This window comes from Thamnophis sirtalis, unplaced genomic scaffold, assembly GCF_051295495.1.
Source record: "Thamnophis sirtalis isolate CommonGarterSnake01/CBP01778 unplaced genomic scaffold, rThaSir2_p1.2 scaffold_3, whole genome shotgun sequence".
In the NCBI taxonomy this organism is placed as follows: domain Eukaryota; kingdom Metazoa; phylum Chordata; class Lepidosauria; order Squamata; family Natricidae; genus Thamnophis; species Thamnophis sirtalis.
Genome location: NW_028261383.1, coordinates 89613746 through 89678847, shown reverse-complemented (window position 1 = coordinate 89678847; position 65102 = coordinate 89613746). Strand labels below are relative to the sequence as shown.

At 40.7% G+C, this 65102-nt stretch overlaps 1 protein-coding gene across 3 annotated transcripts; it reads right to left on the bottom strand.

Annotated features, from left to right (window-relative positions):
• Positions 1-24001: 24001 nt before the first annotated feature.
• LOC106538656 (zinc-binding protein A33) lies at positions 24002-45152 on the bottom strand. Of its 3 annotated transcripts, none has more exons than XM_087709467.1 (7): positions 44821-45152; positions 43707-43981; positions 40160-40255; positions 33666-33899; positions 27035-27132; positions 24695-24807; positions 24002-24594 (listed from the first exon to the last, which is right to left on the bottom strand). In XM_087709467.1, exons 2-7 carry the CDS (start codon positions 43977-43979, stop codon positions 24047-24049), a joined length of 1362 nt encoding a protein of 453 aa, XP_087565593.1. In that variant the 5' UTR covers positions 43980-43981; positions 44821-45152; the 3' UTR covers positions 24002-24046. The 3 variants fall into 3 exon arrangements, with proteins under 3 accessions (XP_087565593.1, XP_087565595.1, XP_087565594.1); XM_087709469.1 differs by having other exon boundaries at positions 27113-27132; positions 44821-45151; XM_087709468.1 differs by lacking the exon at positions 44821-45152 and adding an exon at positions 44321-44574.
• Positions 45153-65102: the final 19950 nt, after the last annotated feature.

Below are 65102 nucleotides of genomic sequence, written 5' to 3'. Positions count from 1 at the left end.
CAATATTTACTCCTCTTCAATTTCAAGGAACATTCTTCCATATACCATGGACTTCACCAAATGGAACCATAGAACCTGAACTCCTCTATCAATCATGGCTTTAATCATTCTAGGTCAGGGATGTCCAACCTTGGTAACTTTTAAAGACTTGTTGACCCATGCTAGCTGGGGAATTCTGGGAGTTGAAATCTACAGGTTTAAACCCTTAGTTCTGGTTTTGCACTACTGTAATTCACTTGACATCTAATAAAGTATACATTTATCAACAAATGGAGTTAAGGATCATTTTTACTTAGAAGACCAAGTTGGGACAGGTCTGACAACTGTCTTCATTCCCAGATCATTCCCCTTTGTAGCCCATTTTCGCTGTCAGCTCTCAAGTTATTGTATATATTAACATGACTTTGGAGAAAAAAATAGTTCATCAAAGATGTAGATTTGATGTTGAATTGCATTACAAAACATGGAATCTGAGATTTGGTGAAGAACCCTGTTTTACTGATCATAGGGATCAGCTGGAAGAATTATCCTAATAAAATGGGAAGACATACAATAATTGAATTGAATTGAATTGAATTTATTGCATTTATATGCCGCCCTTTTCCCCGAAGGGGACTCAGGGCGGCTCACAATCCAAGTCAGGGAAGTAGGTACAGATAAGGGATAAAAAAGACGAACAGAACAATACAATAAGGGAGATCAGGCTCTGCCCATGTATGACAACACTGCACAATGCCCCAAAGGATCAGATCTTGTGTTGCAACATTATAATGCCAATTTTATTACCGTGATGAAAGTGACTTGTTTCTGTGGATACTGCTGGTTCTAAGCAATTGAAAGAAGGGACTAGATCCTAAAGAGATGTGTTTTTGGTCAATTTGTTTTGAACTATCTTTATATGGTAGAAATGAGAAGATGGAGCAGTCTGTTTCTATATGGTATAATTTAAAAACATGACAATGGACTGAACTATTTTACAGGTATCTTCTTTTCCCCTTTTCAATACATTTCATTCACACTTTAATATACCGTACTTTTGGGAGTATAAGATGCACGACCCCCACTAAAAGAGGGTGGAAATGTTGGTGCGTCTTATACATTTTTGGCCTCCAGAAACCCCGCCTCCTGTGTCCCATTTTTGCCAAAACCAGGCTTGTTTTTTGCAAAAACGGGGCGTGCAGAGGGTTTGGGAGGCCTGCAGAGTGCTTATGGGGATCAGGGAGGGCAAAAACATTTTTTCTTGTTTACCTCTTCAAAATCTTGGTGCATCTTATACTCTGGTGTGTCTTATAGTCCGAAAAATATGGTATGTTTCTGTATGTTTTAACACATTTTCTAACTGTATTGTTTTGGTTTGTTAAATTCACTAATAAAAAGATCTTTTCTGACAAAAAAAATACTGAGTGGTAATTATCCCAGATCAGGATAACTTGATGTGGGTTGTACATTGTGAATAACTTGATGTGGACAATGTATTGTGCATTGTCACCTTAACAGCATTATGAACAATATCTGGGTTCTCTACCTCAAATCATCATAAGTATCACACCAAGACTTGTTCATTGGCCTAAATGCTGCACACAGAAATCTTGTCCTATAGGGCAGTGATGGCGAACCTTTTTTGGCTTGCGTGCCATAAGCGGGGGGAGCGCAGGGGAGTTGTACGTGGGTGCGCCACACCCATAATGCAATGCGCAACACCCCCCCCAGCGTGGATGTGTGCATGACAGGCGCAACCCCCAATTTTTTGCATGTTTTAGTTGCCCTCCCAAGGCTCCAGTGGCTTTATAGGAGCCCAGGGAGGGTGAAAACAGCCCCTCTGCCCACCGGACACCCTCCGGAAGCTTCAGGAGCTTTCCTGAAGCCTCCGGAGAGCAAAAAATGACCCTAAGAGCAAACCGGATGTCACTTTCGGGTTGCTTATAGGGCCGATTTTAGCCCTCCGGAGCATTCAGGGAAGCCTCCGGAAGGGTCCTGAAGGCTCTGGTGGGCTTAAACCAGCCCTATGAGCAAATTGGAAGTCTGTTCCCGAACTTCCGGTTTGCCCATAGGGCCATTTTTTTTGGCACTCTGGAGGCTTCAGGGAAGCTCCTAAAGCCTCCAGAGGACATCCGGGGGGGAGCTGTGGGAGGCTGTTTTCACCCTCCCTAGCCTCCTTTAAAGCCTCTGGAGCCTGGGGAGGGCAAAAAATGGATTTAAAAAAGGCTGAACTCTGCTTGCCAGCGCGTACATGCGTGCTGGCCAGCTGATAGGGCAACGTCTTGCGGGCCCTAACAAATGGCTCCGTGTGCCACCTGTGGCATGCCTGCCATAGGTTCACCATCCCGGCTATAGGGAAACAAAACTCTTGGGTGAGTCAGAAATAAAGGAAAATGAGGTGCCTTATAGTGTGCCATCAAACATAAACTCAATAAGGAAAGAAATCTTTTATGAGCTGCTTATGAAATAGAGCTACAAAACACATTATCTTTTGGCCACTTAGCTGACAGTATTTTTTTTTTATTAACTAGAACCTCAACATTTGGATTTACGACTGGGCTGATACATAATATTTATCCCAGGATTATATCTCGGATGATATAGTCTAGGCAACCGTCCCACTGGGAACGGCTCAAACTGTGCTTTTCTTTTTCTTCTCTCTTGTTATGGGAAGAGAAAATTTTATCTTCTTCTTCTCCCTTTTCCTCCTTCTTTCCTGTCTCCTTGCTTAACAGAGAGCTCTTGCCTTCTCCTCTTCTTCCCATTCCTTGCCTGGCAGGGACACTTTGAAGAAGGGCAGCCAGGCCTGCCAAGGCGCCTGCCAGCAAGGAGGCACAAGGGGTCTCAGGGTAAGGTTTGTATGATCTGGCTGGAACACCCCTTAACTGGATCTTCATTCCTCAGCCTGAAAGTCTACAGTGGTGTTCAGTTTTCTGACCCTGCTGGCAGCATCTTTGGCTCTGACAAAATCTTGTACAGATTCTTGTAGGATCTCATGTTTGAGAGCCCCAAACTGTGTTCTTATTCATGGAAGATACAGTACAGGTAGTCCTCCACTTACAACCACAGGAACTTCCTGTAGAACTTCTGTTGCTAAGTGATGCGATCCAGGGGTGCTATGGGTTCGCCAAGGTTCAGGAGAACCCATAGCTAATGTTATGGCTGGTTCAGAGAACCTCCAAATCCCACCCCTGGCTGGTCCCGCCTAAACCGCCCATCTCACCCCTCCCAGGAGTCTCCACACAGCCCATTTTGGATGAGAGCTGGCCCATGCGGAGGCTCAGGGAGGGGGGAAAATGGGCCTCCTGGAAGTTCTGGAAGGCCGGAAACAGGCCCTTTCAATTAGCAGGGCCTCTGGAGCCTGGGGGAGGCAGTTTTCGCCCTCCCAGAGGCTTGAGGAAAGCCTCTGGAGTCTGGGAAAGAGGAAAATGCCCCCCATGCTGTGGTGCCGGAAGCAGACCAGGCCACATCTACCATGTCCACACCCACTTAGTAACCAGGGAGAGAACCCATTGTTGAAATTTTTTTTATTAAAAGTTTTAAAAAGGTTTTACAAATATTTACCTCCCCTCCCCCACCTGAACCCACCTCCCCCACCCGAACCCACCTCCCCCCCAACCTCCCCCCCCCAACCTCCCAGAGCAAATACAGGGTATAATTCTTTAACAATCATATTCTAAAAAAAATTAACAGATTTTAGCATCATCCCTCACTTGTACTTTAACTCCCCTTTCGTTAAGCTAACTCTAAAGATATTTTGCATAATCCACCATATTTTTATCCAAAATGCTTTGACCTTTTTACAAGTCCACCATATATGATAATACGTAGCATCAGCACAATCACATCTCCAACATTTAGGTTGTAGGTTTGGATACATACAAGCCAATTTTTTGGGAGCTAAATGCCATCTATAAAACATCTTGTAGAAATTCTCCCTCAAATTTTGGGCTTGCATAAATTTTACATTTCTTACCCATATCTTTTCCCATGTATCCATCATTATTGGTTCTTCAAAATTTTGTGCACACTTTATCATACAGTCTTTAACTAGTTCTGTTTCAGAATCTATTTCTATCAATATATTATATAACCTTTTTATATGCATTTGACTTTGATCCCTAATTTGTTTTACTAGATTGTCCTCATTTTGCGTAATACCAATTTTCTGATCTTTTTTCCATCTGGCCTATAACTGTCCATACTGAAACCATGTTTGAATTACCTTTCCCTCTTTTAATACATTCAGAGGTTTTAGCTGTAATACACCTCTTTCTATAGTAAGAAGCTGTCTGTATGTGATTACATCCTGTTTTTGTGCTATGCTTATATTCTCTATTGCATGTCTGGGAATTGCCCACATAAGTATCTTATCATTTAATTTATGTTGATATTTTTTACAGACACGCAATAGAGCATTCCTTAAAATATGACTTTTGAAAGTCTTATCCACCTTTTTGTCGTATATCAAATAAGCATGCCAACCGTATACCAAATCATGCCCTTCGATATTCAGTATTCTATCCTCTGTGTTGAATTAATCCAATCACTAATTATTGATAAAACTACTGCTTCGTAATATAGTTTTAAATTTGGCATTTTCAAGCCTCCTCTCTCACGTACATCTTGCATTATTTTAAGGTTTATTCTCGGTTTCTTCCCTGCCCTTGGGCAATTTTTGAAGCTCACCTCTGATGCGGTCTTATGTGAGCCGTGCCAAATTTTACAACTTTTTTTTTTTTGCCACAGTGCTTAAGTCAGCCACCATGGTCATTAAGTGAATCCAGCTTCCCCCATTGACTTTGCTTGTTAGAAGAACCCTAGAATGTTGCAAAATGGAGTCATGTGACCCTGGGATGCTGCAACCGTTGTTAATACATGTCAATTGCCAAGTGCCTGGACTCTGAACACATGACCGCTGCAATGGTCTTATAAGCGTGAGGACCAGTTGTAAGTCCCTTTTTTTGAGTGCCATCTTAACTTTCAACGATCATTAAACAAATGGTTTTAAGTTGAGGACTATCCGCATTTTCAAGGTTTGTTAAGACCTATTGCAGTAGATGCATTGTCCAGAGTGGAAAAGTTCATTTCATTTGTGGACTCATTTAACAATTAAACCCTTCTTCATGACAAATAATGTCTCCTTCCTGTCAACTAGTGGTTGCCTGGATTTTTGCAGCCCATATCTGGTATCTCTAATTAAATCACCTAACTTCATTCAGATACTTCATTCAATCGGTATTATAATGTGTGTATGTCAGTAGGTGTTTCGTTTGCTTTTGTTCACAGTCAGTTTGACTCTTAGAAGCTTGCTATACATTTCATTTTTTATGGAAATTGACTGATGATATTCTATGAATTAGGAATGCGGTGGCTCAGTGGCTAAGATGCTGAGATTGTCGATCAGAAAGGTCGGCAGTTCAGCGGTTCGAATTCCTAGCGCCACATAATGGAATGACCTCCTGTTATTGTCCCAGCTTCTGCCAACCTAGCAGTTCGAAAGCAGGTACAAATGCAAGTAGAAAAATAGGAACCACCTTTGGTGGGAAGGTAACAGCATTCCGTGCGCCTTTGGCATTTAGTCATGGTGGTCACATGACCACGGAGACGTCTTCGGACAGCGCTGGCTCTTCAGCTTTGAAACGGAGATGAGCATTGCCCCCTAGAGTCGGGAATGACTAGCACATATGTACGAGAGGAACCTTTACCTTTACCTTATTCTATAAATTAATCCAACACAGCAGAGACCAAAGGTGTGAAAATAATGGAGCCTTTTTTTACAAATACATTCATTATTTAAGTAACAGGAATAGAGAAATGGAATTGAAAGATACTAAACACAGAAGGAAACAGTGACGTTCCATGTGAAAGAATGGTGATGGGACTGGAAAGGAAACGTGGGAATCATGAGACCTTGGCTTCAGCTCCACATATTTATTTCATCCCTTGGGTGTGAGGAACACTTGATCCTCGGCAGTAATGGTGTGTGGTCGGAAGAGATTTGTATGATACCTGAAGCAGAGAGACAGTATAAGTCACGACCGAGTTTGTCATCTGGCCCTGAAGTTCTGTGCAGAACAGTCTTTGTGCCCAGCAGTTACCACGCTGCCACCTAATGGTAGGAAGTGAAACATGACATTATTTATACATAAGCTGACAGCAGGAGGAACTTCCATCACAAATAAATGACTAAAGTAAAATAACAGGAACTGCTCATTGTTTTATAATATCATGTGCTCTCTCTCTCTCTATATATATATTCCCTTCTCACCTCTGTGGGTGGTATGTATCTTCCTCAATCTTGGATCCTCTACCAGACATCTGGGAGTTTGGGGGTTCTGTGCAATATCCTAGCTGTTCCTAGCACTCTTTTGTTGTGTGCTATACAGTGGCAGATTAAGGCTCACTGGTGCCCTAAGCACTGACAAATCTTGGTGTGTCCCCCCCCTCCTTTGTACATACTGTACAAATGAAGCCAAGCTTCATTGGGTTTTTTTTTTTCTTTCTCAACTTTGTGGTGCCCCATTTGGGCCTGGTTCCCTAAGCACATGCTTAGTCTGCTTAATGGTTAATACACGACTGGTGCTATACATGTTGGCTTTGGGATCTGCTGGAGCCATTCTCCCAGTTTAGGAGTCACAGCCCTGAGTGCTTTACTATCACTTTCACTTTTTCCACATCATTCAGGCCCTAAAACTTCTCTAACTTCTCATACTCCTTCCTGATATTGCTGTCTCCACATCTATCATCACTGATGTCTTCTGGTCCCTGTCTGCCACCAAAATCTCTGGTTGATTGGTCAGTACCTGCCTGACTGTCTGGATTTGAAAGTTGCACATCTAGATTGATAGAAGGCTATGACTTGAGACAGACAGTGATTTGATTAAATAGGCCATGGGAGACTGGACTTGTTCAGTTTATGTGAAAGGTAATTAAAGAAAAATAAGGAAAATCAATCTGAGTGTGTGTCAGTATACACATTGCATTTATTGTCTAACAGGAGAGATGAAGAAAACCATTTCCAATACAGAATTTAGATAAAATATACTAATTTACATAGTAGTGCTAGCCATTCTGTCTAGGCTTTTATTACATATTTTGTGGCATAATTTGCCAAGATTGACTAGTAATGTCTTTATTGTTAACAGGGAATGCAATGTGGATCTATCTATCTATCTATCTATCTATCTATCTATCTATCTATCTATCTATCTATCTATCTATCTATCTATCTATCTACCTACCTACCTACCTACCTACCTACCTACCTACCTATCTGCCTCTATTGTGAAGTATTAATACTACTTTATAATGCCTTGGTAAGGCCACACTTGGAATACTGCGTTCAGTTTTGGTCGTCATGATATAAAAAAGATGTTGAGTCTCTAGAAAGAGTGCAGAGAAGAGCAACAAAGGTGATTAGGGGACTGGAGGCTAAAAATGTAGAACAGTTGCAGGAACTGGATATATCCAGTTTGATGAAAAGAAGGAGTAGGGGAGAGATGATAGCAGTGTTCCAATATCTCAGGGGTTGCCACAAAGAAGAGGGAGTCAAGTTATTCTCCAAAGGACCTGCGGGTAGCACAAGAAGCAGTGGGTGGAAACTAATGAAAGAAACAACTTAGAACTAAGGAGAAATTTCCTGATAGTTAGAACAATTAATCAGTGGAAAAACCTGCCTCCAGAAGTTGTGAATGCTCCAACACTGGAAGTTTTTAAGAAGATGTTGGATAACCATTTGTCTGAAGTGGTGTAGGGTTTCCTGCCTAAGCAGGGGATTGGACTAGAAGACCTCCAAGGTCCCTTTCAACTCTGTTATTCTATTCTAATAAGAGTGCACTTGTTATTAAAATATGGATGTAGTTTTCTTGTTGAGTTACTGTGCAATTTTTCATAAGTGTTTGAAGACTGTATTTGTGCTTGACTCTTAGAAGAATGCCATTAGTGTTCCTGCATAGAAAGGGAAAAGAGAAGAAAAAATGGTATAGAAAAAATGGTTAGTTAAATGTGCTTGAAACGTGTTTGGCAGAATTCTGTTTGAAAGTATACAGGAGGTGACAGAATTAAAGAAGCGCAATGTAATGTAGATTTATGCGGATAATGTGTTGTTGGCTGACAATTCAAATAATTTACAGAAGTGTTCGATTATATAAGGCAATAAGCAGCACAGATCTAAAAAAATGTATGATATATTAATGCAGAAAATTAGTTGACTGATCACAAGGTATACATGAATGGTGAATAACCAGAACAACTAGATACCTTTGTGTACTGTGGTAGAGAGCACTCTAAAATAGGAAAATAGACAAATGTTAGGAGGTGCAAATACTGGTAGAATTATAATGAAAATATGTAGTTTATTGTCATGAATGAATATTTATCAAATGAAGTGTAAATGTCTATGTGTTAAGAGTATACTCCTGTCCATTTTGCTATATTGAAATGTTACGTGGAAGTGACAGTTGAGTATGTCAGGAAAAACATATAAGTAAATTGAATGTAGCAAGAATGATGTACATAAGAAGATTTTGCAGAAAAACAGGTGATGGGATCATCATGGAATGGGTAGTGAAGTAATAAAGTGGGCGACTGATATGAAATTCTTATGGTTTGGTCACAGAATAGTAAATAGGTTGAGAGGAAAAAGAGAGAAAGTAATGCTTGGATGTAGAGGTTCAGATCATGAAATAGAGGGATATAAGAAGCTTAAAAGAGGTAGTTTGGTGTAGTAGTTAAAGGCAGCAGACCAAAAACTGGAAGATTGTGAATTTTGGGTTCTTGTTTTCTTTGAGCTAGGCACTCTGTCTTAAAATTGTCAATAATACTTTAGTTTCCTTTTAAACTGTGTTTGATAAATAAGATATAAAAATGGTTTGTTCAGCTTGTTTCCTAGACCTGTCCATAATTTCAAAATTCTAGTTTGACTGGCTGCATTGTACACAATATGTCCAGTGTATATTGTTTGTTGCATTCTTCCACATTTCTAACTTTGAAACAGAAGAACTGACTGGCACAACACTCTTGATCACCTGGGGACAACAAATTAAGGCACGGACATTTTGACATGTGAGGGTTTTCTTTTAAATGCTTGTCAGCAATCCATTTCCTGGCTGTGTCCCTAGCAGGGGCTTCAATGTGCTTCCTCCCCTCCTGACCCGGGAGGCAACTGGGTCAAGGTACATCCAGTGAATCAAAGGAGGCCATCCTGGCCTTTTCAAGCCTATCACACAGAGAGATTGTGATATGGTTTAAAACATCCTTTAATCTCCGACTTCAAATAATGGTTAATCCCAGCATTGTGCATGTTCAGCGAGAATCAACGAAGTAAAATCTTTTAAACTGTCTCAATCTTGCTTCAGGGATTTAACCGTCATTCGGGGAAAGGGGTTGGGGAGGGAGAGATTGGTCAATTTTGTCATAACCAGGGTTTCTAATCACTGTGGTTTGCTCCATAGAAATGTATGCTAAATCTATTCTTGGAGCAACCAGAGAGGACAAGGGTAACAAAAAACAAACAAACAACAAAGAGGCAAGGAGAAATAGAAATGCATAGAGGTCATCAAGACAGGGAAGAGACAAAGGAGAGCAGAAGTGACAAATTGCAAGTTATGTGAGAATGGGATGGGGGAGAAACAGGGGAATGAGTTACCTGAAGGTTGTATATTTGCACATTCTCAGCATTCAAGAAATGTCCAGAATCAGGTAGATATGACACAGCAACAGAATATATCCCAGGCATATTGTATTTATGTCCAAAGACAGTTAGTTAGCTGTGATAGTTAAGACATCAAGCTAGAAACGAGGAGAAGCTGAATTCCTCAGGTACAAACCCAGCTAGGTGACCTTGGACCAACCTCTGTCTTTCTCAACCCTAGGCTATATATTAAACATCTTTAGCAAAATTAAGCCAAATGCTAACTTTCCCTATTATGGGGTTCAAGCATGCTTTTATTGTTATAGACTGGGAATTCCATCAAAAGACTATAATAGTGTATTTCAGCTGAAAGGGAGGGAATTGAACCAGATGAATGGCAGGCAGGAAGAGATCAAACATATCTTAGCTGCTGAATACTAGTCAAGGCTTTTCTCATCAAAAAACATCCATTGGGGTTCAATGTGAACCATCTGGATGGTCATGAGTGCATGTAATGATAAACTATCTTTCCAGTCTGAATGACTTTACTCTGGGCCAAATGAATGATCACATGTAGACTTGCATTTGTGTACAAATGGCCACATGTGAACTACAGATCCTTGTTTGTATGGATAGACCTAGCAATAGGCAGGATATTGGAATAAAGATATTGCAACAGTGCTACAGTGTAAAGAGACAGAAAAAAACTAGTAGGCAAGATTTGATTTGAATCTCCAAATGGACTAATTTTCCAAGTACAATCAGCAAAGCCAGTTTGAGGGTTGAATTAAATTAAATTCTTGAGAATGAACTTGACAGGTTGATTGTACAAACTAATTCGGGGAATGGAGTCATTTTGATTTGAATGATGGTGTCAACAGTATAACCTAGTAACTGTTTGGCTAGGGACATAACAGATCTTATATCTGCAAAATGAAGCTTACAACCCTGACGAAGCTGCTTTGCACGCAAGAGTTAGAAGAAAACCATCCAAGCATAACTGCTAACCTACATCCCTAAAGCAAAGGTGCAGCCAAAAAACCTGCAAAGAAGGATTTTTTTCTTCCTGATCTAGAGAGATTAGCTGTCTCTTACGGGTCAGCCAGCTTCTTCGTTCAGTCGAAAGACCTCACCCTTTCTTATGGCCTGGCCATGGACAAAACATCCCCAGGAACTTCATTTTTCCCCTCCCCACAGGAGATCTCAAATAAACAACCCTTTTTCTATTCTGTTTTCATTTCATCCATGGCCAGCAGGCTGTAAGAGAGCTGTTCCAGGATATCCGTGGAGAGGGGGGGGGGAACTTAAATGGGTTGAACAAATTCCCTGGGTCCAGCACAAGCAAAGTTGGGTGTTGGTTAAGAATATTTAAGAGCTAAAAATGGCTTCGAGCACTGGAATGCAGGGATAGGCCAAGATCCAGAGCCTCTGTTAACATTTCTAAAGCTGATTCTTGGAAGAGGAGTAACTAATATATGACCTGTGAAGATGATAAAATCAAATAAACACTCAGCAAAAACGATTATCCCATACCAAGTGGAGCCTCTTGTTTCTAATGTAGTTGCCGCTATAATTTTTGCTAATTCCGTACATTGATCGGAACGATTACCTATTGTAGGGGGCTACAGCTTGAAAATATCCTATGCAGTAGAAGAACTGTTGCATTTCGTTAGAGCTAAAGGTTATGCTTCATAAGAGCTGAAAGTTATGCCATTTTAATGTAGATTATTTTAGCTGTATCAAATGTTTTCCAGATTCAAAAGGAAGAGAAGCTTAATCTTTCTTTTAACCAAGTTGCTTCAGAAGTTGTGCGTTCCAGTGACTGAGGTTTTATTTTGGAGCTAGGTGGCTTGTTGAGTGTGCTGCTTTTTCAACAAACTGCAGCATGGAAATTGAGAAATTTCTTATCTATACAGAGATTAAGAGTATATTCTTTCTCTGCGTTGTTACCCAATTTCTAGTCTTGACTACACGATCATGAGTCTAGCTGTGTAGTTTGCAATGTGTTTGCCTATGAGCTTCCATCTGGAACACTTCAGTGTCTTTCTGAGCCTTTCCTTTCAGTGCCTCTGAGCACCACAATCCAATTGCACATTGTGACCTGCACAAGAATGCCATTTGGGAAGTGCAACACTACTTGCAACCAAAAATAAATAAATAAAGGGCCATATGGCACGATCATATTTATAGTGAAAGAGAGCATCCAAGGAGCAGAAGGAGGCACAATATTTTGAATGTATATTTTCACAAGATATCTATCAGTTTATGGTCATTCAATGAATCTAGAGGCCATCACATAAAGGGAAGTTGGATTGCAAGAATTACATCTACAAACTTTGCTGATGTTGGCTACAATATTCAAAAGCTCCAAACACTTTCTAGTCTTAAATAAAATGCTAAATGGATCCAATAACCAACTGGATATGGATAGCATCCATTCCTTATGATTATGAATTACAGTATATATCAATTACATATTTAAAGCTATGTCATATTATTTAAAACTTTTATACGTTTGTGAGAACGGCATATTATATCGATTTTCTTACTAATCAACTGCTTCAAACAAACCTTGATCTATTACAATTATGCAATCCTTCGCGTGTTGTGTTAAAAATGGAAAAGTGACTTGTTCCTGAATAGCCTACATCTCTTGGTTCTCTCCCAAAAATCTTAGGCAGTCGCAGAGCTGGAATTTGCTCCTTGATTTACAACCATTTGTTTAGTGACTGTTTGAAGTTTCAACCACACTGAAGAAAGTGACTTTTAACTGGTTTTCACAATCATTGAAGCGTCCCCAGGGTCACATGATCAACATCCAGATGCTTGGCAACTGGCATGTATTCATGACAGTTGCACTGTCCCAAGGTCATGAAATCACCATTTGTAACCTTCCCAGCTAGCTTCTGACAAGCAGAGTCAATGGAGGAAGCCATATTCACTTAAAAAAGTGTGTCACTTAACAACTTTAGTGAGTCACTTAACAACTGTGGCAAAAAAGGTCATAAAATGGGGCAACGTTCACTGAAAAACTGCCCCGCTTAGCAATGGATATTTGGGACTGAATTGTGATCGTAAGTTGAGGAATAGCTGTATCTGGAATCCCAATTTATCTGAGAAATGTAATGTTTGGAGAAGGCTGATATAGAATGTCAGCAGCCAATCTCATTGCTATGCATTTCAGTTTCTACCCTTCTGGAAGTAACCAGTAGAAATGGATGAATCTAAGTTAAGCGCCACAATTTTTAAAAAATGCAGTTATTACAAACACTGCCTAGTGAAAAACACCCATCGCAGATTAGTTAGACGAAAAAGCCACAATAAGGAGGACGTGAGATCCTGAGTGTATCATTGTGTTTTAACAATGCATTATTGTCCAGCTAAAATACATTTTTTGCCCAATAAAAATAAATATTTAACTGGATGAATCTAATGTAACAGATTCCAATAAGAGTAACTCTTTAAAAAAAATTCATTTGAGAGTTGAATGTGATTAGGACATGATCTTTTGAGAGTGGGCAACAGAATTTCATTTTTTAATGTGTGCCAGTATGTTCACAGTATAACAAATGACACTAAAGGTTATCTATCTATCGCTATACCTGTAGCTTTTATTCTACTGCTAGAACCCGAAATATCTTTTTAAGAACTGGGAGTAAGATATATAGTTCTGTAGTGATCTGGCATATGAGATGAAGCTGGGCGGGAAGGTATCTATAGGCATCTATGAAATATCCTTCGATGGGAATAAGTCATTTATTATCATCCCACAAAAATAAACATTGGAATCAGTTTCACCTCCTTGAGAGTGTAAGGCATTGATTTACTGCGGTAGTTCATAATAGTGTCTAGAATCTCTTTTCAACATAAGTTTGAAGAAGCATTTTTGCTCCCTGAGGCATAAGGTAGAATCTCTGCCAGGAGGCATAAACTAACCTCAACTCCTTGAAACAGTCCAAAATCCTGTGGCCAACTGTGGTTTGCAATCTGGAAATCCAGATGTATCAACAGGGTCATACTCTCACTGTCTCTTTCTAGTACAGATCATCTGTCGGAATCATCAAGTCTGCCTAAATGCAAAAATACCCCTTTTGATATAAGAGCTCTGGGGGCTACAGGACTATCAACTTTTCCACGAAACTGGCCTGTGTATGAAAAGCATTTGAGAGATTATTAGCAAAATGGGGTTCTTATAGGACTTAAGGCAGATTGAAGAGGTTTGATGAGGGGTGAAATCCAGCAGGTTCTGGAGAACCGGTAGCAGAAATTGTGAGTAGTTTAGAGAACTGGCAAATGCCACCTGTGGCTGATCCCAGAGTGGGGTGGGAATGGAAATTTTGCAGTATCCTTCCCCTGCTATTCCACCAAGCCACGCCCACCAAGCCACACCACCCACCAAGCCACTCCCACAGAACCGGTAGTAAAAAAAATCGAATTTCACCACTGGGTTTGACATACTGTATACCTAATGGTGCAAACATATTCAGGAATCATATTCACTTCAGGCAAGTTTTAGTAAATAGTGTAGTAAATAGTAAGTGTGTGACACTGTAGTCACAGACTTACAGAGAGTTATACAGTCCATTTAGGCCATCAAAACTAAACTCCGCTCAATGCAGGAATCTGAATTCCAAACACCCCAGACAATTCAATGAAGAGAAGCCCACTATCTTTCTGGATAAATGGTTGTATGTCATTATTTTAAGTTGTATTTACAATATTCTTTCCTGGCCAACCAATTGGAGGAAAACCCAGCTCTTTAAAACCCAGATTTCTGGAAGGCAAAAATGATAGGGACCTAGTGATCACTGAAGGAGCTGAAATAGGTTTTAATTACTATGTTCCACCTGATGGCTGTATTTAACACATCACTGAAGACGGGAAGGAGGCACTAACCCAAAGCAAATCCATCTTGCTAGGGTTCACTTAGACTTGGAGTTTGAGATAAATGCTCTTACTTGTAAAAGTTGTTTTCCCCGCCAAATTTCAATTGGATGTTGCCTTCCAGTAACTCAATATTCTGCATCTTTAATTTATATTTAAATTGTATTTCTGTTGATAGTCTGTAACTGCATTTGTTCCCTTTGCAGTCACCTCAGATTTAGCAATCAACAGCTTTTCCAAGAGAAGTTGGTTTTTGTCATACCATTATAAAGCCAGATATCTCCCATCCTAAATGAGTTCAGCAATGGCCAGGGACTATCAAGCTCACCATGGCTCCGAGTGACAGCTTTTAAACTGCACATAGTGGAACTTAGATGGTATCGGGATATTGGCAACATCCAGGAAGTTCATTTGTCTGGATCTTCACAGCTGCAACCCAGGAGCAAATCCATCATGTTGTCTCCTCCCTGATTGTGAGGGTGATGCCTCCTTCACGCCCAGCAGGCATTTGCTCTGGATCTATGCCAGAATAACTCCAGCTGTCTGCCATTAAATGTCATTGCACATCATTGCTGCTTATAACTGCAGAGCTGTAAATGGACCCTGGGTCACTTCTGACTTCACCTCCCTATCTAAGGAAGAAAGTAAAGATCTTCATTTGATTTTAATGATAATGCTTAGCACTGGAACAGCACATTTAAGTATCCGTGGGGGCATTTGAAAGGGCAAAACAGCTACTGTATTTCACAGCACAGAGTGAAGGATTATAGTAAAGATGTCCTTTGAGAAACTCTTGAACTCTAGTAGCTCTTCATAGTTTAGTGGTGGAGTTTGTGCTACATATAATATCTATTTATCCACCCCCTTTAAAAAAAAAATATATTGAACTGCTTCACCTTGGCCTGTTTTACTGCTATACTCTACAGAACAGGCAGAAAGTTTAAACCTGTGTGTGTGTTAGTGACACAAGCTAATCTTACTTCCTTTCCTAATGCCTTAAATGTTTCTAAATTATATATACACAGACATACACACACGAGTGTGTATGCACACATAGGATTGCATGTGTTTATATATGTGTGTGTTTGTATTCATTCTAAACCATCCATTGGCTGTTTTAACACAACATAACGTATTATGAGTGGTGTATTGTTTGAACAGAAAACCCAGTCAGCTTTGTGGTTAAACAAAATGTCTTCCCTCAGCAGTTCTGGGATACTTCTGCATTAGATCAGTCAGATGGGTAATGCAAATAAACAAGGAAATACCGTATTAACAGAGGAACATTGCTCTCTTCTGGCTGGCATCACAGAGAAGAGTGCCTAGATCAGCTCTGCAAAAACATGGCATCTCTGGGAGCATCCTCTTTTCTGTCCCCTGCCCCCTCCTCCCCCAGCGATCCTGGCTGGTGATCATTGTGAAAAAAGAGCAGAAGGGAGTGTGGGTGGTCACGATATCCCCTACTCTATGTAAAGGGGTTCTGCCTCTCTCAGGCCTCAGTGGTCAGTTTTATACTTGTCCCTTTGCAGAGGCTGGACTTTTTCCAGAGATTGCTTTTTGGGGGGTGGGAGTGGTTGCACATCCTTGGCCATCTGCCACAAGCACACTGAATGTTTATCCAAGGATAGCAGCAGGTGAGGTTAATTATTTCGGGCAACACAAGCCTGGAGTCTCACAGTTTACAATTGTTACATCAGCACACTTGCCTGATCTTTTAATTCAAACATAGGAGTACGTTTTTTTTTATTTTTAAACATAAAAAAACATAAAAAATCCTCATCCATTACATACAGCATGTCGTTTGGTTACAAGTGTTTTTTGCATCCATATTCTCAATTACATATACAACCACAGATTTTCCATCTAATATAACTAAGTACCTCACTTTCATTGTACAACATATATTCAATTACGATTAATATTTCTCTCTTTTCAATAAACTACTACAATACTGCAGAAAATGAGAGAAAGAAAATTAGAATATAAAGGCAAGGAGATCGTAGTTCTGAAACAAATTCCGAGAAGAGTGTGAGAGAAGGGAATATCAATTTTTGACCAAAGTTCTGATTAAAAAAGGTGTTAATTACAGATGGCTCATACCGGAAGGTCTACTATTTACATGGCAAGGACAAAGATATAGAATAGATACAATTGATAAGGCCGAAGCTTTCTATGCAGAGCATTTCAGAGAAATGGCTGAGAAAACTGGAAAAGATTTCACAACTACTGGAGACACCCGTAACTGAGATTGAAAAAGTAGGAGGAGCCGTAGGGGGAATTGATAAAGAAGAAGGTGTGGTGGGGGGTGTAAATCACAGAGAACAACGAGAACCCAGATCTACTAGAGCAGTGGTTCCCAAACTTGGCAACTTTAAGACTTGTGGACTTCAACTCCCAGAATTAGCTATAAATCCTGTATATAAAGTATAAATATGGAGGAGGAGTATGTTTCAAGTGGTAAATCCTGTGCATATTTTTGCAAGAGACTCACATCCAGCAGTTCTTCTGAGCTGAGCAAATGCACGAAGAGCCCGAAAGGCTGCTCTTTCACGAAAGTCTTTCTCTCCCCAAAGTTAGAGAGCTGACCTTCTCAGGAAGGAAAAAAAAAACAACCCTCAAACTTATTATTATATGATATGGGAAGTGTTTTACCAATGGTTAGAGAATAAAAAAGGAAATTGGAAATAAAAGAAGGCAAAAAGAATAGAAAATATATCAAGATAGAGCTAAGAATAAAATGACAATTGTTAGTATTACTATACTAATGAGAATAACTTTAATGTTATTAGTGTATTTATATTAGAAGATATGTTAAAAAGGAAATGAAGAGCTTTACAAAGTTTAACTGTTCAATGTATTAGAATTTGTGGAAGGATGTGGCACACAAATATTTGTACCCAGACGACACACTGCTTAAGAAAAGATGGAATGTTTATATTTTTAAGATTGAAAAATGAATAAAAAACTTTATAAAAAAGGAAAGAAAAAAATCTATCATTCATTGCCAAGGGGCAACCCAACATCGGCCACCTTTGGCTTCTGTAAGATTAGATAATGGTGATGCCCTGTTGATTTGAGGGGGGATGGTATTGATTGATAGGAAACATTGAGCATTCAAAGATGAAGTACACAAAACTTCTGAAGGTTCAGGAGATGAAGCCAAGGGTTTTGGGGAAGTGCCTTGGTTACGCAAACCCAGCTTGTGTCTATTATAGAGAAATGTCTGGTACCCATTTTTGTCTGCAGTTTTTTTGGCTGAATTTTTCCCCCCTCCATACAACAAAACTGCTCTTGGTTTGCTGACAGCTATACAGCAGAGGCCAATCCCTGAAATTAACCTGAGAGGAAGTCTGCTTAATCCACTTTTGAACCTCAGCTCAAAAGGTTTTGGAAAATCTGCGAGTAGCTTGCATTATCCATTCAACTTTGGAGACAGGAGTTGCAATTTGAACTATTAAGAAATTTGAGATTGAAATTCAACAAACTAAGACTTGCAATAAATGTCAAAAATAATAAAAAGTTTGTTTCAACATATAGAACCGTGGTGGTAGTTAGGATGCAGTATTGCCGACTAACTGTGCCCACTGTCAGGAGTTCAATCTTGACCCTTCCGTCCTTCTGAGGTCAGTAAAAAGAGGACCCAGATTGTTTGGGGCAATATGAGCCGAGGTGGCGCAGTGGGTAGAGTGCAGTACTGCAGGCCACTTCAGCTGACTGCTAGCTGCAGTTTGGCGGTTCAAATCTCACCGGCTCAAGGTTGGCTCAGCCTTCCATCCTTCCGAGGTGGGTAAAATGAGGACCCAGATTGTGGGGGCAATATGCTGACTCTGTAAACCATTTAGAGGGCTATAAAGCACTAAGAAGCAATATATAAGTCTAAGTGCTATTGTATGCTGTATAAAAATAAGAAAAAGGACAAAGAAACAATTGGCCCACTAAAGGGAGAAGATGGCAAAGAAGTGACGGGCAGCAAGAAGAAAGTAGACCTGTTTAATTCTTTCTTTGCATCAGAAAAATAAAAAATAGCCCAACCTACCGAAAACAGAACTGCAAAAATTCAAATTAAAATAGTAAAGAAATGGTAAGAGAACCCGTCCACTCTAGATGAGTTCAAATCACCGCAACTTGATGGATTCCAACCCAGACTTTTGATAGATCACAACCTACTTTTTGGTAAGCTAGAAAAATGTGGGATCATCACCATTAGATAGATTCATAACTGAATGACAAATCACACTCAACGTGTAGTCCTTAATGGAAGTGCATCTGCATGGTGGGAAGTAAGCAGTGGGGGTACCCCAAGGTTTTGTTCGAGACCAGTACTATTCAATATCTTCATAATGAATCATCATTCATAAATGATTTAGATGAAGGAATAGAAGGGGAACTCATTCCAAGCTACTAAGCTGGCAGGAGTCGTCAACGCCCCATAAGATACGCTCAAGATCCAGATGGATCTTGACAAATTTGAACACTGGGCCCTATCTAACAAAATGAAATTCAATGTAGAGGAAAGATTTTATACTTGGGCCTGAAAAACCAAATGTACAGGTATAGTTTAATGAAACTTGGCTCAATAGCAGAATTGGAAGAGGGATCTAATTGACAATCACTTAAATATGACCCAGTAGTATGCTGCAGCAACCAAAAAGCCAATGTATTCCTAGGTTGCATTAACAGAGGGATAGAATCAAGATCACATGAAGTGTTAGTACCATTTTATAAGGCCTTGGTATATTCACCTAAAATGCCATCAAAGACATCAGCGAACTCAGAGATGACGTCTTTGAAGGTAGGTGATATGGCAGAGGTTTGATGGATTTCCATGAGGGACAGGCCCAGCGAAGGGAACCAGTCAAGCCCCAATAGGGCTGGCAGGGGCTTCCCAACTACCAGGATGGGGAGCTTCCCGTGGAAATCTCCGTAGTCCACCCAAACAGCATAGCTGCCCAGGGTAGGAATTTGAGTCTCTTGAAGTTGTATCTGCAGGCGTCAGCTAGCTGCGTGAGATGGCAGGGCACATCTGCAGGCCCTTCTAGCTGCGTGAGATGGCAGGGCACATCTTGGAGAGGGTGCTCCAGGACAAGAGGGAGCAGGAAGAACCCAAGTCCACCTCCATGATGCAAGGAGCCCCTTTGATGAGCAGGGAAATTGTGATTTTTTTTTGTGTCAGCTGAAGCTTGGCTGACCGATGCAATAGAGACATCTGGAGGGTTCTTGGTTCTTGTGTAGCAGTCGTCCCTCTGGATCTGCTGGCGGATTGGAGCTGGGTGGTAGTTGGCTTGAGGCGCTGGTGGTAGGATAGCGCGGCATACATGAGCGAGGTGGCCTTTCTTTGAACAGCGGCGGCAGGTAGCTGCTTTAAATGGGCAGGTAGAACGAGCATGATTGCCGCCGCAACCCAAACAGGCAGTTGCTGTGGAACGGTTTGCAGTCAGCGGAGGAAGCCTTATAGGTTGAGCCTGGAGGCGGTTAACCTGATCTTCCTCTAGATCATCTAAGGGAACTAGTTCATCTATGAGGCAGGTTCTTTCAGGAGGTATGATTAGCTGTTGGCGCCGTTGTATTTCTGCCGTAGATTTTTCTGACAGCTTGGCAGCTCTGGTTTCTTCCACCGCCTGTTGAAGGGTGATGTCTGCTTGGGCTAGCAATCTCTGCTTGAGGCAGACATCGCAGAGCCCACAGACAAATTGCTCAACCAGCGAGTCATCGAGGTTGATGAATTTGCACTGTATAGCTGCCGTTCGGAGAGACTGTAAGAATTGACTTACAGTCTCAGTGTCTTTCTGTACGCACTGACAGAAAGCATACCGGCGGACTATACGGGATGGAGTCAGTGCATAGTGGTTTTTTAGTTTGCCAATGAGTGTTTCCCAGTTCAACTCGTAAACTGCCAAGGTGAATTGAGAACCCTGACAGTATTGAACATTTTGGGTCCACACAAGCTGAGGAAGAAACTGCATTTTCAGTCTGAAGGTAGCTGGTGGTAATTGTTAGCGATGAGGAAACACTCAAAGCGTTCAAGGAAACCGGCCCAAGATTTGTTGGCAGAGCCGAAGGGCACGAATGGAGGCAGCAAAGCCATAGCGAGAAGAATCGCGCTGAGGTAAAAAAACATTTTTTTTGGTACAGAGGAAATTAATCAATTTTCCTTCTTCTGTAGCCATTCATGCTATTCCGCTGGAACATTCAGCAGCCCACCCTCATTGCCAATCCTGGACTGATTGAGGAGACGGGAGACGGCTGAGGTAAGTAGAACAGCGGTTATTTTAACAGAACCAGACAACAGATAACTATATACAATATTCAGCACCTCGCCCTGCTTGACAGCTATTTATACCGAAGCTGTCACGCAGGCGACCAATGGGAACAAAGCAGACAGCCCACGCTTAGCCAGCTGCGGCTTAGCCAATCAGGCGCGGCTGAGCTGTTGCCGGCTGTCAATCGTAAGTCGAGGACCTGTGGCTGGTCGCAAGTCAAGGACTTAGCAGCTCCCATAAAGAGGGAGTCAAGCTATTCTCCAAAGCACCTGAGGGTAAGATAAGAAGCAACAGTTGGAAACTAACCAAGGAGAGAAGCAACCTAAAACTAAGAAGAAATTTCGTGACAGTGAGAACAATAACCCAGTGGAATGCCTTGCCTTCAGATGTTGTGGGTGCTCCATCACTAGAAGCTTTTAAAAAAAGATTGGACCACCATTTGTCCAAAATGATGTAGGGTCTCCTGCTTGAGGAGATGGCCTAGAAGAACTGCAAGGTCCCTTCCAACTCTGTTCTGTTAAGCCTTATTCAAGTTTTAGAAAAACATGTTTTAATGCTCAAATTCAACATTTCTATAAAGTTTTCATCCAGATTTGCAAATGGATTTAGTCGTTCTTAACTTTGCTGATTTACTGTAGGTTGTAAGGATTAACTGTCCAAAGGAGGCAGCTTGGGGTAAAGGAAATCACCGATTTATAGGATTTTTGGTCTTCCAAAAGCAAGGCCCCAAATATATGAAGCAGAGTTAATGTAGCTCCCTCCCGAGAAGGCCAACTGAAAGTCATTTGATGGGGAGTAACTGCTATTAGCTATTTGAGTTTGAAGGTTTGACTAAGTGAAACTATTAATCAATTTGCTCTGTTATTGTAATCAATGTCACTGAAAACGGCCCTGGGCAGGTGTTGTTCTTTCTATGCGGCACAAGAGAGGCAGAAAGTCTCCCCTCAACAAATCCTACTAGACCACAAGAATATTAGTAGGTAAGCGAATTCATCCTCTCAAAATTCTGGCCACGTTCATTTTGGCTACACAGGAGAGAAAAGCAGCAGGTTTCCCCTTTCAAGACGGTTAGACCTTTTTTGAAATATTATCTCACCTAGAGCAAGGATTAGGGGCATGTCTGGAAAATATATTCTCCGAGGGCTGGAAAAACATTGGACCCTCTAAATAGAAAAGAATTTACTTTTTTCCTCTTTTGGTTTTAGCCAATTTTGGATCTCTGAGCCACCAAAGGGGTCCTGGAAGGGAGACATTATTTTCTTTAAAAATTGTTCCTGTTTGCAATTGTTTGAACCTACAACTTTTTTTAAAAAGTAAGCCCATTTTACATGCTACTATGGATACTATGCTAAGGCTGACAGGCATGAGTCAAAGAGGAGGAGGAAGATTATGTATGTTTGCTGCCTTGAGTTATTTATAAAAAATAGTAATGGTGGAATATAAATAAATCAATAATAGTTCAGCTCCTGTTAAAATGTTATATTAGCAGACACCACCCTCTGCTGGCAACTCCAGGAATTACACAGAAACAGGGAGGAAAAAAATATAAAAAAGGAATCCTATTCTTTGGTGAATATTCTTTAATGTCAATCTAGGCAAAAAGCTACTGCACCAAGTGATAGAAATATACAGTATAAAGTGAAAAATTCCAGAACAATTGGCAGAAATACACATTTATGTTTGTTTTAATATTGCATAGCGAAATGTTAATTTGACTAATGTAATTGCACATACTACTCTGCACAAATTGTATAGATGTCAGGAGTAGCATCTTATACATCCCTGGCAAACACTAAGCTATTTGTGAACTTTTATCACATAGCCTCAAAATTCCTCCTTTCAACAATGCAGAGCTGCATCTCCCATTTCCTAAGACAGCAACCCTATCCTGCAATTTACCATGGTTATTACCAAAATCACTTTGTGCTGCTATTCTGAAACATATGTTGAACAAGTACAAGCTGACATATTGCTCCTGGTTCACAGTACCCCATAAATTGATCTTGTTTTCATGTCCATAAAACACACATATACAAAATGCTCCTATAAAGTGATTTTTAAAGAGGCTTTTCTACCATTGTATTTTGAAATAAAATAAACATGCTTCATTTCTTGATTCGAAAAATCTGCAGCAAAATTGGGAAAAATCTTCCTCTGTGCTATAAGCTGTCCTTCAGTCTGGGGCTTGTGAATCTATCTGGTTCCTTTAAAGATACATCACGATCTAATTCTTCACCATCTTAGTCTTGCATCACAGAAAAGGCTTCTTTCAATCTCTTTGACTGACTGAAAATCTCTTCAGAATCCAAGACAAGAGGTGATACACTCATGCCTGCTGGTGTTATGTCTATTGCGGAAGTTGTAGGGTTATTTTAAAAAGTTTAGAAACCATTTTTCTTCGTGCTCTCTCGCTAAACTTAAGCTTCTTTTTGAGTCCTATTTTTGTTGTTCTTAACTCAGAATACAAATAAAAGCTAACAGCACTTTTGGATGACTGTGTCTCACTGATAAAGAATTTTTTCCTTCAGGCAATTAAAGTACAAACCTATGTATGTATGTATGTATGTATGTATGTATGTATGTATGTATGTATGTATGTATGTATGTAATATTTGTGCTGATAAATAAATAAAGGGAAACTAGTATAGATCTATTTCAAGCTATTTAGCTCTCATCAGCTAGCCATACCCTTACTGGGATTCGAACCTGTGCTGTATTGCATCTTAGGCAGACGTCTTAGCCATTAAGCCACAGGTCCTCCTCCTTATCAGCAGAAGCCAGGGAGGAAGGTATATATTTAGTGGTATGCCCCTGTTACGGGAGGAAGCTAACTGCTTCCATTATATATGTGTGTGTGTGTGTGTGTGTGTGTGTATACAAACCTATATGTGTGTGTTTGTGTGTGTACAAAACATGTTTACACTTGTAAAGTGGTAATAGGAAGTAGAAAGTTATAGCTACCATTTTATTATGATATATTAGAATTATAGTCAATATTTTTTGATTATTTGCCGAGTTGAATCTTAAATGAATAGTAATGATCTTGTTAGATTAAAAATAAAGAAAGTCCACCTTAGAAAAGACAGTAAGGGACCACTCTAAATAAAAATGGTCAACAACCCTTCATTTTTCATTACGGTTGGCTGGATCTATACCACAAATATAAATGGTTTGAAATCTCAACGGACATTTACCAGTGGCAGTTATGAGGACAAGAGAAACAGTATTGTAATAGCGCTAAGGCAGAAAGAAACGAAAGAACCACTGTGTCCTGTGAAATGAGAAGACTTCAGAGCCTGAGAGGGTGGCAGATCCTCATGGGCTCTGCATTCTTCTCACCATGACTGAAGCCGGTACTGAAAAAAGGATAGAATTTGCTAGCCCACAACTGGTGGAAGATAAAGAGGACTGACATCTCCTCGGCGTTATAAAAGGTCAGCTTTTTGGCCTTGCAGTCCAACAACACCCCCACTTTCCTCAGCCAGCACTGGGGCCTCAAACGTACCCAGGGAGTTGCTGCAGCCCAATACTCGGACTCGTTCCACAATCTTATCGTCCAATAGCCATTATCTGGGCACAGACGGACTCTTGCTGCCCGGTCCACATTGTCCGAAGCCACTCCTAATTCCCACTTGGTCTTGTTCCCCACCCAGACTTCCCAGTAATGCCGCCCGCTTTCAAAGGACGCCGTGGCCAACACGTTCACACTCTGCAGGAAACGCCTGGGGCTTCTGGGTACTGCCTGTGGTGACTCCCTCTCTGTCACTGAAGTCAGATCTTTGGAGAGGAGGAGGCTGGGGTGGGCCGAGTCTGGATCCAGGGTCAGAGCATTAGGAGCTATGGGGAAAACAACGCATAGAGTTAAGTGAGGCCTTAGCAACCAGAGAGCTCTGCTGTATCTCTTTATCCCAAGCCGCCTTCAAACAGGGAAATGCACCTGGGCTGATGCATTTCAGCATCTTTCGCCAAATTATGTACTGCAAGGGCCCGTCACACAGCTCCTTGTACTGTTTTAGAGCCAAAGTCAACGTTTCAGATTGCACTGCTGGTCTGGAACAGAAAGAAACTTAGTTAAACAAGACAAGAATACAGCCATCACAACATTCCTCCATTATCAAGTAAATTGTCTCCAGCCTCAAAGCTTTCCAGTCAATTCACCTGGATGCTACGCAGTACTTTTATGGAGAACAAAGTGCTCAGCACTTTTATGGAGCAAATTACTGTGTTCCCAATTTTATAAAGAGATGGCAGTAAAACTGTTATAAAGTGGCTCAGCCATATCTGTTTGCTGAGTCCACATAACAGATGGGAGTAAGCTCAAATTACTGGGGCTGGGGGTGGGGGGAGAGAAAGCAGGATGTAGAGGTGTTTTTAATTAAATCCACCATCCTTACCACTTCTTCTCCAAGATCAGGAAATAATGCAACCCTTTATTGTTCTCCGAAAGCAACTAGCTAAGGAAAGAGGCCCTGGCTCTTGCTTCTGATTCCAGTACAGGTAGTCCTCAACTTACAACAGTTTGTTTAGTGACTGTTTGTAGTTACAATAGCACTGAAAAAAGTAACTCATGACCATTTTTCAACTTACGACCATTGCAGGCATCCTGATGATCACATGATCAAAATTCAGATACTTAGCAACTGACTCATATTTATGGTGGATGCAGTTTCCCGGGGGTTCATGGGATCACCTTTCACAACCTTCTGACAAGCAAAATCAATGGAGAAGCCAGATTCACTTAACAGCAGAGATACTAACTTAACAACTGCAGGGATTCACTCCGTAACTGTGTCAAGAAAGTGCTCTGACCTAGGCTTCACCAGAGCATGAAGCAAACTCTTTGTCCTGACAAAAAACCCTTTTATTAAGTTACTGTGAATTCTGCTCATTCACATCCAACAAAATCTTTCAAGGAAGGATGTACAGTCACAGACCTTATCCGGCTTTTGCAGATATCATCATCTGCAAAAATTGGCAAGGAGTCTCAGAGAGTCACGGGCCAATTAAGCAAACTAATTGTCTCCTGCAAACTCCACTCCCCTTTCGCTCCTTTTTTATTTCCTCTGGAAGGGGCCATTCATCATCCATCTGTGGCCTTACTCCCAAGTACACCCCTGTTCTTTAGCTGTTCTCTTTGTCTGGAAACTCTGTGGATGCGCACACTGAGAACAGGCTCCAGCTGTTTGTCTGCCTCACTGATGTCTGACTCTGAAGGCAGATGATAACTGGCATACGGCTCTGGCCCTATCTCTGCCTCTGACACAGAGCCCTCATCAGAGCCTTCCCCAGACTCCAGGACTAGCCCATGTTCCTCCCCAACCTCCTCCCTGTCCGAATCTGCTGCCAGCTCTGTTGGCAGGCCACAACAGAAAGATTATAAAACAGGATAAAATTCACTTAACAACTGTCTCACTTAGCAACATAAATTTGGAGCTCAACTGTGGTTGTAAGTTGAGGACTACCTGTACTACTAGGGAACCATGCAACTCATAGATGGCCTTGATTGCAGATTTTTAAAAAAAATGTAGCATCCTTGGAAGCCACCAAATTCCTACAATGTCCTTTCAACTTAAATCAGAGGGGAAGTTTCTGGCCTGAGCATTCTGCTTCCTTTTCTTCGTCAAAGGAGTTTATTGACTCACAGACTGGAAGGCCAGGAGAAAGTCCTAAGCATCATGCAAGAAACTAGTTTGCAGAAAAACAGAAACATGCATATTAACAGTGTACAAATGGACCTAACAAAATTATAAGCCATATGCTGTTAACAAATTAATTTTAAACTCTTGTTTCCACAGAAACCTCCAGCCCTTTCCTAACACGTAAAAATGCCCCCCGGTACAGTGAAAGAGTAAGAGAATTGCACAAGCAATCTTTCCCTGTCACAGTTAACAGGAAGAAAGCAGATTCCACATCTCCAGTGTAATCATTACAGCAATTTGGCAGCATCACAATAAAACAGAACCACAAGATGCACATTGGGATCCAACAGGGCCTTGATGAGTGAGAGATTTGTGTGTCTGTTTCCTGCCCACCTGGGTGAACCTGGAAAGCTCTCCAGGACTGGCAAAGCAAAAGCAATAACAGATTAACTGAGATCATATGGGATCTGACATCCTGCAAATCTGGCAGGCTAGTCTTTGGACCATTTAGATTGCTAATCAGTGCCGAGGAACTACAAGTGGAGCTCACTCAAGTAGCTCAACCATTTCATAAAAGCTCCTCCTTGCACATCTATGCAACTGTGTCCAGCATTCAGAAGATACAAATCTACCCGTACATCCTTGGTCTGTTCCCTGGCTTCCTCCAAACCTTCAGTGCGTTTTTTTGTTTGTTTGTTTGTTTTCCGGACACATACCTGACCGGCAGAGATTCCACCTGCAAAAAAAAAAAAAAGCAAAGCAAATTAAGAAATATCTCATTCAATTTGTGTGGACTAGCACCAATAGATTCTACAGTACAGTATTCTATCCTGAAGTTGGAGAGAAGGACAATTATCATATTTTTCAGAGTATAAGACACACCTTTTTCTCTCAAAAAAGAGGCTGAAAATCTGGGTGGGTCTTATACACTAAATACAGCATTTTTGGCCTCCCAACACCCTTCCCCTTTTCAACAAAATGGCCATGCAGAGCCTTTATGAGACATAGAGTGCTTCTGGGGCCTGGGGAGGGTAGAAATGAGCGAAAAATGGGCCATTTTTTGCTCACTTTTGTCCCTCCCAGCACTCTATAAGGCTATTCATGCCCTTTTGGGGAGAGGGGGGAAAACGGGCTCGTTTTCACAAAAAAAAATGGCCATTTTGGGAGTGCAAAAACTTTTTTAAAAAAATTGCCTCTTCAAAATCTTGGTGCATCTTATACTCCGATACGTCTTATACTCTGAAAAATATGGTAAGTGAACATTAAACACAATTCCAAAGGGAAGCGAAATACTAAAGGGATATATTCTGGAGATGGTAAATAAACATTTCATGACATGAATGAGGAGATGAGACAGTTAAGCTTCCAGTCTCTCGTTTTTCAAGACACAATTTTTGGTCTTTCTGGGTTCTTGCTTCTGAAGGAAACCTGTAGTATGTCATCAGCAAAGCAGAAGAACTTCTTCATCCTTATCTCTACATTGTAACTTTAAATTACACTGGAAACTCAACTTGAAATACAAAGATGAGAAATAACAGTTTTTATAATTTAGGGAAAATGTGATAAGGGAATTATGGAATGTCGATGAAGATTCTCAATCATCCAGGTAGAGCTGTCTGGAAGTTGAATCATGGCAACTGGATTTTTCTTTTTTTTATTTGAAATGTTTCACTGTTTATCCATGTAGCTTTTTCAAAAGCCCAGTTTTGGACTTTTGAAGAAGCTACTGAAACACTGAAAGTTGACTGGTCATTGTGCTGAAAGTATTATTTCATGGAAGTAAATCATAAGGTAAAGGTAAAGGTTCCCCTCGCACATATGTGCTAGTCGTTCCCGACTCTAGTGGGCGGTGCTCATCTCCGTTTCAAAGCCGAAGAACCAGCACTGTCCGAAGATGTCTCTGTAGTCATGTGGCTGGCATGACTAAATGCCCAAGGTGCACGAAACACTGTTACCTTCCCATCAAAGGTGGCTCCTATTTTTCTACTTGCATTTTTTACGTGCTTTCAAACTGCTAGGATGGCAGAAGCTGAGACACATAACGGGAGCTCACTGTTATGTGGGGGTAGGGTTTCGAACCACCAACTTTTCTGATTGACAAGCTCAGCGTCTTACCCACTGAGCCACCGCGTCCCAAGTAAATCATACAGGGAAGGAAACAGAGCACTAAGCGAATGATTCAAACTTATGTATGTAAGTCCTCTTGGTTATTTAATGTAATCATACTTTCCTTATCACAAGATAAGGAATGCTTATGGTAACATTAGATGTGTTTTGGGTACAGGCATGAACAGATGTGCTTCTTTGTATGCATTTGTCATTTGTCATTTATTTGACATTTATAGGCCGCCCTTTTCCCTAAGGGGACTCAGGGCGGCTTACAATTAATAGGGAGGGAGTGCAAGACAGAACACAAGAAAAAAAGAAAAATGTGAATAAAAAAATAAACCAGTAAAACACAACATTCATTCAGCATTTGGGTGGGGCGAAGTTAGGGTCTTATCCCCAGGCCTGACGGGATAGCCAGATCTTGAGGGCTGTGTGGAAGGTCTGGACGGTGGTGAGGGTGCGAATCTCCAGGGGGAGATCGTTCCAAAGCGTCAGAGCTGCAACTGAGAAGGCTCTCCTCCGCGTAGTCGCCAGTCGGCACTGACTGGCGGATGGAATTCGGAGGAGGCCTACTCTATGCGATCTGATGGGACGCAGGGAGGTAATTGGCAGAAGGCGGTCTCTCAAATAGTCAGATCCACTACCATGGAGGGCTTTATGAATGGTAAGTAGCACCTTGAAGCGCACCGGAAGATCAACAGGTAGCCAGCGCGGCTCACGGAGGATCGGTGTTATGTGGGCGAACCGTGGTGCGCCCACGATCACTCGCGCGGCCGCATTCTGGACTAGCTGAAGTCGCCGGATGCTCTTCAAGGGCAGCCCCATGTAGAGCACATTGCAGTATTCCAGCCTAGAGATCACAAGGGCTCGAGTGACTGTTGTGAGGGCCTCCCGATTCAGGTAGGGCCGCAACTGGCGTACCAGGCGAACCTGGGCAAATGCCCCCCTGGTCACAGCTGACAAATGATGGTCAAAAGTCAGCTGTGGGTCCAGGAGGACTCCCAAGTTGCAGACCCTGTCTGAGGGGTATAAATTTTGACCCCCCAGCCTGAGTGATGGAACGTTGGCCAAATTGTTGGGAGGAAAACACAACAGCCACTCGGTCTTGTCTGGGTTGAGTACCAGTTTGTTAGCTCTCATCCAGTCCCTAACGGCCTCAAGACCCCGGTTCATCATGTCCACCGCTTCATTGAGTTGGCACTGGGCGGACAGATACAACTGTGTATCGTCCGCGTATTGGTGGTATTTTATTCCGTGCCTCCGAATGATCTCACCCAGCGGTTTCATGTATATGTTGAATAGTAGGGGGGATAAGACCGAGCCCTGCGGCACCCCATAAGTTAGGGGCCTCGGGGACGATCTCTGCCCCCCCACCAACACCGACTGCGACCTGTCCGAGAAGTAGGACGAGAACCACTGCAAAATAGTGCCTCCCACTCCCACCTCCCGCAGTCGTCGCAGAAGGATACCATGGTCGATGGTATCGAAAGCCGCTGAGAGGTCAAGGAGAACCAGGATGGACGCATGGCCTCCATCTCTGGCTCTCCAGAGATCATCGGTCAATGCGACCAAAGCGGTTTCTGTGCTGTAGCCGGGCCTGAAGCCGGACTGGAAGGGGTCAAGATAGCTAGCTTCCTCCAAGGTACGCTGAAGCTGGAAGGCCACCACCTTCTCAACAACCTTCCCAACAAAGGGAAGGGTGGAGACTGGACGGTAGTTATTAAGAACGGCCGGATCCAAGGATGGTTTCTTCAGGAGGGGTCTCACCGCTTTAAGTGAGGCGGGGAAGTGCCCCTCCCGAAGGGAGGCAGTAACAACCGCCTGGATCCAGCCTCATGTCACCTCACTGCTGTTGGCAACCAGCCAGGAGGGACACGGGTCCAGTATACAGGTGGAGGCGCTCACAGCTCGCATAGCCTTGTCCACATCCCCGGAGGCAACATCCTGAAACTCAACCCAGAGATGGTCTGCCAAGTTATCCCCCTGTGTCTCGGCTGGATCTGCGGGAGTGGAGTCCAAGTCCGACCGAAACTGAGCAACTTTGTCCGCCAAGAACTGGACATACTCCTCAGCCTTACCCTGTAAGGGGTCCCCTGCCTCCCTCCTATTTAGGAGGGAGCGGGTTATCCTAAACAGGGCGGCTGGGCGGGACTCGGCGGACGCAACCAAGGTGGCAATGTGTGTTCTTTTAGTTGTCCTTAGTGCCCGGATGTATTCCTTGGTGCATGCTGTCAGAAGTGCTCGGTTCGATTCGGACCTATCGGACCTCCACAAGTGCTCTAGGTGTCTCCTCCGGCGCTTCATCTCCCGGAGCTCCTCGGTGAACCAAGGAGGCCTCCGGGATCCGCCGACCCGGAGGGGCCGTAGTGGCGCAATGGCCGTAGTGGCGCAAGTATGCAGACAATGCTATGTTGCTGACTGAGAAATCAAGTGATTTATAGTGTAATAAGGAGTATGGATCTGTAAATTAATGCATCAAAGACTAAAGCACTTCTAATGAACAGGGTAAAAAGAAGAAGAATGGCTGCAAATTTTGTGCAAATGGAGAAAAAATAAACCACCCAAAAATAAACCAAAATCCAGCAAGTAGCTGAATTTGTTAGTTGGTAGAACAGTTAACATATAGGAGACTGCATGGATGAATTTTAGGATGTGCAAATCGGGGCAGAAAGGTAAGGGATGATATGTGATCTATTGTGAGGAATCCGTGTTAATCAAACCAAGTAGAAAAGACTTTGCCTAAGAGCAAACTTCTGCCTACTTTGTTATTCAAAAGTAAGAGTTGATTTGTCAGGAGAAACATAAACATCCGAAGTTGCAGGCTAATTACATGAAACAAGAAGAGGCAGAATCAAGATTATTAGGTGTCAAATCCATGCGGACTAGATTAAAAAGTGAGTTTTACCAGGCCTAAAGAAGCAAGTTCATCTAGGCAAAATGAAAGATGACCGAATCATAAAACGAACATCTGAAGGAACAATGAAGAGGAAGGCTGAGAAAATCCCAGATACAGTTGATGAGATCTTCCGAGAGAGGACGTAAGTTTAAAGAACAAAAGGCAATGCGTGAATTTATGGCAACAAGGGTGATTTGCAGACAGGAAGGTTATGGAAAACTATAATGAACAGAACTGGTATAAGTGACATTTAGCCAAACAAATAGTCCTTGACTTAAGACCACAATGAGCCAGGTCAATTAAGGTCATAAATCTTGCTATCATAAAGCAGGTCGCCCATGTGACTGACCCAATTTTATGATCTTTTGGGGGGATGGTTGCTAAGTGTATTAAGTAAGGCAACTATTCACTCTGGGCCAGTTGTGAGGGATGTGGATGCTGGAACTGGGCTGTAAGTACCTCTGAGGAGAAATGTCAAAATTTTGAACATTGCTAAGCAACCGGTCATAACTTGAGGACTAACTGTATTTTCTTTTATTGTTTCTTTTTTTGCATTTATATACCTGATAAGTTTCTATTCCTTTATTAATCAGTTTTTACTCCTCTTCCACATTTTGCATGTTGCTTAACCAGAAAGGGAATAGCATACAGATAGTCCTTGACTTACAACAGTTCATTTAGTGACCGTTCAAAGTTACAACGGCACTGAAAAAAGTGACTCATGACTGTTTTTCACAATTATGACCATTGCAGCAACCCCATGGTCACATAATCAAAAATCAGATGCTTGGCAACTGATTCATATTTATGACAATCATTTGATCCCCTTTTGCGACCTTCTGACAAGCAAAGTCAAGGAAGTCTGTAAAATGGGAACAAAACTCATTTAACAAATGTCTCAGCAGCAGAAATTTTGGGTTCAATTGTGGTCGTAAGTTGAGGACTACCTGTAGGTAGTAGGTAGGTAAAGAATGTTTATTTTATTTATTTAAATTACAATCCATGTTTTTGCTTGAGGATAAACTGCCAGCAAAGCAGATTAATTTTACACCTAATTTTATAAATGTGTACATTCAGTAAAACAAGAAGTTTGATGAAGGGAAAAAAAAGGACATGTTTTCTAATGCATTTTGTAAAGGGGTTTGTCATTAAAGCCCATTTGTATCCCTTGCATTTAGAGCAGTGTTTCTCAATCTTGGTCAGCCAGCTCTGCTGGCTGGGGGATTCTGGGACTTGAAGTCCACGCATCTTCAGGTGGGCCAAGGTTGAGAAGCACTGATTTAGAGGAATGCACATAATAAGCCATTTGCGAAAGCTAAAGAGATCTTGTTTCTGAATTGAAGACTTGTCTGGGAACTTCCTAAATCCAGCTTGTCCACTAGGGGACAAACAGGATAAACATTGATAGTTTTTCAGTAACCATTAACTGACTCCTTCCTTCCCATTTTCCACTGAACATTTTTTAGTGATTATTCAAGGAAGTGCCAGAAAGACAACATGTTTTAAACTGGAATGGTGATGTTTCCTTGAACAGCTTTGCTGGATAGAATCCAGAGCCGATATAGCCTCTTTGGGCACTACGAGGCCCGAGGGCTTTATATTGTGGAGTTTGCAGTAATTTCTCAAAGCAGACAATTTCCCATGCGAGGGAGAGCCAGCCATTCGTTTAACAATCCTGCCGCTATAGCAACTTACTGTAAAGTAAAAGGATTGCATTAAAACCATGGGTTATCATTCGTGTTACAGGAAATGGAAATGAAAAGAGCAAACGCTCTTCCCTACTGAGGAGGAGGAGGAAGAGAATGTCAGCTGAAGTTTACCTTGCCATGTTTGTCAAGACTACAAGAAATGGGACAGGGAGGAGGGAAGGAGAGAGAGAGGGATTCTCATTGCTCGCCCTGATGAAAAGGAGAAAGGATGAGAGGATGAGGTAGAGATAACACTACAGATGCCATTAGAAAGCCAAACAGAAATTCACCTTCTCTCACAGCTGCCAAATGTCAAGTCTAGTTACGGACAAGATAGTAAAACACGCGATCAATAAAGGGAAACATTTTTGGATTGTAAATGAATACATGGGGACTTCTTGGAGCCCACGTTTCTCTCACCTAGGAGATAAACCATTTCTCTGAACTGCCCCATACCCTCCTAGTCTACCACTTTGGTGTGTTTTTGTAGCACAAACAAGACCGAGGAAAGGTAAATTTGGATTCCAAGTCCCCCAAGTTCAACTCCCATCTCAAGTTAAGTCTTGGAAGTTTCACCTGCAGCCCTGATGAGATCTCAGAGTTGTCAAGTCTGCGCTGCATTTGGTCCATGCTCTTCTTCAACTCAGAAATCTCTTCTATTAATTGTAGAGAAGCATTTTCCAGTCTGAACATATACTGCTCTTCTTCTGTAGCCATTTCCATCAGAATTCTTCCTTCCTCCTCTCGTAGGATCTGATGAAGATGTTGAAATGCTGCTTGGATCTCTGACTTCAGTTTCCGAGATGTTTTCTGAGCAGAGGAAAAGATTACAAGAAATAGAAACACAATATATTCAACCACTACCTGTGTTTCAAAAGATATTAGCTCTCCAAAAGTTTTGTGGGCAACGTATTATCGCTATGTTAAGAGGAGAGCAAAGCACACTTTATTTTTAAAGCATCCAGCTACCTTTCTAGTGATCTGCACAGCCACAGGGTGGCAGCTGTATCTATGCTACAATTTAATCTGGAATTGTCCTATCTCACTTTTACAGAGAATCCAGATGTTGCAGTTAATTCATCGCACCACAATTTCCCCAAGCTGTTCCTTGGTCTTCTTTCAAACAGACTTGAAGATTTTTCTCATTTAAAGGCAATTATGGTGCTATTCTTTTAGCATGGTCTGGCAGAACACTTACGGAGTCTTTTCAGAGCTACTGCAACTTGAATTTGAAACTTCTTTTTTGTGACTTATTTCTCTAATTGCTTCCTGTTCAGTGTAACTGCAAGATTACTTTGTTCCTTGATTGGTCTTTATGTGAACAGTTCCTTTCCCAAAAGGGAATAGTTATAATGACTTGACTCCCCTTGTTCATTTTCTCCTTCATTTTATTGAAAAATATTGCTATATTCTTACATAAAAAGTCCTATCACAACAGGATATGATGCAAATGAATAATACCCACTTATACAGCAATTAATCAGTAATACTTTGCTAATAGCAAACAAGAGGCAGAAGCTGAATGTACGGGTTTTTCGAAACACCTGAAGGACACCCAATTGAATTGGGCCTTTTCTGCTATGAATTGGGCCTTTTCTGCTAAATACTCACAAAAGATTTGCCTTTCACTTTCATTTGGTTTTTAAAAAATTCAGATGTATTAAAAGTGCATACACATAAACCCTCTACCATCTTTTGTAAGCTTGTGAGCATTTTGTCTGCCCTTTCCAGTTTCCTACAAACATGGCAGTCCAATACAGTGAAGAAAGAAGTCTTGCCTAATTACATTATCACTGACCTCCTCTCTCCCGACGTTCAATGTCATTGTACACAAAATTATAAAAACAGATTACACGCTGCTTATATTCAGTACAGAGGTGGTATTCAGCAGGTTCTGACCAGTTCTGGAGAACCGGTAGCGGAAATTTTGAGTAGTCCGTAGAACCGGTAAATATCACTTCTGACTGGCCCTGCCTCCATCTATTCTCTGACTCATGAGTCCCAACTGATCAGGAGGAAATGGGGATTTTACAGTATTCTTTCCCTGCCACACCCACCAAGCCATGGGGAGAGAATGGACATTTTATAGTATCCTTCCCTTGCCATGTCCGTCAAGCCACTCCTACCAAGTCATGGCCACAGACCCGCTAGTAAAAACTTTTGAATTGCACCACGGATTCAGGGGCACCAAAATAAGCCCCGATATTAATCTGTCTCGCATTATTTGATTTTTTTCTTTCTTTCTAACACTCCTCTAGTATACATTGACTCTGAAGCTTTCTATAGTGAGTCTCAACGGGCTCAAAATGATTAGAATTAATTTTGAATCCAAATTACTCCTTTTGAAGTGAACATTTGCTACTTAGTGTTATTTCAAACTTGCAAGTCTTATTAAAGTAGATTACCAAAGCCTTTGAAAAATTGTCATCATGTATTATATATATAAAATGAATGAAGAGCTAACAGAATGATTAAAGAAGCTTTCATGAACTTAAATCTAATGCTTCTGAAATCTACCTGCTTCTAACCTTTACCCTGGATTTTTTTTTGTTGAAGGTGGATTAGATGAACTGTTTTCTCTGATGAACTGGAAGACTGTTATTACTTATCATGTTCCTTCGCCTTGATGAGACTTTAAGGATAACTCACAGGCTTTCATCTTTAAAAAGCCCATTTAATGATTACTGTAGTTGTTCAGAAGAAGCTGCATAATATTTAATATTATTTCTGACTAAGGGGAAAACTAAGATGATTTAGCAAATATATCTCCCGCACCCAGAATATGCTTGTTTGTATTCCTTGATTGTTAAAAAAAACCTTAATAAAATGTTGGAGTCAAATCTCAATCCAGAAAGGGCATTTTCAAATGATGTACAGTTTAATATTCTAATAAATGATATATCATAATGAAGCCCATGAAAAAAGCAGAGAGTTCTTTCATTTTAATTTTTAAATTATCAGCGATTGCTGTATTATCAAGGCAGCCAATGTAGCGCAGTCATTAAGATCCAAGTTCAAGTCTCCTTCAGTCACAGAATTCACAATTCCTAGCCAGTCATCAGTCACAGGATTGTGCTACAGATAAAATGGACACCCTGCATAACTTGGTAGAGAAGAAACGACAGGATAGAGATATCATAATAAACACAAAGCAAGCCAACCAATATTTAACATTCTGAGTAATTAAACAAGAATACCCTCTCCCAACGGCTAACCTAGTTTTCTTGAGGGTAGGGCATAAACAATTTGAGAAAGTTCATACAAACCAAAGATTCATGCAAACCAAGGCTTCTTCACCAAGCTCAAGTTTAGGACTTTTTGTTGGCAAGAACCAGCATTTTTAACTGGACTTAAAACACAACCAATGGCAATGCTGTTAAAAAGGTAGAGCAACGTGATCAGCAAAATCACATGTAGAAAGAATCATTCCTTAACCACAAAATCCAAATGTTCTACATTTTAGTGGTTTCAAAGATGGAGAAAGTGGAAAAATATGTCTTCACTGGTAAAGGGCATACTAGTAGTATGTATACAATAACATCCTGACCACAGTAGCCTCATAAATGTCCCGGATGAATGCTAAAGCATGCACAGTTGTAAACATGATTCTTCAAAAGGTGTCATGATCTACTCCCATTAGGTTTAATCCATGTTGTTGTGAGCCTATTTTTTTTTAAAGTTTAAGTTTACTTTATTGTCACTGCACCTCATACAATGAAATTAAATGTCATTTCTAATTTATATCTGATGTATCACTGCATCTAGACTCCAGTAAAGGACCTGAATAATCTCCTTGAGTCCAGCTGACCAAGAAGGGAAAAGTTGGATATCATCAAACATGATGTTTTTTCATGGCTTCGTGTGGGTATGATAAAAGCATAGGGAACATAACAGATCCCTGACAATCCCTGATGTTAAGAAGCAGCCTTCTCCCTAGTCATTAATAAAGTCCAACTCCATGGATTGGATGCATCTCCTCTAATTCTGATGACCACAACTACACACTGAAGAATTCGTAGTAAGGGATTACCCTGCATAAGTGATTATGTTTTTTTTCTTCATGGATATGCTATCCATGGAGATAATTACTTAGGGTTAAGTGTTACTTGATCCTTATTTTGCATTCATTCTTCCTGCAATATAAAGAAACCAGAACATTTACATATACAGGAGAAAAGAATAAACCATCTTTCTGAATTAGTATAACTTGTTTTCTTGGAAAACCCAGGTTTTCAGCCTGGAATTCTAAACATCCCTGACAATGGCTGCAGATAAAACTGTTACATGACGTCCACTTGGGTGCTGAAAAGTTAAGAGCATAACGTACACTGCAAAAATAATAAAAGCTTGAATAATAGAGTACATGTAGTCCTTGACTTATAGCAATTCATTTAGTTACACCACCACTATTTTTCACGCTCATGACCATTGCAGCATCTCCATGGTCACATGATTTACATTTGGATGCTTGACAACTGATGATTGAAGTGTCCCAGAGTCATATGATCATCTTTTGCAAATGTCTGGCAAGCAAAGTCAATGGGGAAGCCACATTCACTTAACGGTGTTATTAATTTAGCAACTACAATGATTCACTTAACAAACGTGGGAAAAAAAGTCGTAAAATGGGGCAAAATTCACTTAATGAATTTCTAAGTTAGCAACATAAATTTGGGGCTTAATGATAGTCGTTAAGTCAAGGACTACCTGAATACCTGCTTGTTTAAGGAGAAAATGCTATCTATGAAAGTGTGCAACACCATTAAATATGATGATTGTAACACATAGGTTCTTAGATATTGTCAGGCCTGTTAGTTAACTCTTTGCCCACATTTCCCATACCTTCTGATCAAGAGGCAAGGCTCTAGTGATATAAAATTGACAGCAACTGAGCGATCCCTCCTTTTTCCCCGCCTCTCCTTTTGCTCATGGAACCCCATCAAGTTTTTGAGGAGCCCTGCGGTTCAGCAGAAACCCCGATCTAACCCACAAAAAGATTAGATCAGGGTTTCCCAAAATGATTGATATCGACCTCCAAGAACCAATGGGACCATCCAAGAGGTTGATATTATATTTGTGAAACTAGTAATTAAAGTCATGTTTATTAAACTATTTTCAAATAATTAATTTTTTGGGGGGGAGGGGTTGTCAATGAGCTAGCAAATGTTTTAAGTTAGGGTCTGGATTAGACACTGAAATATGGTCTTTTAAGCCACGGAAAAACCACTTCCCAAGATAGTCCCAGTTGCTGAGTGGTTCAGCAAATATTCAGCTTGCCAAGACGACCAACATGGTCAATACTACTTTGGTGACATATTTTACTTCTCTAAATAGGGCAGTCTTTTTGGAAAAATTAACGGAATGCTCTTTCCCTGAGCCAACTCTTAAAAACTAAATAATAATCATCATGAAAGAAAAACACCACCAAAAATCTATTTGTGTCCATCACTCTTAAAGTGTTAATTCTGCATACAAATGTGAAAGCATTTATTAAACCCAGTTAAGTCCACTCATTGACACAATCCCATATTTTTCAACCCATGGCCTTCCAGTCATCCTGCCAGTGAATTCAAGAAACCCTCACAAATCTATGATGTCTCTCTGAATAAACACATTTTTTGTTTCTCTTCTATTGTATACAGTACAACTGAAAATAGCTGCCCATTGTCAGCCCACAACATATTGTGGCAGGAACAATATGTTATGAAACATGGCAGTAGCAATGGCAATTACATACTGCTCCACACTGCTTTAAAGTTTACAGAGTCACCATATTTCCCTCAATAATCTGGGTTCTCATTTTAATTACCTTGGGAGGATGGAAGCCTGAGTCAATCTTGAGCCAGTCGGGATCGAACTCCTGGCAGTGAGTGAAATCAGCCTGCAATACTGCATTTTAACTACTGCATCACCATGGCTCTACCGTTCCCCCCCGCCCCCAACATGTTATGTGTAATTATGTGCACATAATTACTTTAGGGAGATTTGAGAACGTTTGCTCTTCTTTTATCACGGTATTATTTATAGCAATAGCAATAGCAATAGCAGTAGACTTATATACCGCTTCATAGGCCTTTCAGGCCTCTCTAAGCGGTTTACAGAGAGTCAGCATATTGCCCCCAACAATCTGGGTCCTCATTTTACCCACCTCGGAAGGATGGAAGGCTGAGTCAACCCTGAGCCGGTGAGATTTGAACCGCTGACCTGCTGATCTAGCAGTAGCCTGCAGTGCTGCATTTAACCACTGCGCCACCTTGGCTCTTCACACCATTATAACACCATTATCTCCCGGAGTCCTTCGGGAGTGGGCGGCATACAAAACCAATAAACTCAATCAATAAACTCAATCTCAGTGTTTGTTTTAGAGGCATTTCTTTGGCAAATGCATTTCAACAGTACAATATTATTTTTCTTTTAAGATGCCATCATAATCAAACGTCTGTGTTGTTTCATATGCTATAGTTCAAAACTTTGACATGGAAGAGCCTTCTTCTTTGATCTTATTTTTGGTTATTTATTTAGGAGAAATTTTGCTGGTTTTCTTCACAGAAATCACTCTGTGAAATATGACTTCTAAGCCTCACGGCACAAAGCAGAAAAAAAGATTGGCTTAATGGCGTTAAGCTCTTTTTCCATCTGCCTACTCTCCCCAGTAATTCCCCCTTAGTCAGTGCAAAATCTACAATTAGAGGTATTAATCTTCTATTCTGCTGAGAGGCCTCAGCAGTTCATTGATTATCCGGGCAGATGATTAGTTTGCCTTGTGACAACCCAGAAGAAACTGTTCTTTACTGGCTGCTTTATCTTGTTTTGCCTGTAGTTTAAGAATAGTGTTAGGAGGAGAAAGTCACACAACCCAAGGAGTCCCAGCTTTGGTCCTGTCGATTAGACTGTGGGTAGTTTTTCCTCTTCCTTTTATATATTTTCTGCAATTAAGATTGTCTTGACTGTTCTATTTCAGTGCTTTCTGGACAAAATGCCCCACTTCTTCTAAACCCCAAACGTCCCACCCCTGACATCATCTCTAGCATCTTAGCCATTTGCTTCGGACCCTAAACCAGTAATATTACCACCAAGCACTCCTTATTTTCCTCATTCCTTCGCTTCATCTCCAGCAGTTTCTCGCGTTTCCTCTGGTAGACCTGAAGGACCTTTTGGAGCTCCATCTGAAAGTGAATGAATGAATAAGTAAAGCATTTATTTATTGGAATAACTTCCGAATATTAATTGTGGAGTCAGCATAATAAAGTTTTGCAGTTTCATCAAGATTTTTTTTCCAGCCTCGCCTGTCCCATGAACTAACTAACTCAAATAGCATCTGAATCTCTCTTGATCGTCCTTAGCGAAAGGATGATATGAAAATAGTGCCATGATGTTTTCTCCTCTTTATGCAATTTTTTCCAATCACTAACCTTTCCAAAAGCTTGCAGAGGTTGGAAGAAATGATAAAACATGTACAGTGACATTGTGATACAAACCTTGCAACCTTCCTCCTTGCATCCAATGCCAGGACACAAGTATGAAAAGGGCAAGATATAAATATGGAAGCTCCCACTTATGGTGACAATGGATGTACTGTATTTTTTGGAGTATAAGACGCACCGGAGTATAGCACGCACCAAGGTTTTGAAGAGGCAATTTTTTTTAAAAAGTAGGTAAGAAGGTAGAGGGATAGAGAGGGAGAGAAAGAGAGAGAAATACAGTAGGGAGGGAGGGAGGAAGGGAGTGTAATTAGGTAGGTAGATAAAGGGATAGAGAGAGGGAGAGAGAAATAGATATAGAAATAGAGAAATACAATAGGTAGGTAGGGAGAGAGTGTGTGTGTAGATAGGTAGGTACGTAGAGGGATAGAGAGAAATAGAAAGAGAGAGAAATACAGTAGATAGGTAGGGAGAGAGAGAGAGTAGGTAGGTTGGTAGTTAGAGAGATAGAGAAATAGAGAGGGAGAGAAATACAGTAGATAGATAGGAAGAGAGAGAGTAGGTAGGTTGGTAAGTAGATGGATAGAGAGTAGGTAGGTACGTAGGTAGATGGGGGGGGGGGAGAGAGAAAAATACAGTAGGTAGGTAGGTAGGGAGAGTAGGTAGGTAGGTAGATGTTTCCAGGTGTATTTATCCATGTGATGGAGAAGGAAATCGCTGACAATCTACAGCACCTAAGACTTTGTTTTTGCTGGCACGGCACTTGATCAATGTAATTCTCATCAATTAACGAGCTTTCCAAAAGGAAAAAAAAAAGGTTTTGCAGTCTGCAAACCTCCCATGAATAGCCCGGGGGGGGGGGGGGACTTTCAGAGTGCTCCTGAGAGGGGGCGCCCCCCCAAACGAGCAAAAACGGACCATTTTTTGTCAAAAAAATTGCATGCATAGCCTTATGAAGGCTATAGAGTGCTGTTGAGTGGGGGGTGGCAAAAAAGGCCCATTTTTTGCTCATTTCTGCCCTCCCCAGCCCCCAGGAGTTCTCGCAGATTTTCTGCCTCTTTTTTGAGGAAAAAAGGTGCGTCTTATTCTCCGAAAAATATGGTAAATGTGTAAATGTGTAAGTTCCAGAGCTGGCATTGTGCCTATGAGCCTCTCTTTACTTATTTTACCACTGTTCCCTAAACAGTAATTATTATAAGCATAATAAGACTTCTTTCTCTCTCTCTCTTTCTCTGCCCACCCTACCTATGAGCTAAAGGACTATGCCTAGAAGGCTTTCAGACAAAATGTTGGCTGTGCTCTCATGTGCAGAATTGAACAAAGGTTTCCAATATTGTTTTCTTTCACTTGTGATCTCTTCTTCCAACTTTTTTCTTATGTTAAAAAAAAAAAACAGTTAGAGAAATGGACTATTTTTTCACTGGCAGCCATTTCCTGACTATAAGAAAACATCCTTACAAATCAATCTTGGTCAATCAGTTGGGAATTCAGATCTCTGAAACGTAAGGATCTTAGTCTCAATCTTTTCCTCAGGAATTTTCTTCCTAACCTCTGCTTGTCCTAATGGCAGCTAAGGATGCTAGACAAATTCTTATTCTTCGGTATTGAGCTGCAAAGAACAGCACTGCAAGAGGAGGAAAAGGAAATTAAGCAAAGGATTAAAACTTCAAAGAAGTCAAAGATAGGATTAGAGCAAAATGCAGTGGAGAGGGGAAAGATAATCTTTTCTCTCAGCTCACTTCACCTCACAGGGTGATTGCTGTGTGGAAAATAGAAGGAGAAAGGACTATTTGGTATGTTCCCTGCCCGGGATTATTTATGAAAATAATAAAGGTGCGATTTATTTAAAAAAATATTTAAAAATGGTAAAGATACCAACAGTTGCCAAAGTAAATCGAAAAGAGCTTGGAGAGGATGGAATTAAAACAAAAATATAATATATCTTGATCCAAAAGCTGAAGAAGCTTCTTGGATGAGAAGCTAAAAGTCTTCAAAGAAAAATCAGAAAGTCAAGTTGCCTCTTGAAAAAAGCACCTTTGGATCGTGATCCAAAAGTTATCTGACTTTTTCTTCAGCAACTTCATGGTTAAGTATTCGCTGAAAGATATTAGGCATGTGTGCACACCATGGAAAATTAAACTTCTTCAGAAATGTGTGGTATGTCCACAGACAATGTTTGATAACACCCACCTTCATGATTCCATCTGTAATGGATGTATCTTTCCTTTTATGTGAATAGAACTGGCTTGTCTTCTCCAAGCCAACCAAAATCAGAAGCCATGGAAACCAAGAACAATCCATGATGAGTTTGTAAAAGAGAAGAAACCACAGTTCCTGTTTTATTCACTGTGATTTAGATAGATAAACCATAAATGGAACTAATCAAGTTTATTAATCATGTCTGTAAGAGGCATATTGGTTTAATTCAGGTTTTTTGGGGTGTCTTTGAATCATTGTTGATTCCTGTGAGTGCCTCAATTAGTCCTGATGTTTTCTTGGCAAGGTTTTTCAGATTTGACTTGCTTTTGCCTGCTTTCTAGAGCTGAGAGACAGCACAGCGATTGGCCCAGTCACCCTGAAGGCAGGACTAGAATTTATAATCTTCTGGTTCAGAGGTGGGTTCCTACCAGTTCGCACCTATTCAGTAGAACTGGTTTGTCAAATCTACTGAGCCGGTTAGAAGAGGTTCCACCAGTGGACCCGGAAAGCAGGCCGCACCTACAGAAGAGGTTCCAAAATTTTTTGAAACCCACCACTGCTACACACACACACACACATACATACACAGAGAGAGAGAGAGAGAGAAAGAGAAAGAAAGGAATAAATAAATAAAGAAAAAAGAAAGAAAAAGAGTGAGAGAGAGATAAAAAAAAGAAAAAAGGGACAAAGAGACAAAAGGGAGAGAGAGAGAGAGAGAGAGAGAGAGAGAGAGAGAGAGAGAGAGAGAGAGAGAGAGAGAGAGAGAGAGAGAGAGAGAGAACACATGGCCGGCAAGCCACTCCCACCAGGTCACATGGGCGGCAAGCTACTCCCACAAAGGAGGCCACACCCACAGAGTAGATTCCAAATTTTTTTGTGAACCCACCACTGTCCTGATTTATAGCCAGATGCCCAAACTGGATCTCTACTGCAATGTGCCACATATTAAACATGCTACCGGCCAGATGATCAAGGAAAATTGTTACTGGTTACTGACCTTGGTTTTTCTTCTGTGCTCCTCGGAGGCAGATCTTCGAACTTTCTCCGCTATATTAGATACAATGAAATTAGGATGAAAGGATCGGGAAGGACACTTTTGCCGACACTGGGGGCAAGTGGCAATTCTGGGGCATCCATTCCAATATTTCTCGATACACTCTTTACAAAAATGGTGCATGCATTCCAGCATGACAGGGTTCCTGAAGAGCTCATAGCATATAGAACAGGTCAATTCTTCTTGAATGGTTTGCTCCTGACTCTTGCCAGCCATTTCTGCAAAAAGGTAAAGGAGGGCCTAAGTTTCAGTTCTAGAGGAAACAAGAGTTTTATAAGTGGAACAGACTGAGAAATGCATGATTAGTTTACATACTTCCCCTAAACAATAAATAGCCATTGAACACATCCTTGTATAAAAGCTTCTGCCTGTAGGCAAATATGAAGCAATCAGTAAAAGCATTTATTCATATGTAGAAAAGTAGCAAAAAGAAACGCAAGACTTTTTGATTTTTTTAAATAGGTAGCCTGGAACTTCTTTGAAATACGATGCTTTCTCGGTGAATTCAATCTAACCATAGTACAGGGAAATAACAAAGGGCTACAAGATCTCAAAACCTGCAGTTTGGCAGGGTTCCGCCCTCTTTGCTGCCCTCCAGTGGCCATTTGGAGTTTTGCAGTCCGGATTTGCTCGCTCCAATCAGAAATCACACACCCTGAAAAAGGCAATCCGGCGTCGCAAATTGCCTGCTAAGAAAGACATGGCATCGCGGAGACCCGGTTCGCATCTCAGGAGCCGCCTGCATAAAAGCAAGCTCCTTAATAGTTTTTCTCCAAAACAACCCGTCCCGACCCCAAGAATAGTGCCAAGAACAGGTGGGGCGGAACGATTCAGACAACAGCCACAACACCTAAGGATCCCTAAAGAAAAGCAAATGCTCCTCCCAAAAGCCCCATGGAGCTATAAGGGCTGGGAGGAGTGCCCATTGCTGAGTAGAAAGTGGGGGGGGGGCTTCCCCACTCTGGCCCTTGTTCACTACAGGCCAAGACAACGACTGGGCTACCACCCCTTCCTCAGCATCAACCCCCTTCGTCGTCGCCCATCATGTTTCACTAACCCGCCACGTTGCGCCTTCGCCGAGGGACTCGGCTAAAGTCCCCAACTTTGATTCCAAAGTGCACTGAACATGCTTGAGCGGCGGCCCTTTGCGCCAATCGGGACAGTCCCTGGTGATCGAGCTCGCGCTCTATTGGTCAACTCCTTTGTCGGGGCCCGTCGATGCTCCGGAGGCTGCTTGATGTTGCCGCGAAAGCCTTCCGGGCGCTCCAGGCTGACTCTGTTCCCTTTTTTCGACGTTATTTGCTGCAGGAGAAAGACGCGCTTTGAAGTTTTGCAGTGACGGGGCTCATTAGCAGGGGCTTTTTTCCCCCTGCTGGCTGCAAAAGTCGAGGAAGTTTGCATTCAGGACTTAATTCTGTGAGCTCTTCAATTAGGGAGGAGCAACGATGGAAGTCCGCGATTGGTCGTTTCCCAAACAAACAACTTTTATCTCTTGCGGAGTTACCTACATTACACAATCTAATACAATACTGTGCCGCACATGTTTACCTCGCTTTCTTATGTAAGGGGCAAACTCAAATGACAGCCCTGTAACCTTTCTCATGGGCTAATATTTTGAAAGACCTCCAGCCCTTTTTCTACTCTATTTCTCTATCGCTCCACTAAAAATGAGAATCAGATATTTATGTACGGCAAATAACAGCTTAGAAGGCTTATTTTAAGCATCGAAGTAACTTTTGGGGGGTTGCAGAGCAGCTGACATGTTTGCCTCCTTTGGCCATCAAAATGATACTTTCCATGCTGCTTCTTGGTTACAAAGCTTTGAGCTGCTTCTGTAGATCTGCAGTCTAGGCCAGCACAGGCTCAGGTACATAGATGTGTTTTGTACTAGGTTGGATAAACTTTTTCCCTGGCAAGTTACAGGGATCATTAGACTATATGCATAGTAACAAAAGCATTTGAAAAGGGGGGTGGGGAATAATCATTGTGCTTCCAGAATGATTGGACAACAACAAAGTAGTCCTGCTAAAATGTCCCAAAGATGGTTTTTCAAGAGGCAACTGAGCTTTCTTGATACTTTCTTTGAAGAAGTTTCGCTTCTCATTCGAGAAGCTTCTTCAGAACTGAAGAAGCTTCTTGGATGAGAAGCGAAACTTCTTCAAAATACAAGCAAGAAAATCCAGTTGCCTCTTGAAAAACCACCTTTGAGACATCCTTGAACTGGATGACTGAGAATCTCCATAGAGAGCCTGCTGAAATGGATCTTGAAATGGCTTCAGTTCACCATTCAATTCATTTGAATCAACGTACACATCAGGTGACAGACAACACTGTTTCTATTGCCCTGTAAAGCAATTGCCCTGTTTTTAGCGTACATCTCCTTCAGGAATACAGAAGAATTTTGAAATATCATTGATTGATTGATGTGCCATCAAGTTTTTACTGACTCAGCAACCACATAGATAGATTTTTGTACAGGATGATCTATGACTAAACTGGTCTTTCAGGTCTTCCAATTGATGAAAGAAATGTCCTTCTGGGTTCGGCTCCAAGTGGGGAAAAAGACACTGGAGATATGGAGGCTGCTTGGAAAGATGGTTTATTGGTGGACAGGACCACATGGCTTGAGTCCTGAACAGAAAAGGTGAACACATGCTTCAATGTTGGTGGAGAAGAAGTGAAGGGCTGAGGGAGAGGCTTGTTAGGCTTTTTATAACCTGTTCAGTCCCACCTCTCTGTTTCCTGTTCCTGTGTAAGAAATGTATTCTGATTGGTTGTCAGACTCCATGGGGCCATGCAGGGGCAACTCTCCAGGGTGTGTTTTGAATCCAGGTTTGGTTGAGTTCTCAGATGCCATGTGGTCAGTTGATTAAAGGGGCAATATTATCATGCTTTTAATCCCACCCCCCTGGAGCTGCAGTGAAGAAGTCTTTATTATGTAAAGGGACTAGCTTGGCCTTCTTAATGGCCCATTGACAAAGTGGAAATGGACAAGAAGCTACAGGAAGCTTTTACATGTCTTTTAAAACATGTTTCTTTCTTTTCACATCCAGAGAAATATTCAGCCTTTTCAATATTTCCTAGGATATTTCATTTTTCTGAGAGAGGGCTGGGTGATAACTTCCTACACAATGATGCACTCATCATCCCTGGAACTGAGATTATCCACCTTGCTACTGGTTGTCTTCTTTCCTTCACCTTTCCTAGCATTAGAATTTTCTTTGCATAATGTGCCTGACAGAATAATTTGTGCCTGGTCATTGCGCCTTGAGTGAGAATTCTGGGACAAAGATCCCAGAATTTTTGTTCTGTGATCCATCAGTTTGTTTTCTTGGCTATGAAATATCATATAACAGGCCAAACATGAAACTGGCCCTTGAGCTATAGCTGCTTAACAAATTTTTAATTTTTAAAATTAAATTGATATGCTGCCTATCTCGCCCAGAGGGGAGGCAATAGCGTGTGCGTGTGCCAGCACCCATAATGCAAAGCGCACCCCACATGCACATGCATGCACAACAACCCCCCCCATGCACGCCGCGCTGCTTACCGCCAAGCTGCGCTTAGTATTTCCCTGGGGGTCCGAGGGAGGCCATTCTCGCCCTCCTGAGGCTCCAAGAAAGCCCCCAGAGCCTGGGGAGGGCGAAAATGGCCTCCCTGATGGCTCGTGTGCTGGCAGATATGGCTCCACGTGCTACAGATTTGCCATCATGGCTCTAGGCGGCTTATAACCAAATGTAAAATAACAGAAAACATTAAAAGAATAAACATTGACTTAAAAATTAAATGTGATATGCATATTTGAGAGTGGTTCTGAAGTGTTCTTGGAGTCTAGTGTTCAACTCCATAAGCAATTGCATCTTAGTTTATTTAACTGTGATTTATGCCTGGCGGCCCCAGGGCAAAAGGCCATACACAATGTCTCTACCTTGAGCCTTTGTCATAAGCATGAGCCCTAGGCATAATTCTTATGCACTTGAAGTTTTGTAGCTCAGGAAAGACTTTAATAAGAACCTGCATTAACATTAGATCATAATTGAATGTGGGCCAGATAAATTCCTAGAGCTACCTAGTTACACTGTGGTGTATAATATTGAATTCCCATTCCACTAAATTGTCAGGTTGGGGTGTACAGTTTCATTAATTTCAACATTATTGTTTTTCAATGTACTATAGAAGTGGGAAATATAAACCCCATCAAACCAAAAAGCAATATATTCCTCTCCTACTTTACTTTCTGAAGGTTTATTTGCAAACCTACATTGAAATACTGGTTTTAAGTTGTACCTCACTTGAACTCTACAAGAGGGTGAAATGTGCTTTTTCTAATTTCCTTTACTTGGCAGAAGAAACAAGTAATGACAATTGTTCAAACCCCGTGAGACCAAGATTTTTTTGTGATACACCAAGAAAAACTACCTAGTCCTAGAACTACAGAAAGTGCCCTTCACAAATAAATTTAAGAATGAAGTTATTACTTTCTACTACTTAAAACAATGCAGGTAATAGGAAAATCATTATGACTAGCATAATCTTGATTCTGACAAAAGCAGATCCACAGATTTACTTAGGCAAAGAGGTCACTGATGCAAAGAATTATAACTGGTTTTGTTTGATGAGACAACACTAAATAATTATTTAGCATTATGCTAGTTAATAGAGGTAAGCCTCAGTTCATACACTTTCCCCTTCTTTCACCTCTTCTGACAATGGTTGTATGAGTGCAAAAGTGCTTGCTTTCTAATTTTTAAATTTCTAATTTATTACACATTTTTAAAATTCAAATCTTATATCCAAGAGAGGCTGGTCTCTCTCACCCTATCTCATAAAATTGTTACAAGATTCACTTTAGCCCAAGATTACTGATAGTGGTTCTGTTTCAATCAACCTTTCAAACAGGATATGGTGTTGAAATTATGTGATCAAGTTGATGAATTTACCAGAGCTGGAAGCTGGATACGGCAAGCACAGCATTGCCTTTTTTACTTGTTATAAGTTGTTTAAAAAAGAACTAGATGTTTGTAGCCTTTCCTCATAGGGAAATTGCTTTAGTTCCAGGATAAACTTCATCTACCCTTCTTTGTCCACTTTCCTAATATTATTTTACAGAGATAATTGTCAGAACTGTGCAGAATATCCCAAATTATGTTTCATTGAAACTTCCTAATGATTCCAAGCATGGATTGTACCTTTGTTAGAGCTACATACTGAATTGATAATGATTCCAAGATTTCTTAATTTGGTCAATTATTGCCATTAATGCACACGTGAAATCTTAACATTTCATAGCTGCTAATACTGAAAGTCATTCTGGGAAAGTCTTGATATGAAGTGTGAACTGAGGGCAGTGGTGGGTTTCAAATTTTTTTAGAATCTAATTCTGTGAGTGTGGCCTATTTTATGGGTGTGGCCTGACAGTCATGTGATGGACGGGTATGGACAACTTGACATCACTCATGCACACTCAGTCACATGACACCACCCGCAAGCCATGTGGCAAACATTTTGGGGACTCCTATGAAAGGGGGGGGGGAAAGAGAGGGGAAAACCTTCCAAAAATAGACAACTAGAGGATTAAGGGCCGAAATTAGGGAGATTGGAGAAGGCAGAACAGAGGGGAATCCAGTAGAAAGCTATCACACGCTGGGGAAAGAACTTTGGGAGATTGGAGGAGGCAGGAGAGAGAGGAATTCAGGAGAAAACTCGAGCTTGCCGCTGCCGTCTGGTGGATTGTGCCGCTGGACCTCTCCATGCTTCTCCATTCACCACTTCCACTCCCAAGTATGGGACTTGACACCAAATTGGCCTAGGATAGTGCAGACGGGTGAGGGGAGCGAGTGATGGAGCGGCTTCTGGACGGGTGGGGGTGAGCGAGCGAGTGACAGGGCTGGGGCAGGCGTTCCGGAAGTTACTTCCGGGTCCATCGGTCTTACCTCCTCTCACCAGATCGGTAAATTTCACCATCCGGTTCTCCTGAGTTGGTGCGAACCAGCAGAAACCCACCACTGACCGAGAGCATAACTAGTCATAATGTCCATATCATATGCTGGTTGTTGATAGTTTGGAAAATATACTGGTTTTCATTGGCCTGCAATCTAAGGTTTTTTGTTTTTGTTTTTTGCTGGCAGCTGGGTAGCTCTGCTCCTAATAGCCAGTGAATATGATTGCAAATATCGTGAGGAAGTCCAGACAAGAAGTACACCAACGAGTACTACCTCTGCCTTTATTGTAAGGTTACACCAACAGAATTGTGCACATCTGAAAGGACATCTCTTCCCCCTCGCCTTTACAGACGAAGAAACTAGGGAGGGTTCCTTTTGAGATGTTCGCCAGGCCTAAATTCCTTCTGTGGCCTCTTATCTGACCATTGTCTACTCTGTGGCTCTTACTCCTTTCTCCCAAAGTCATTCCCACAATCATTACCTACAGTATATGAGAGAAGGAGGAAAAATATGGCTAGGTCTGTAGTAAACCCACTCACATGCCCCCTTCATTCTCCTGTTTTTTATTGATTAGTGTCATATAGAATGTAACAGATTAACAGAGTTGGAAGGGACCTTACAGGTCATCTAGTCCCTGCCCAAGTAGGAGACGCTACATCTGCCTCTACCTAAGATCAAACTCATAACCTCCTGATTGTGAGGGCAAGAGCACCACCTTTAGGCCACCGCAGTGTTTATATTCCATGTCTCTCCCATTTACATAGAAGGGCTCCGAATCTGTAACGTACACTAGAAGGTGATTAGGGATTACTTTTCAGCAGTGCAAAATTACATGTTGTGGTTCCCACATGACAGCCTACAATAGTCAGAAATACCGATTGGAATGTCTTTGTGATGTAAAGGGAACATAGCCAAGAATTATTTTGGACGCCAAGTGTCTCAAGACTGTGGTGAAGAAATTGATGAAACGGGAGTCTATTTGGTACAGTGCAATTCTTACATTCTCCCTGAGGTGGCAGTGTGTCAAATATGCAGAAGTTTGAAATATGCTTTTTTAACTGGAAGGAAGGGGTGTGTGTCAAAGGGGGGTTCCTACCAGTTCACACCTACTCGGTAGAACCGGTTCGTCAAATCTACCGAACCGGTTAGAAGAGGTTCCACCAGTGGACCCGGAAAGCAGGCCACACCTACAGAAGAGGTTCCTAAACTTTTTGAAACTCACCACTGGTTCTTGGATATGATTATTCTACACTATCGTGCTCATATTTATAAAACTCAGTGCCTCTGTGAAAGGTAAGGATGACTACTGCGTTTGTGGTGCAATCAGAACATTGCGTGTGTTGAAATTGTTTTAACGCAAACCAAAGATGCCTTTTAAAAAACAAGTTTCCATCATATTCTTAAGCATGCCAGTGCTGTGTGTGAGGTAATTTAAGGTGGTTCTGACAAGTGTCGTCGGCATCTTCATATCCGGTCACATGGGCGGCAAGCCACTCCCATCCGGTCACATGGGTGGCAAGCCACTCCCACAAATGAGGCCACACCCACAGAGTAGGTTTGAACAATTTTTGAAACCCACCAGTGATCCCTATGGTCACGTGATAAAATTCATAGCTTGGCAACTGATTCATAATTGTGACAGTTGCAATGTCCCGTGATGTGATCATGTGATCACCTTGTGCGGCTGCAAAGCAAAGTCTGACAAGCAAAGTCAATGGGAAAGCCCCATTCATTTGGCAACTTATTACTACCTTGAGAGCTGCAGTGATTCACTTAACAACTGCAGCAAGATAGATCATAAAAGGGGAGGGGGGAATTCACTTTATTTTTTAGCTTAGCAACAGAAATTTTGATCTCAATTGTGGTCGTATATTGAGGACTACCTGTAGAGATACCATAAATGAGCTGCAAAACTCCAGTTGACCATTAGATGGAAGCCAAGAGACACAGAAATCCTATATCTTACTTTTGCTAGTCATTCAGGTTCTAACCTGGAGGCAAGACCCCCAACTCTGCTGTTTTGCACTTGGGGGTAGAGAGAGGATTCACAGGTTCTCTGTCATCACTTCACATTTCTGCTGCAAAGATTAAGTGACAGGAAGTCATTGTAGTAAGATGTGTAAAATTAATAACATCTCTTTAACTTTGGGGGCGAGCGGGAGTAGGTCAGCGACTTGCTTTGGGATATTGCTGTCATACTGGTCATGCTTTTTTTCCTTCTGATCACTGGATGACATCCATTGACACAAATTATCTTCAGGTTTTTGCCTCTGTGTTACGATTCCCCATCGTTTCCCCCTTTGAAAAAGAATAGTATTCAGATATTCAACTACGTACATAAGACCATACATAGCTCCCAATCTATTTCTCATTCTCTTGCTGTGTATTCTGCCTGCTATCTCAACACAAAAATGCAACCAGGAGTGAGCACAAGGTGTGATAAAAATGATGATGCAATTAAAAACTTTTTATGGGTGCTGAGCATGCAATGAACGTAAAAAGCAGATGGAGTTGTAATCGTTCCGTTGCAGATGCCATTTTGACTTATTTGATCACACACTGCAGGATACTGTTGACTATTATAACATATCTCAGAGAAAACTCGGGGGGGGGGGATAAGACTTTGTGGTCAATGTCTCCCTTTTAATTTATTTGGCTTTCTGAAGTAAAATTAAACAATTTTGTTTTTCAAGCAAATGTGTGAGGCTTTGACCACAAAAATATTACATATTGGTTTATGACCATGATCCATCCATCCATCCAGCCAGCCAGCCAGCCAGCCAGCCACAGATTAAAAATAAAATAAGGAATCAGAATGGGGATGAGAATCAATGATAGATATGCAAAGAACTGAAATGGTACAAAGTGAAATAATATCAGAATGTAGCATTCCCATTCTTCCTTTTTATAGCATCCTGATTTCCTTATTTATTTCCTGTGAAGAGGTGATGTTGTTGAGGAACAGAATAGTATTGGGTATAATGTTGCATGTTCCTCCCCACCAATGAAGACAGCATAATTCAGCATCAAAGATACTCAGATGCTGCAAAACCATGATGGAACCTGTTGAGGATCGAAAAGTCCTCAACTTACGACCTAGCGGCCAGCAACAAGCCAAGCTGCGTCCTGATTGGCTAAGGCGTGGCTTGGCTGAATGCGGGCTGATAGGGGCGCTCTTATTGGTTTTCCCTGCTTGACAGCTCCGTATAAATAGCTGTCAAGCAAGGAAAGGTGCTGAATCGCCTTGTACATAGTTCTTGTTCCAAATAAAGAAGCTGTTCTTACTACAGCCTTGCTTCCTGCCTCGTCTTTCGCCGAACTCGCAAAAGAACCAATTGTCTTGACAACCAAATTTAGGATGGCAAAATTATTTGTAGATTTAAGGAAGCGTGGGTGGTGTGGATGAGCCAGTAGTGAGGAGAATGGAATATTTTCATGTAAAAAGCTATTGTTGCTCTTTTAAAAAAAATCCATACATTATATAAATTTGTATATTCACATGCAAATACAATTTGTAACATGCAATCATGGAGAGAACAATCCATCCCCATGGTGGTGATATGGATTAGCGATTGGCAGCAAGGTGTATGAACTCAGTGATGGGTGTACTGTTGGGGAACCTGAAAGGCCAGGTTGGGGACAGATCATCCTGGAGATGGTCTGTATATTAGTTGCCACTATATGGCACATAAGCAATAGTTAATTCACATAATTATCCAAATTATCTTAAGATATTGATTAAAACACAATTTGGATAACTTCCTTTTAAAAAATGAATTAGTTCCTCTGTTATAACTAAATTGCCTCGACAAAATGTAATCTTTACAAAGGACTTTCTCTTCTGAAAAGAGATCTGGTTTAATGACAACTACCTTTTCTGGAGAAATATCCATACTTTATTTTTTTAACTGAGCAACAAACTTTTAAAAATATACTGTTATCAGAATGAGTGCTTCTAATAACTGCAAACCAATGCCACAGTTTTAGACACTGGCATTATTTCCTTTTCCCATTCTCAAACCCCTGTACATGTTTGACTTCAACATTTTTGTGCTTCTGTGTATTTTGCATATATTAATTTTTGTGTTTGCACTCAGTCAGTAGAATTGCTATTTCTCAGGTGGCTTCTTCTCTTTCCTTCCCAGGTAGAAGAATTCTGAGCAAATGGTGTATCTTTGGATGGGCATTTGAAACTGTCAATCTTATTCAAATTAGGGAACAGATTCAAAGAGTAACTGTTTATTTTCTTTGAATGCTTGTGCTGGTCATGTCCAGGTATACCTTATGCTAGGCATAGTTCCCAGAACAGAGTCCTTATGATTTATGAGGCTTATTCCAAAGGAAGTTTATGCAGAATTGCAGCCTTTAAATGAGTCGTTTATTTATCCTGTCATACCTAATTTAAGCCTCACTGAAATTGATGAGACAGTTTTTCTATTTGTCCTGGAACAGACTACAGACTGTGGTCAAATGCCACATGACATGTTTACTAAAGACACTGCAGCGGCTACTAATTTCATTCAGGAAGTGGTAGAGGGCTTGGAGGCAATAGGGTGTTCTTTCAGAGTACCCCTGAAGAAGGAAAAAACGTAATTGCTTCTTAGGGTAAGGCAGTACTCTATATGTTTTGCACATTAAACATAATTTGCCTCACCTTGCTCTAGCTGCCACCATAATAAACCTAACACCTTTAATCATCTTGTTTAACTCCTGACTGGCTAAAATGACATACTTATCCTAGTTTTAATTGATCTGCCATTCTTTCAGACTGAATCTTTGCTAAGATTCAATTCAGTTCAGTTAGGAACCTCTTATTTGGCATGTGGTGAAACATTAAAGCAAATCCCGTTTGTGGTGTAGGAAGTTATCACCTAGCCCTCTCCCAGAAAAATGAAATATCTAGGAAATATTGAAAAGGCAGAATATTTCTCTGGATGTGAAAAGTAAGAAACATGTTTTAAAAGACAGAATAGCTGCCTGCAGCTTCCTGCCCATCCCCCTTTGTCAATGAGCCCTTAAAGCCTGAGCTAGTCCACTTTACATAATAAAAAGAGTTCTCCCCTTCAGCTCCAGAGTGATGGGATTAAGGCATTATCCAACTCACCACATGGCATCTGAGAACTCAACCAAACCTGGATTCAAAACGCAGCCTAGAGAGTTGCCCCTGCATGGCTCCATGGGAGTCTTGACAACCAATCAGAACACAAGTTCAAGATCAAAGGCCAGAGGGGAATAAAACCATGGACTCAGCCTCTCTTCCACCCTTGCTTTTTCCTTCTCTTCTATTCTCCACCAACATTGAAGCATGTGATCACCTTTTCTGTTCGGGACTCAAGCCATGTGGTCCTTTCCACAATTAAAAACCATCTTTCCAAGCAGCCTCCATGTCTCCAGTGTCTTTTCCCCACTTGGAGCCGAACCCAGAAGGACATTTCTTCCAACAGTAATCTGAATTTTGTTTTGTGATTTAAATGCATACTATACAACGTAGGATGCCTTCTCTTAAAACAGGTGATCTACACTTTTTTAATATCATGATGTGCTTTTCTTCCCGCAAAAAGTCTAATGGATGGTTCCACCACAAAACCGCGGTAGAAAAAAGGGCGCTCGACGAAAGCGCGTATGTGACATCATCACAGCGCGACGAAAACATCGCGCTGTGATAGATAAATGTAAAATTAAAGCGAAAACCTTACCCTAACCCCCCCCAACCTAACCCTAAACCTAAACCTAACCCTTAACCTAACCCTAAACCTAACCCTAAACCTAACCCTTAACTTAACGCTAAACCTAACGCTAACCCTTAACCTAATGCTAAACGTAACCCTAACGCTCTAAACCTAACCCTAACCCTTAACCTAACCCTAACCCTAACCCTAAACCTAACCCTTACCTTTATGTGAATCGGCTTGCTTTAATTTTATTTTTATTTCAATTTTTGATTTTTTCCGTCGCGCTGTGATGACGTCACGTACGCGCTTTCGTCGAGCGTGCTTTTGTGGACCGCGGTTTTGACGGGTCACGCTAATGGATAACTCATTAATGTGACTGTTGGGCTTGCTGCTATTAATTCTGTGACAAACAAAACACTTGTCAAAACTATTCGAAAAATATCACTTTAATAAACTACTATAAAATTGTCACATTGAGCTAAGTAAGCCTTTGAGTGATCTGAATTGGCGATCAAGCTATTGCTGTATGTAAGACACTTGTAAATAGCAAATAAAGTCAGGAGAGTTCATTTTCCTTTAATACAGCATTATTAGCTTTGAACATTTTGTTCAGGCTCTTATTTTTCAAAGAGAGGCAGTACATGCACACATGGACAATTTTGTGACTACACAATGCAGACCTGGGTGGTAATTCAGGATTAGCATAAAGCTCTGAATGATAGTTGCAGAAGCTGAGGAGAGAGAAATATGATTACAGCTACCATTAAGAAAACGATAGAGGCTCTGATATAAAAATTAGTCTGATAAAATTGTGGAAAATAACTATGTGATGGTTGCTTTAAAAAATAAGGGCAGCAGTTATTAATGTGGGTTAGTGACAGTTGCAGTCTGTTTTAGGGATAAATAACAAGTAATATGTTACCATGGGAACTATATACTCAGGAGCGTTTGGGAACGTTCTGAATAGGAGGGGAAAAAACAAGATTTTTTTTTGTAAGACGCGAGATAGAAAGTTTAACCAAATGTAAAATAGGAAAATGGAGCCGAATCTTGGATTGTTGAACTTCACTATAGTATCAGCTGTATTTTTACTGATCTTATAGAAAAGCAGGGCATTATTGATAGATTTAAGCGGTAACATATGTATTTGTATATAAATAACAGGTGTTACAAAAATCATTTTGAAAAACCTTTAAATAGACTTGTCTGTTTTTATTTTGGCCAGGCATTTGAAAAACTCCACAGGAGTCCACTATAACAGGCCTGTCTAGCAGCTGGGGATAAAAGCACAGACCGGATTTAAAACTCTTAACCTGTCAGATTCAAAAACATTTTTTTTAAAAATGGACAAACAATTGGATCGTGCAGATTCACATTTGTTAGAAGGTGGCTTTGTCATTACAATTTATGTTTCACCCAATCTTGTTTACGTAAATAACCCCCCCACCAAGCAATATCTATCCGATTGCAGTTCGGGGCAACTTTACATAATTCAATCATTTGTGTTCTATCCTTATATCTCACTGGCCTAGAGGCTAATGTGAGCTTCCTTGCATTCCCCTATTCAGGGGAACACTCAGCAGAGATATTTTCTTAAACCACATTTTTCATAATTATAATTGGTTTGTTAGTTGCAATCCAGACTTGCGACTATCTCAAGGAATAACTGGCTGTGAAATATGCCATGAACTCTATGTTTATTTTGAATCTCAACCAACAACTAAATATTATCAAAGGACAAGAGCAAATTTTATCTTCTGTACTAGTTGTAGGTTTCCTTTTTAGACTACACCAACATAAAGATTTTGTGGGCAAGCAGTTTTTGTTAAATGTCTTTTGGCTGTGTGTGTGTGTGTGTGTGTGTGTGTGTGTGTGTGTGTGTGCAAGAGAGAGAGAGAGAGAGAGAGAGAGAGAGAGAGAGAGAGAGAGAGAGAGAGAGAGAGAGAGAGAGAGAGAGAGAGAGAGAGAGAGAAATTTCTCTTCAGAAATATTGGTGTCGGTGTGGATAACACATAACAGAATAAGAGAACAAGTGATTACTTCCCTGAAGTATTTATAACCTAATTTTCAGCAGCATGAAAAGTAATAAAGGTCAGAACAAATCACAAAGAGTGAATGTTAATATATAATTTGTCCGTTGGTGGTTTTCATCATTTTCTTTCTATTCAGAAATAATTTTAAATATATGTGCTCTTTCTCCTTTTGCGCATACCTCTCAAGTAAACCAATTCAAAAGAGTAAAACTTCCTTTCCTAATTAAAAAAAAAATCACCATTAGATGAAGTTCAGCATGAAGCAGGAAGATTATATGTTCGGAAAAGTGTCTGAACAAGGGCCCTTCACTTGCCAAGGGGCATGAAAAGGGGTGTGTTTTTTTTAAGCTTCAGCCAGGTTCCAAGTTTTATTTTTATAAACATCTCATTAATCAGCTTAAAAACATTGCAATTCCAGTGTGGAGCGAGAAAAGGTGCAGGAAAGGGCAACTCTAATGATTGGTCAGCTGCTGTTGCCAGCAGCTCTTCAGAGAAAAAAGGTGACCAAATGAAGATATTAGCCCACCAAAAAGGCAAATGAGTTATGTTTCTATTAACAAGAGTCACTCAGGCAAAGGATGACAAAAACATCCAAGACAAAGAGAAGGAAATATATATATTTTTCCATACAATGCACAGTACAGTTGTAAAAATTGCTGCCCAAAATGTAGCGATAGCTATTATTATTGATGGATTTGAAAGGGGATCAGACAAATCCATGACGATTATCAGGTAAATGGGCTCGCTCTTTAGACTGAATCACAATAAGTGGAAGGTAGCCACCATGATGAATGGAAAGTAAAGGTGGTTAGTATTATTTACCTGCCTTGCTTGCTCAGAGATCCATGATTTATTTACTTATTTATTGAATTTATTGACTGCCCACACAGGGTAATTCTGGGTGGCTTGCAATATTAAAAAGATAAAACCATATAAATAAAATACTACAAAAATATGAAATACAATATATGACCCTATCTAAAAATGGGGAGGGAGGGAGTAGGATGAGTAGGGGATCTGATCTTAGTCTATCAACCACTCCGAATGTAAACCCCCTCCTTTGGAGCCCCAAGCAACTGGAAGAGCTAGGTTTTTAAGCTCTTGCAGAAGCTCAGGTGGGTTGGACTCTGAGGGTAAGATGTTCCAAAGGACAGGTGCAATGGCAGAGAAGGGTCTTCTCCTGGCTGATGGGGCCCCAGTATGCCTCCTCTGCCAGCATAGGTGAGGCAGGCCAATCCCAGTAGGATGAGATGGTCCCTCAAGTAGCCATTAAGACCTTTAAATGTGATTACCAACATCATGAATTGTACCCAGAAGCAAAATGGCAGCCAGTGCAGCTCACAGAGGAATGGTGTTACATGGGCCACCCTTAGGGCTCCATTAACTGTCTGTGCCGCTGTACTTTGTATCAGCTGAAGCTTCCAATTGATTGAGCTGTCATTTTCACTACATCCGAATGATGTGTACATGTGCAGAATTAGGAGGACATGCTTAGGGACATAGGAAGAAGTAATGGAAATGGGTCTGATGGATCTGATTTGTGGGGAGAAACATGCTCCTGACAAAACTACACTACAATTAAGCAGGGACACTACATGCTTGTTCTCTCTCAAGTGTTGGAGTGGGGGGGGGCATAGAAAATGGATTGGCTGATTTTGCCCTCTTTTAGAAAATCCTTGGTCACTTGGAAGCCTTTGGCAGGAAATCTCCATTCACACATTTAAGTCTTCCTAAACATTTTAATTTAAATGCTACTGTCTTTTTATGACAAGGGTCTAAGACTCTGGTCTATGACCACTTTGGAAATCAACATTCACTAAGAGGTGGTGGTTTATTTTATTTAAAAAGAGGGATTGCTTGAATTTTCTATGTATCATTTTGTACCTGCTTCTTTTTCTTAAAATGAGTACAAACCCACCAACTGTATTGTATTCTTTACTGAAAACTATTTCAATAACATGACTGAAATTGTTATTAGTAATATTAAACCTTATTTAAACTTCCATGTTTATTTATCTTACAAAATATTTACATTTATCCATACACCTGTCATTATGTACACATATTGATAACTGTTTATAATTTGCATTGATCAAAGTGTTTGGATTGGATGTTTTAATGCAATTTAAAGGATCTAATTCATTTCTAAAGATTAGAACAACTCTTCAGACATTTACTGATCATTGTAACAAACAATTATTTGATTGTTTGGCACTACCTGGTATTAACTACTAAGAGTGGGTTCAAGTTGTCTCTGAAATATTCATGTATTTCCAGCATTTCTATTGGCTTGGCATATAATAGTATATCCATGGTCTTTGGAATATCTTTGAAAGAGAACAGATTGGTGAGGATAAGTATTTTTCCTATTGGATAATAGTTCACCTTCCACAACCAAAGAAACATAATTCATTAAGATCTTTTCTAGCACTTGTTTTAAAATATAATTCCTGATAATGTTGCTTCCTCGTTTTCTGATCAATGTGAAAAATGTATATGAGTATGAGTACTAGAGCCAGTTTAGTTTAGTGATTAAGACACTAGGCCAGACATCAAGAGTTCATGAGCTTTAATTCAGCATTAGCTATGAAAGCTAATTGTGTAACCCTGGGCCACCCACTCACACTCAGCCCAGCTCACCTCACAGGGTTGTTGTGGGGAAAATAGGAGGAGGAAGGGGTATTAAATATGTTCATCAACTTGAGTTGTTAATAATAACAACAATAAATAAAGTGGTATATAAATTAAATAAACAAACAAACAAAGATTTAAGAGAAGGCTAGGAGCCCAGTGATTCCATTTGTAATATTTTATTCATTCAGATCAAGGCTGTCTATAGTTGTTGCTATACAGAACTAATAGAGATGACAAAGAAATAGTAAAGAAAAAATGACAGCAGCTATCTAAAACCCAAATTGCAGGAATTGTGCAAAACCGAGCAAGCCCAACCTTTTTATTAAAAATGCATATTAACATTTTGTGGACTCACATATTGGAACATTTGAAAAGCCCTGCTTTATGGACCTGGAAATATGCACCAGAAAATATTGGCTGTGACTGAGTGAAGAATTGAAAATAAATCATCTAGCTTTAATAACATAATATTATTAACATCTGATTGTTTTTCAAGATGGGATAGAGCTTGTTGTAGGAGGTGTTTGCATGAAAACTGTAATATTTTCCTATAGTTTTCCTTATATAAAGCCTTCTTCAACTTTGTGCCGCGGAGGAATTGAGCCTCATGGTGAATGAGCTGATAGGCCTTGCAACCCAAGTCTAAGGAGGGCCTAAGCCACCCTGGGGAAGGTATTCTTGTACTTCATCTCGCTGTTGTTCTAGTTTGAGTGCAGAGATTGACAGGTGACGGTTGGGTTTCTTTGTTCTTTATGCACCTTCATTCAATCTCTAATTCAGCTGAGAATATTACATATATTATATAACACTTTCCCTGAGATATTTCCTGCTCCCTAAAATAATACGTTCTATATTTAAACATGAATGCCAATCTCTCTTATTGCTTAAAAGAAGCATGGCATTTGTCATAGATGGAACAAGGTGTTTTGGGGAGGGAGATAGCAGCAGGGGGCTCTTTGGCATATAGAGAGACTGGAACAATGTTCAAAAACTGCCAGATGGATCATTTCCCCCCCTTTTCCACTCTAAGATAGTGTGATTAAAGGAGTCCTAGATCTTTATTGTTTCAGGCTAAGGTAGCTGAATATTCTTCCAGTTGTTCAAAGTGCTAGTGAGTTGTGCTGCAAAGTTTCTCTATACTGACTCATCAAGCTATTTGAGAATGTAAGGAAGCCAATAACCTTAATTGTATTTCACTATAGCCAACGGTAAGTGGATATCAACTTTATAATTTTGCATGGATCACCAAGTATGTTGTCATTTCTGCATATTTGTTGGTGAGTTTGGGACACAGTGGCTCAGTGGCTAAGATGCTGAGCTTGTTGATCAGAAAGATTGGCAGTTCAGCGGTTGGAATCTCTAGGGCTGCATAACAGAGTGAGCTCCCATTACTTGTCCCAGCTTCTGCCAATCTAGCAGTTCTAAAGCACATAAAAATGCAAGTAGAAAAATAGGAACCACTTTTGGTGGGAAGCTAACAGTGTTCCGTGTGTCATTGGCGTTTAGTCATGCCAGCTACATGACCATGGAGACATCTTTGGACAGCACTGGTTCTTTGGATTTGAAACGGATAAGCACCGCCCCCTAGAGTCGGAAACGACTAGCACATATGTGCGAAGGGAATCTTTACCTTTGTATATTTGTATTGTTTGCCATCCTTTGCCAGAGGGTTTTTTTCAAAGGTGTAATGTGCCTTTTTACTTGCACAGGAAAGGGATTTCATTATTTTGATATCCTATTTGCGGAGCTCATTCTAGAAAAGAATGGTGTGCCTTCCACAAGCAGGTCTTTAGAAATCAATAACTTGTTGCTTCAGGGCACCAACTTTATGTACCACTGCAGTGTATCAAAGACACTGCAAACAAGCAAATATATTCAGTGAACCAATGGGAAGGCTGCTCTCAAAGCTGAATGAAACTATAGAACTGATGAACCATTAGAGAAACCTGAAATGTACTGAAATCTTCTTACTATCTTCCCTTTTGGTCACTTGTTCTATACTCGAATGGGAAGTTTTTAAAGAAAAAAAAATCATTCTCCTTCACTGTCTCTTTCTCTGAATGTATTGCAGTTATTATTAAATCTTTAATTAGCCACAACATTATCTAGAGACTTTGTATATGAAATGAAATCTGGTATTAATACTGTTTATTTAAAAAATTATAAAAGTAACATAGTAGCTCTAAAAAGAAGGATAGGAATGAAATCTGGTATTAATACTGTTTATTTAAAAAATTATAAAAGTAACATAGTAGCTCTAAAAAGAAGGATAGGAGCATTCATGTAATCCTTCTATCCCTCTGTAGTAATGTAAATATTTCCTTTTGTGAAAATGTGGGGTGGTGAAACAGTTCAGCAAAGGTAGAACAGGGTAATACAGATATTTGAGGGTCCCAAAACAAAGCCTCATGAGAAAAAAAGCTGAAAGAAATATACCCAGCTATAAGCAGAGATGACTGAGCAGGATATGTTAGTACTCTTCCATTCTCTGAAAGTATGTTGCATAGAAGATTAGGAGTGATTCTTTCATTCCGGAGTATAAGGCATGGATTCATGGAAAGAAAGATTTTGATTGAATGTTAGATCAAAATTCCTAATAGTAACAGCAGTTCGACAGTGGAACTGAATACCCACAGAAGGATTTGGATTCAACTTCAGCGACTTTAAGACATGTGGACTTTAGCTCCCAGAATTTCCCAGCCAGCATATTGGCTGAGGAATTCTGGAACTTGAAGTCTATACATTGTAAAGTTGCCAAGGTTGAGAACTACTGATCTAAATGACTCCCTTCAGCTCCATGGTTCCATTCCCTAATTACATCCTAAGTAGCCAGGGCTGAGATTTGCACATATTTATTTATTGTCCTTATTAAATATAGAAGGCTGGCCATCTCTGTAAGACTCTGGGACTATCCAATATTAAAATGGTAAGACCAAGACAATAACATGAAAAACATTCCTCATAACAGCAAAAGTCCTATAAGGGGCTTGACATCGATCCTAACCGAAGGCCTGGGGAAACAGCCAGGTTTTCAAGGACTTCTTACATATCATTGTGGCAAGAGCCATATGGAGCTCATCCTTGACTGGGACCATTAAAAATAGCAATGGTTTATGGCAGATGGTCTTCTACATTAATGTGAAAACCTCATTTCCACTAAGTAGTGACCCTTTAAAAAAAGGTATGAAAAAAGAAAAAGTAGCATGGCTGACTTGTATAGATAAGGCTTCCATTTTCACAAGAAAGTAACTTAGATAATTGCACTTGCAAACAGAATAGCTGAAAGAGTGTTAACTGAGTCCAGTTTAGACCAGATTAGCATAAAAAAGCCGATAAAGGATGATAACCATCCTTTTATATTACGGTACTTCCTTTGCTTTAAGTATGTGTCAGCATGATAAAAATGGTGGCAGCCATTTGCATTGGAAATGTAACATGGATCTTGCCCAATCCTGGAATTCTGCAATTATTTCAAGTGTTTTTTTTCAACAGTTCAAAACCTGTAGCTCATTAACACATTGTAAATTAACTTACATTAACTTTGCACTGATAACATTTTTCAATGGTAAAATATGGAACTATATTATTTAAACCATTATTCGTTCTCCTACAGCTAATGTTTCCACTGTGACATTCTCCTCTCCATACATTTCTGCAAGTATGCATATTTAATTCTATCCATGCTGCTTTTAATTAGAGCTGGCAAATCTAACTATATCATTACTATAGAATGAAGCCCACAATTCTGCTTTGAATCCTGCTTTGTTGTGTCATTGTGATGTGTGTCTGTGTGTGTATGTATGTATGTATGTATGTGTGTGTGTGTGAATTTCTGGGAGGGACAAACAAAGAACACAGGAATGTATGCCAAGAACAGGGTCACCCATGGCAAGGAAATCATCCCAGCTGCCCTAATTCAGTTTGACACTGACAGAATATGCAAGCAAGATGTGCTCCATGTGATTGGAGACTGGAATGCCAGAGCTGGAAACATGAAATAAGAAAATGTAGTTAGATTGTATTATTCAAGAAACTGAAATGAAGCAGGAGAGCAATTTATCATGTAGAGACATTGAAGATGGAAAAAGACATGGAAAAACAAGGGAAGTCTTCCCAAAAAATTCCTGAACACATAAGGAGGTTCCAACCAGAATTGCTATGATAAATAACACTGATTAATTAATATCTGTTGAGCCCATAGCTGCAAGAATTCCCAGATTAAAAATTAAATGGGTAATTCTGGGAATTATATTCTCAATAGATCAGGAAATTATCAGGTTGAGGAAAGCTATTTTAGGCAGAATACCTCAGGAGGAAAAGCTATATTATTCAATGATTTTGCAGTTTGCAGAGAACCTATAAGATAAGATAAATAAGATAATCTTTATTGTCATTTTTTAAACTGTGAACACACTGGCACACATTAAAAATGATATATATATATACACACATATACACACATATACATACATACATAAATACATACATACATACATACATACATATATAAAACCGTACCGATAACACATACACACACACACCACTGTCCATTTTGAATAGATTCTATATGGAATTGTTGGAAGAAATGTCCATCTGGGTTTAGTTCCAAGTGGGGAAAAGGACGCTGGAAACATGGAGGCAGATTGGAAAGATGGTCTAATGGTGGACAGGATCTGGGTGGGTTGCTGCTGGTTCGCTTCGCGTGTGCTTTGCTGTGCGTGCATGCACAGTTGACTATATATTGTTCTGTGCATGTGCAGAACATGAAAAAAATTACTAAAATACACTGGGGAACCGGTTTCGGGGCATGGCCAGTCTGAGTTGCTGCCGGTTCTGCAACCCAGGCCAAAATACCACTACTGGTTCAGCTGAACCGGTGAGAACTGGTAGCAACCCACCTCTGGACAGGATCACATGCCGTGGAGCTCCTGGGTGAAAAGGGGGATCATATGCTTCAACATGTTGGGTGAAGACTGAAGAAGAAAAAAGGGCCAAGATGCTAGAGTGCTTGAGTTTTATACCCACTCCTGGGCCCCACTTCCTGTTTCTGCCTCTGTG

What these genes read in the sequence shown, in the direction of transcription:
- LOC106538656 (XM_087709467.1), bottom strand. Translation starts at nt 43,979, where the DNA reads ATGGCTGGCAAGAGTCAGGAGCAAACCATTCAAGAAGAATTGACCTGT. An exon ending in AAAATAAGGAGTGCTTGGTG is followed by an intron (nt 33,900 to 40,159) that starts GTAATATTACTG and finishes TCCTCTGCTCAG; the next exon opens with AAAACATCTCGGAAACTGAA. An exon ending in GCTGAAATGCATCAGCCCAG is followed by an intron (nt 24,595 to 24,694) that starts GTGCATTTCCCT and finishes TTTTCCCCATAG; the next exon opens with CTCCTAATGCTCTGACCCTG.